The sequence below is a fragment of the Acipenser ruthenus genome, chromosome 30 (assembly GCF_902713425.1).
Source record: "Acipenser ruthenus chromosome 30, fAciRut3.2 maternal haplotype, whole genome shotgun sequence".
Classification (NCBI taxonomy): domain Eukaryota; kingdom Metazoa; phylum Chordata; class Actinopteri; order Acipenseriformes; family Acipenseridae; genus Acipenser; species Acipenser ruthenus.
In genome coordinates this window covers 337291-409379 of record NC_081218.1, presented here as the reverse complement: position 1 = coordinate 409379, position 72089 = coordinate 337291, and the positions used below count along the sequence as shown (strand labels likewise).

The following is a 72089-nucleotide window of genomic DNA, read 5'->3' as shown; positions in this document are numbered from 1 at the left end:
TCGCCATCTTGGTAGTGGCACCGGTGAAGTAAATAAAGACCATTGTAAATACGAAGGATAATGCTGATGGGTTTAGTACAGGTCAGAGAGATCACATACCAATAGACAGTAACATTAAAACGCGTTATGTCGTTACAAAGCAAAACAACACTATACAGCATGTAATTTGATACATAGTGTAACGATCTCGTTTAACGCAGATAGACGCACCACACAGACTGAGGGCGGGCGCGAACCCGGGAAACTCTCGCACTAAAGCATAGCGCCGATGCCGCTGTAGAAAAGAGCCGGCTAACTTGCAAGGAGATTATATCTTTACTAATTACGTACAAACTATTTTATAAACTATGAGAGCGCAAACAGCATATTTACTGTCATGCACGGTCAGGTGACTCTTTGTCATGCTGCACTGAGTCGGTCTCAATATAATATCATAGAAAGCTTGGTTTAATAATTAATCACATCACAGCTGCATGCATATTCCGAGCAAATCCTAGAAAGCACAAAGTCTGCCAAGCCCAGAGAGTCCCAAAAAGCAATGAACTATCCAAGCTGCCATTTTACTTACTGGCCACTAGGTGTCATGCATTACTGTACGCAGAAAATAGTAAGCCTGTTTCAAGGTTGAGTGAGAGGCACATTGTAGCCCCCCAGCACCCTTACCACCTAGCTCCTTAATCCTATTGTCTCCCACGCTGCAGCCCAGCACCCTAACCACTGAGCTCCTTAATCCTATTGTTTCCCACGCTGCAGCCCAGCACCCTAACCACTGAGCTCCTTAATCCTATTGCCTCCCATTCTTTCACTATGCTTTATTACACTTTTAGAAAGGGAAACTTTTACATGGTACTGGTACTGCAGTATTATTATTATTATTATTATTATTATTATTATTATTATTATTATTATTATTATTATTAGTTTATTTAGTAGATGCCTTTATCCAAGGTGACTTACAGAGACTAGGGTGTGTGAACTATGCATCAGCTGCAGAGTCACTTACAACAGCGTCTCACCCGAAAGACGGAGCACGAGGAGGTTAAGTGACTTGCTCAGGGTCACACAGTGAGTCAGTGAGTGAGCCGGGGACCTCCTGGTTACAAGCCCTTTTATTTAACCACTGGACCACACAGCCTCCCAACATGCCAGTTGTAGCCTCATATTGTCCTTTTGTTCAAAACCATTACCATTTTAGCTCTGCAGCATTGACACTGAAGATCATTAGGTAGACCGGGTTTCGTGCTGCACATTTAAGAGTGTAGAGAACCATCATTTGAATAGAAATTTTACAGTAAGTAGATTTTAAATCTGATTTCTATTGCACAGTCTTCAGTGTGCTGTTTAGCATTGTAAGACATGCTAAATATTAATTTAAAGATAGGACTCACATAAAAGAAATGAATACAAAGTAAAAAAAAAAAAGGAAAAAGCAACACACAATGTAAACAATAATAATGTGGTGTTATCCAAGTTCGTTTCTCCAAATATACCCTGTGATAGTTCCATTGAAGGTGAAACAGCTTCCACAGTATATACTGAATTTCCCTTCTTATAGATCTTTGTCCTTTGACACAGGAAGTCCTCTGTTAACCACAGGAAACACGCTTTGCTAACTTGCGTCTTGCTTGATAAGCTGCAGTGTTTGCAGAGCCGGCTGCCATTACATCATTGTAAACTGCGGCAGAGTTCTAATTGAACAAGTTAGGACTCAGTGAACAAGACGAGTCAGGACTTCAGACACAGCAGATGTTTCAGCGATATGACTGTGAACCCGCACAGTCCAGGAGATGACTGGAAGCTGCTCGGTGAAAGGGCCTCTTGAAACAGCAGCTTCAGATCCAGAGCAGCTTTACTGAACTATCAGCACACCTCCATCAGCCTCTCTCTTATCTCAGGGCAAGAAAGAGACTCCAAGCACCAATGTGGACCGTATTATTGCAGAATCATAGAACCTACAAAATGACATTGCATAAGTCTACCGGAAGCCATAATATTAGTACAGTATTTCATTATGAAATGTCACAAGGAAAACTACAAAAGCGGCATGTAATTCGATATGTTAATGTAACATTATTTAACAGGTTTCAGTCGACTTTATGAAGCAAAGTGTGTTAATTCTATAGGATGGTGAAAAACATTTGGCCATAGCTGTATGCTCACACGCCAGGGGTGGCCACCTCTGGACCTGGAGAGCCACAGGATGGTCAGGTTTAAAGAATTTTCTACGGACTGTTTTTCGAAAAATGTTTACAAACTTTCTCTTATATTAGTGCTTATAAATGCAAACATCTAACCCTCTCCAAACAGTTAAAAAAAAAAAAAAAGTTTTGTGAACTGAAAACTTGATTTTATTCATTAAAATGGTCTGTAGAACTTAAAACATTTCTTTCGTTCTTTCTTTCTTTCATTCCTTAGCGCCTTGCAGTAGCGCCACACAAATTTCCCCCCAAACGAAAAAGCCTGCCTGCCTCATTACCCAGATCACTCCCATCACTTCTTAAAACAAATAAAACAGCTCAGCCGTGCAGTTTGAAAACTCTGACAGAACAGCAGTGTTCTGAAACACAGTGTTCCCAGTATGTCTCAGGATATAAATGAGCTTGGAGCCTGAGGCTGCCTTTACCTGTATGAATCACACTGCTGAGCTTTCAATGGGAGCTCTTTCCCCTAGGGGTGCAGAATGAATATAAACCAGACTCCTACTGAAACATGCAGCACCAATTAGTGAACGAGTCCAATTGCTGTTGAGATATTCCTTTCAGAAACATTTTACAACTTAATCCTCTTTACTGCCTACCTCAAATACAACACTGCAGATAAACTGCTGGACCCTGGTACCTTTTCTCTAGGTCACATGGTCTGAGCTAACCGAATGGTCCCAAAGGCCTCCTCCAGCTTCTCTACATTTTTGTTCAATAGCATCATCTTCTGTGGAACTGCTTCAAGAAAAAAAAAAAGACCATTTGAAAGACTTTGGGTGAGCTTATAATGGACTTTCCTCTACTCTTTTTACCCTTCTCTACTATAATTTGTGAATGTGCTATATAAAATAAATATTAATATTGATTGACATGTAGTTTCATTTTAAAACATAATATCTGGTACTAGGTTAAAGAAATATCTGTTTGCAATCCTTGCCTTCCAGGAAGTGTTACAGTACTGCTTTACTTCCTGTGTCATGTCACTCCAACATTGTCTTCTGGGTCACATTACTGGCTGAAACCATGCCAATCAATTTTTCTCTGCAGGTGGAGATTTAAAACCCGCCTCTCACATCCTATGCAATGCACACCCAGTTTGAAAGATTCTGCCAGTCTGCAATCATTTACTGAGACTGAGAGAGTCCCAGTTGAATTCCATTTTGATCTGCTGCTGAACCATTATTTGCCACTGCATTACCAATCAATTTGCTAGCACACCCACAGTACACACACACACCCCATATGCACACACATTAAGAATGCTTTTTAGAGTTCACCTGCTTATGATTCTCAGCTTTGACACAGGGTTAGCCGGTAGCTCTGTACATTATCAAAGCTCTGCGGTGTGTGTGTAAGTGAAACCTACTTTATAAAGTTTATACAGCCTTAAGCCAACATCCGCTCTTCTCAAAGAGAGGCAGACACTTCCTCCCCTCTCAGATATAAAGACTAGAAAGTCTATAATCTGCTAAGCGGCTTTTGAAAAGATCCCAGAACTTGAAAAAGAAAACCCTGATTATTATAGAAAATCACTCTTTAATTTGTCACCTGTTTGCCCCAGGCCACTCCAGCGCTGAGCTCTGCTTTGATGTGCTCTCGTTAGGGTGGGGTGCGGATTTGAGTCGTGTTCTTAACTCATGACGTGCGGTTTTGCAAGGAGGTGCGACCTGTTACTCTCCCCCACCTTTAAGACCTCCTAGATCATGAACTGGACAGATGCTTCACAGCCCCAAACCAACTATGTATGTAACAGCTAAATACATGAATTGTATTGTAAGAAATGAGTAAGATAAACTCATTTGAAAGTACTGTACTGTAATTACTTTTTACATGGCAGTACTGACCTGGTCCATGGTTCAAATCCCACCTCAGCCACTGACTCATTGTGATTGTGTGACCCTGAGCAAGTCACTTCACCTCCTTGTGCTCCGTCTTTCGGGTGAGATGTAATTGTGAAAAAAGTGACTCTGCAGCTGATGCATAGTTCACACACACTAGTCTCTGTAAGTTGCCTTGGATAAAGGCGTCTGCTAAATAAACAAATAATAATAATTATGACAGTGAGTTTGGTGTAGAAGTGCATTCTTCATGCGCACAGATTTATAGTCAGGTAACACTTTACAGTAAGTGTCTCCAATTACTGTGTATTTACATGTTAGTTACTTAGTAAATAGATTACAATAATGACAATGTAATTATGCATAGTTTATCATGGTTTGCCATATTTACTATACCTCTCTGGGCTTTACAATGCTAGCCTATGCTTTACTATGATTTTACTATACTTTATTACACTTTATCTTGCTTTTACTATGGGAAACCTATAGCTAAATAGAATGTGTTATATTTTTCTTTATTTTCAAATAAGTGAAATGGACATGTAAAACAGACAGTGAACCCAGCACTTCATCAAACTTACAGGATAAGGGAGCCTCACCTAAATACAGAGTGAAGACAGAAAACAAAACCATCCACAACAGCGACGCAGCAAGAGGACTTGAGAGCCACAAGCCTTGGAGATTCCAGCCAGACTGACAGCTGCAGTGACACACTGCTGAACGGCGTGATGATGTCATAAAGGAAGGTGATTGCCGCAGCTACAACTTTGAACAGTATCGGATTTCTAGTGTGCACATTTATCAATTAAAGCTAGTGTGCACATTTATCAATTAAAGCTAGTGTGCACATTTATCAATTAAAGCTAGTGTGCACATTTATCAATTAAAGCTAGTGTGCACATTTATTTGAACACCTCAAGATGTGCCATTAATATCCTTTATATACCTGCCTGCATGAAAACCTCTGGGTGTGAGAATTTCAAATTGCCGTCAGTAATCAGTGATACAGAAACAATAAGCATTTGTGTGTGAAAATGTTAGACCACTTTCTGCTTTAATTAGGCATCTTAAACAACTTCTAAAAAGTCTTTACCAGTTTATCATGTGTGGCTCTGTGTTCCTTTTCCCTTACTATTTTAAATGAATTGCATGCGTGGCCTTTTAAAGTCACCAGTTAATCACTAATTTGCTTATCGCACACTGTTGTGTATAGTGAAGGGATGCACACTGCATGGAAAATGCATGGAATTATTGGTTCGCTTCAATCACTTTAGGAATCATATTCTCTGATTCCCTTAAAGATAAGACAGTACTATTTCTATACTCGATATGCAATGGTGTTTCCACTGGAATCTCCATAACTTACTGCTGTCAGATGTTATATTCCACATTATAATACCAAGGAATTCAACGCAGTTGGTTATTTATTAGTTGAACCTTGGAGGAGTGCTGGAACATGGAACATAAATACTTGTACCTGGAAAGCGGGGGTAAGCATTTAGATGATGCACACAATTCTCCTGAGGCGCCTGGAAAAACTAGAGAGACACTTTTTCAAAACATATCCTCAAGCAGTTTTATTTTTAAAAGAATACATTCAAATGCACAGAGTGTGAGGTAACGCTACAAGAAACCAAGTAGGCAAAAGTTTCAGCTGTCTGTGTGCCTAGTGTGTACCACTGTGATACCATCAATATGAAAAAGTTACCCCTCAGTCTCATACCATTGGAACTACCCCAGTGCTACCAATGCCCCTCAGTACAAAACCGTTGTTTTGTGTTTAAATAAATACAGTACACATGCTGGTCCTGGTAACACATTAATAAACACCATACTGCTGGAAATAGCTTTACTCAGAATTTACTACAAATTGTTTATTTTTTTTTACCCAAGCAGAACCTTTCTGTTTAGTGTTTATCCTACCAGGAAATCACACCTGTGTAAAATGCAGAGGTGACCCCTAATATGCTGTGCACTGGGAACGTTATCTTTTGCATTACCTGGAATTGTTTTTTGATACAATTTCATATCACTAGAAAACGCATGTGATTAATTGATTAATCGATTAGTAGATTGGAAAATGAATCGATCAATAGAAAATGTCAAGACTAAAACCTCCACTGCACCCATATCTGATCCCGTCACACACAGATATACCTCATAATGGCAAGGAACACACACCACAGTGCATGCATTTAGATAATTGTACACGCCTTAACCCAGCACTTAAATATCAGACTATATCATAGATGAATCAAATCAATAAGCATAACAAAGTAAATACACGAAATACAAAACATAGCATGCATTTACTGAAACACTTTACCTTGGACCCAAATCTGAATGTAACCGGTCTAATTTTACTGAATATTTTGGGGAGGTAGACGATTACAATGTTGTAACCTATGGCACTTGATGTATGTGACGAAGAAATGAATACATTTCACATTAATCAATAAACATTGGTGTACTGTAGGGTGGATTACAAATAAAGGAACAAAGACACTGATAATACTGCTTCATTTATAAATGCATGTCTGATGAAAACATACCATTACAACCCCCCCCCCCCCCCATTTCACTCTGGCCTCACCCTACAATTACCTCTTTCCCCGATTCATTGTTGACCCAGGTGCCCCCCTGCCCCGCTGCTAAGCCCCCAGTTTCGCCTCACCCTCCATCTGACTGACTCACAACAACAGCCCTGGCAGGGTCCTCACAAACCCACAGGCCATAATGGGACACCCCTAGCAATGGGCGTCTCTCTTTCAAAGGAGGGTGACTCAGCAGGGGTAAATGATGGGGGTACCTCGTATAATAACATGCTTTACCACACCTGTATTGTATACAAACTAGTGTAGTGTAAACACAATCTACATAGTTGAGAGTGCACTGTGGAGAAATGTAGCAAATAGACATTTAGTGCAGTAGTGGGACCCTGCAATTATTATTTCTCTTCAGCAGGGTTGGGTTTGCTTCCTGTTGAAATCAGAGGATGTCTCATATGTGCATTCAATCAGTCACCCAGATGTTAATCCTAGGAATTTATATATTCAATCCAGTGCTGCTCTCTATTAGGGAGGAGATCATTCTCAAGCCGATCCCTTCAACAAGCTCCAGCACTCTCCCTCTGCTCGCTTAGCCCTAGCAATAAACACGTACAACCGCTACTAGAATGAGCAAGTCAGTGCCTCTGCAATAGTTATTCATTCTAAATCAGTTCCAATAAAGAGCTATGATTTATGTCCTCTGGATGCTCGTGTAAAAATGTAAGTTCATATACCCTGAGATTCTGATGCCTGTCATGAACAAGTTTCAACAGAAATCAAAAAGAGCTTCTATGTCAAAATGTATCATTTTGTATTATCAAGTGTTTTATGGATGAGTTATGGATGAAAAAAAAAGATTCGTGATGTTGTCAGTGCAGATCATAATCTGTACCCTAATACGGATCCTGTGTTTATTCAGAGTTTTTAAATACTTCAAAATCAGTTATAACTCTTACAGACACAACTGTAATGGTTTTATGCACTCATTCCAGCATTATTATATAAGTGTGGTTTACACCGCTCCTGTCTGAATGCATGTCATTGGGTTCAGATTATAGGTCAATTCAGACAAGCGGGGCCCACTGTAAAAGTGTGGGAAATCAGAGCCTGCAAAATAAACGTTTAAATTGGAGATTTAACACCCAGTCCATTGTGTGCTATTGTATCACTTAAAAAGAATAAGAGGTTCAATTGTCTTAGACATTAAATATATAACGCAATTATCTATGTAGCTCAATCATAGATACAAATCCTGTTTTTAATTACTTTGCCTCTAGTGTTCTGTTTGTAAGACGCAGCTGAAAACAACACCTCCACATCAACCCTTTTTTTTGTTCTCTTGGGTCAAATCATTTAAATAAATAAAGCTACCGTGGCTGTACCTTCTATTAAATTGAAATTCAAACTATTATCCCACCCTACGCACACCAGTGGGTTTAGCACTGTGATTATTTTCTCGTGGGGGGGTGGGTGGGTGATATATTAGCTTTAAACCCCCTGTGTTTCAAACTAATTCTGACACCAAACAGTAGGCCTTCAAAGCTTGGCTCTAAATGAACAAATCCCCCCTTAGCAGGGTTTCCTCCAGGGGGTATCGGTGAGACAATAGAGGGGGAGGGCTCTTTGATTACTTCTTTCTGTCTCCACAGCAACACCCTAGCTTCCATGACAACGCTGGAAGGACCCGAATACAGGTTATCCAGCCATGTTGGTGGTTATTTCCTCTTAAAAGTTAGCAGGTCAATTAGTCACCCTTTTACTGAATTGACGATGGCTAAGAAGTAGGGATTATCAGATTTAGAATAAACCCCAGAGACTAAACTTTAAAAAATACAGGGGTAAGCTTTTAAACTGGACCTTTTAAAAGGCCTTCTTGATAAAGTTTTACTTCTTCAAACAGAAACTAGAAAACATGGCTCCCCTGCAGGAATTGTCGTATACACTAGCTGCTGGTCTAATAATAAAACAATAATTAAAAAAAAAAATTGCTTTAGCTTAGTAAGTTCTGCAGCACTAGCCCAGTAATGCTTTGAACCAAAATAATGACACTATATTAACATACAAGTATTCTACAGTAATAGAAATGCATACAGTAGTCCAGAATGCAGTTGCTATTGCAAAACAGAAATGGGTAGAAACTAAAATTGAGCCAAGAAATATGCTTGTTTCCAGCCACAGACATGTAACACAGCGCCATCTAGTGAACACCTACAGTACTACAGCCACAATAAGTCTTCGCTAGATCTGGCTCTTGCTAATATGCCGGCAGTTACAGATGTCAAGACCCATTTTTATACATTGGCTTACTGCACTGTATAGTTTTTATTGTATTGTTTTATGTATATTTATGTCTTTTATGTCTTTTAAAAAAAATGTAAAGCACTTTGAGATTTCTTTTAATGAAAGGCGCTATAAATTTTATTATTATTATTATTATTATTATTATTATTATTATTATTATTATTATTATGTCTGAAGCAGCTAACTAGAACATCATAAAAATGTAAGTGGGCAATTTGCTTTTATGTAGTGCTATTCATGTGCAGCATCCCTGGGGCGTTACAATAAAAACTATAAAATAAAAAATAGAAAAGCCACATTCTTCTAATCTCATTACATTTTTCAGTAACTTGTTACTGTAACCGGATCTTCAAAGAACGAGCCGCAGCCTCACCAAACTGAAAAGAATACCTCTTTAAATTATAAACTGTGCCCGAAAAGCAACTATTTATAGCAGTAACCCCAACGTTTTTTTTTTTTTTTTTTTTTTAAAGTAATACTTTTATGTAACTCGTTCCGATTTAGTTGACTGTTACGGATTACTTTTTTTAAAGTAAATTCCCAACACTGGCTGTGTAAGCATGCCAGCCTGCAAACTCCCCTTGCTTTCACATGCTAGCGTCACGCCATAGATAACAGCCAGCTCACCGCGACAACCCACCCCCCCCCCCCCCCCCCACCCCCCCCCCACCCCCCCAGCCCACAGCAGCATGCAACCTGCCATCACTCGGCTAACAATGGTCTGTCACTGTTGGCTTGTCTAGGGGACAATGACATTCCCACACTCAGGGGGCAGATGTTTCAACAGGGGGACAGAATGGAGGGGAGGAGGAAGAGGGAGAGGGAAAGAGCTGGAGGGAGGGTGGGAGAATCCAGGAGACAAACACTGCCTGCATTTTCTCACACTTTGGAGTTTGACACTTCTTCAAATCCAGACGCGATGCAAGCTGGCACCCTCAATCCAGCCCTGGGATCTAAAAATAGCCAGCAAAGGAATTCCAAAATGCCAGCTGCTATTCCAGTGATATTCCATTGCCATTCATTCTGGATTTGTTACAATGGTATTTACCAGTAGGCAACTGTGAAATCATCATGAAGTGCATGAGCCAAAAGTTTTGCATCCCCTATAGAATTAATGGATTTTACCTCATAAAGTTGAATGAAACCTGCTGAACAATGTTACGCTTTGTAGTTTTCCATATACTTAACCAAAAAACTGACAAAAATTGAAAAATGTAACATTTCAAAATTTAACATGAAATACTGTACTACTATTATAGCTCATGGTAGACTTTTGAGATATCATTTTGTAGTTTCTTGATTACATGATAAATAAAAGATCTAAATTATGTTCATATATATATATATATATATATATATATATATATATATATATATATATATATATATATATATATATATAGTAATTATGTCTCAATCCTACAATTCTAGTTGATGTTAGCCATAGCTGTACATTAGGTTAAAGAAAGTTCTAATTTTCCAGACCTTTTTTCTGAGGAAGTTTATTACACTTGCACATCCTGGCAGTGTCTTCTGGGGCAAAGTCAATTGGGGAAGCCGCAGGTTGGTTAACAATAGGATTGACGCCATTAATACCGTACTGGCGCAATGGCACCGCAATGTGTGGAATGGCACATACAGGCAGGATAGCATGACATATATTTATTATAATGTATATTATGTAATGCATAACTACAAAGCGGTATGTAATTCAATATCTTAACACGTAACATTATTCAGCAAGTTTCATTTGACTTCATGAAGCAACATTAGTTCATTCTATATAGAGGGTGATGAAAAACTTTTGGCCATTGCTATATACAGAGATTATCATGATACAGTTGCATTTTTTTTACCATTCAGACACTTACAACCCCTGAGTTAGGCGCAAAACTTTCCTGGTAACACTTAGCTAACCTGCTGAGTTTCTCAACGCGTATTCCCAACCCCCAGTAGGAGGAAAGCGTTTTGTAAACAGGGTTCAAACCCCATCTAAATGAAAGTGTGAATATTGTTACTTTCCCACAGACTCTCATTTAAAACACAATGACCTGTCTCTTGGGATGGATACAGTGCTGTTTCGCTTGCTTTGCTTTCTGTATTGAAGTCTATTCCATGACTTGATAGACAGCTTTGCTTTATATAGTAGTCCTTTTCCTGTACTGTATAATTTAGGATCATGCTTACACAAAAGCGGGAGAAATACTGTAGGGTATAATTGATCAAAACAGCTAGAACTTTATATATATATATATATATATATATATATATATATATATATATATATATATATATATATATATATATATATAAGAAATAAAATAGTAAATGAACATAACATAAATGACCTACAATTTGTAGTTTTTGAAGACATAAAACGAGATAATGGACAGTACAGAAGAATAAAGGAATATACATGATATACATGGACGAATAGATTCAATACCATGATGCTTGAAGGTTTAGATAGGAAGGAATAGTAGATTGTTACATCAATAACTATGTAATAAATTACATGACAAACACATTAATTGATATGAATAGAAATAAGTTAGCGTAGCTACCATGGCATCGAAAGCCTATCAGTAGCTCCACTGGTTGTTTTCAAAAACACTTTCACTTCACACAGCTATATTATAAATACTGAAATGTTGGTAAGTTGGCTCTTTTGAGCAAAAACTATATATATATATATATATATCTATATAAACGAGAGCTGAGGTTTAACCAGAGGGAGAAGCTTTTAGATTATTGGTCTACTACATAAAATGTTTCTACTGTCTATATTTCATGGTATTCTCATTTTTGTTGGCCCCTGCTAATACTGACACATCTAAAATTGCCTTAGCAGTAACTAGACAGACAATTAGTTTAAACAGCTGTAAATGCAAGTTAATCATTAGAGAAATGTCATCTATTTATTTTTTCGGTTATTCACTGTAAAATAAAAGTAGAATTTTTGAGCGGCAATCTTTTTGGTAAACCTAAAGTTATGACTTTATTTCTGAGAAAAAAAATGAAATTCCTATAGATGGCTGTAAGTAATTTAATAATAAAAAAAAAAACAGAACTCTTTTTTGGAGGAGCAAAGGGAAGTTGTGGTATAAATATACAATATGTGGAAGTCACACGGTTTTATTATCTGATAACAGATTGGATTGCCCTCACCTGTAGAATTATAGTCTGCTTTCATGCAAAAATATGAAGCACCGTAAGATAAGACATATGATTCATTAACTTTCTGAAAACTTTAAAGCCCTAAACAAACAAAACTACAAGACATGCCAGAAATTCTATTGTTCTCAGATCCACTAACATGTTCGCAAACATACTGTCAGCCTTCAGCACTGTTGTAAGGGACATCAGCCTTTTTATAATTGGTTTTACTGGTCATATTTTTCAGGGGTTATTTTGTTCTTAACAAAATACATATACATCTTAAGCAAGCCCCCTCTGTTCCTGCTGTGTTACAAATCTTTTCCCCTGAACCTAAGCAGAGACTGTTACCAAGCAACTGCACCCTCAAGGACAGAGTGCACTTTGACTTATCCCTGTCTTACCTGTGCCCTAAATTGACACTTAAGTTAAATTAACTCAGTAAGAGATAAGTTAGTTATCTGAATTAATGAAAATTTATGTGCAGCTGATTTAATTATTGCAATTTTACTTAATTTGTTGGAAATTCTTAACCAGTGTGCAAAATGAACGTAAGGGGCTCTGTTTGTAATTAATTCAGCAATGAAGGATGATAGACGTGGGATGTACAAGTAACCTTTATTCAATTGGAGTGCCTGTGCAGTTATTAGTTTCACAATAGAACTCCCAGTCATTCTCTAGTTTGCCCATGGCTGTCAATGTTCCCTGTGCATGACTGCAGTAAGTAAGTTTAATATCTTGAAAAAAAAAAAATGGCAGTGTATTGTATTGCTCACTAACAAAACAATTCCACAAATCTTACCTGTCATTCACTATGGAGGTCTCAAATGTGCAGTTTTTCTTTCAAGAAACCTATCAAATGGAAAACCCGTATTTGGTACCAGGCCAAAGACATTTCTCAGTTTGCTTGACTTACTTTCAGGTAGACTGTTATTGTTTCACTTTCTAGGTCACACACAGTGGTGGAGAGCTGAGAATGGAGTGTTTGAACAAGCTCTTATTGTTAAGAAGCAGGGTGACCTGCGGTTGAAAACACCACCATTGCTAATTTTGCTGTATAAACAGCAGTGCTTTCTGTTTCTGTTTGCTCTTCTGGTTCTAGGAATCGTGGAAGGGAGATGTTTTGACAGCAGCTGATTCTACTAAATACATGAGTACTTAAAAATAATTACAATGTTATTGCGCATAGTTACAAAACATCTTTTTGCACTACATAAGTAAGTACACAATTACAAAAAAAAAAAAAGTCCAGCCCCATGCTACTGCTCCAGCCCCAGCACCTCGGTGACTCCAAACAGAGCTGGGACGACACAGAGGCAGGGTCTTCCCTGGGACCCTTGAAATCTGACTCCTCCCCCAGCCTCCCCCCCCCACCTCCCCAAGCATTCGCGACAGTTTCACGCCTGTCTGAGCCCTGACGTCCTGACGTCCCTGGTCTGTTTATCCAAGCACACAGACCTCAAGACACGTCAACGCTCTGACTTACTGATTACTTTTCTGTTCACTTCTGTAAGCCCCCTTGTGTGTTTGGGTATGTCTGTGGATCACCTGGTAAAAGCAGGGTGAGTCATATGTAGCAGGTTCACGACCCAGCTGTGTGAAGCTGCCATTCTTCTTTGGGGATTCCAAAGGGAGCGTCGCATTGGCTCCGGCTCTCCTGTGGTTTAGGGAGGCAAAACCATCAGGGACTGTTGCTCCTCATCGTGCTACAGTGAACCTTGCTGGCCAGGCGTCCAGTGAGTCTCACATGCTTTCCTAAGAGACTGATAAAGGTTTTAAAATCAATCTCTTCTTATCAGCACTAGCTGATAAAATGATCACTTCCCTGTTGTGTTTAAAATCGTTTGCTTTTTTTTGCTTATTTTTTGACCCGGTACCTCACTCCACTAGCATAGATGCAATCAGGCCACGTGACCTACAGCAACCAGGATGCAGCCGTTTATTTATAGTGTTGCATTGGAAATATCTGCATATCCTGAATTAATGTAAAATTTTCTAAAAATTCTCAGCGCAATAAATTACTAGCAATGTTAATACATTTAATAATTGTTATTCTGAACATAGGCTACAGCAGAGGTGCACAAATCTGGGCCTGGAGGTTTCTGGTTGAAACATAAGCCTGGGTACTTGACAGCCAGGATTGAAAATTGCTGATTAAGATAATCTTGAGGTCAAAGTGTGAGTGTGCCTCCTGTATAGAGCCGCTGACACCTCTGCTATAAATCCCTGGCTTGAACAGTGAATCTAAGAAACTGTGAGACCTTAATAAACTCTCTCCAGGAGCATTGGTCTAATCTTAATTAGCCCTTTTTTTTTAACAAACCCAATAAAGTTACCAAACTGGCCCACGACATCCTTCCTTTTGACCCGTTGAGCATCAGCTGTCCTTCATTACAAAAGCTGAAATTGCAGAAACGCAACTTTGAAAGATCATCGCTATCTACAGGGTATTTGAGGGCATGTGAGCGTTTTTATTTTTTATTTTTTTATTTTTTTGTAAATGGACGTGCACAACAGATAAGATGCATGCATTTATTCCATTAGCGAAGACCACTTTTTCATGCTGATGTACCTGCCTAGCATTGTCTTACAGCCTGCTTTCACTCCCATTGTGTGGGTGAGCCATTCCAGACAGCCAGTTTGAACTCTGGGGGCTGTCAGGCTAATCACTGCAGTAAAACACTGCAGTTGAACATTGACAGAATCTGTGAGGCAAAAAAACTGCATTTCCTAGTAAACCACTGACTACAAATAGTCTCAAGTGCCGATGGAATCTATAGCATCCAGTTTAACATAGATTTCTAACAAAAGAGGACTGTGTTAGTTAGGAATACAAATACAGGTGATGCATTACCTCAGTCATGTTTAGGGATGTCACAACACTGATAAAAACTGGATAAACTTTAAATTGTCACTGCTTTGCAATGCCAGTAGAGTGTAGAAATGTAATGAAGATTGATTAGAGACTATTGGCATGTATTACTGTGACCCTGGGCCCCATGCAGTCATCTCTAATGCTTCTAAATGAACTCTATTTCAAGGAGACGTTTTCTGGAAGTGGTCTCCATCCAGTTCATTAAAACTGAATTTGGTTTAGTTTCAACGTGAAATCAAAATTAGTTGAGCAAACCAGCAACACTAACTGAATTAACTTCCAAACAAAGCGTGATGCGAATTCAAAAGACTGAAACGGGGTCATTTAGAAACAAACCATATGTGAAAAGATCTACACAGCTCATTTTAATAAAACAGTATGTGTCTTATTCTTTGACTGGAGATCCTGCTTTAGAAAGGTAACAGTCCAGCATGCTCCATCAATTCCACCATCTCATTACTTCACAGCCTGGCTCATTGCCTCCACAGCTTAACTCAGTACCCCAGCGCTTGGCTCTCCAATCAAGCCAATTATGTTGGCCTTTAGGAATCCTTTGTAATATCTGAACAAAGCCAGATATCTAAATGAACTGCTGTTAACCTGCTGTGAAAGCGTCATTAGTTTGTTCAAAGAGCTATGGTTCAGAATGATTCATGGTTCAGAAAACCACTTCTAGAAAAATAGTTTATTTCAAGTAGCAAACGTTCCAGATCATGCTTTAGCAGTGCTGTGCAATGGATCATTAAGGAGAGTGTATATAACAGTTTGAAATAACAGTTTGAAATGCCGAGATCCTGAGATCATTTATCTTGTGATCTTGACATCACACATTTTCATGCCCTCAATAATCCACAGTAGCGTTAGGATTTTAGATATCAGCTGACCTGCATTTGTTATACAGTAATTTGCAACTGGAATTTGACAGCACTGTTAAAAAAAGTTTTTTTCAAAGAACTGTGTTGCGATTGTTTACCTTGGAACCTCTGAGAGTTTCACTGCTTTCCAAGACAGTGCACTTTCCCCTGTGCCCTTATCAGCCCATTAATGAGATTAAAATGTTCTCAGAAACCCTCAGCAGTCCCAAGAAAGGCTGAGGTTTAAAGAGCGGCTCTTAAGAAGATAACCGCCGCTTTGAAGACAGCTGATCCCAGGCAGAAATAGGTAATATCTAAGCGCTAGATGTTTTTAAGTGCAGCGTAAATTAGTTCCAGTTGATAAACTACAGAAATCAAAAACTGTAGTCTATCGTGACATAGCCTATGGCAACAGAGCAATCTGATTGGTTGGATAGGTTGTGGTGGTGTATAATATATCATATAGGCTCTGGTTGCAATACAAGCTGACGTGGGTGAAAACTGTGACCGAGGCAGATGTGAAACAGAGAAAAGGGGATGTTATGTGATGAAACCAGTGGGAAAAGTTTAAAGATGTATAAAAAGAAAAGTCATGGACAGTTGACAATATGTCCTTCATTGAAAATGATCATTTAATTCTTGTAATAATAATCAATTTGTGAAAAAAAGATTATGTCTCTCAATGTATTATTTTAGCATTACATAGAACTATCACGTATCCATGTATACAACTTGTGTTACTTGATCACTAAAAATCATATCTGCTAAGAGAAGAAAAAAACATGGCATAAAACATGGACTAGTTCACCATAAGAATTGATTTAACCTTAAGGTTGTTTTCTGTTTACAAAAATAACAAAAACGCCTTTACATAAAAAAGGAGAACTATTACGAACAGGGAATTAATGAATGTTGCTATACCCTGTCCACACTTAGAGTACTGTAGTTATTGCACAATTGCATTTCAGCTCAGCTCCCAAGGGGGGAAGTTGTTTAAGGCTAACTTCATGAGTGAAATAAACACAGATGTAACCATTCTGCCGTTGAATGCAAGATTCCAAAATGAGCCATCACTGTTTATAAAACGGATTACATTTTTTTTTCCTGAAAACTGTCTGAAAACACTGAAAAGGATTAAACAAAACCTGATCCTTATTCACAGTGCACAAGCAGGACTTGTCAGTCAGTTCACCTCGGGAAATTCCAGCTTTACTCCTATCCTGAGTGCATGGGGGCGTAGAACAGCAATAACTCATTTGGTAAATGACGTTTATTAGCTGTGAGACTGCAAGCCAGGAGCCTGCAGGGTAGTGCAGCCACAGCTAGCATCTGTAAAGTAAACAGTAGAGTTTGCTTTCCATGTTGCTACTTGTTATCCAAGGAGATAATGCTGCACTCTTTCCTGTATTCATTGTTTAGGCAATGGCATAATTATTCAGGCAGTTCCTGTAGGTTTCAGTAATCAGTCACGCCTCATTTTAGGGGGCACTTGTTATTATTTATTATCTGTAAACAGTTCAAACAGAAGAGTCAGTAGATGCTAGGATAAACCAACTCTGACTCTCTATAGCAGAGCAGTCAATTGTTTTATAATGTAAAGTACACTACTAATAAACGATTGCATTGAAACCTGATCCCTCTGGCAAAGCTAATGTCTATCAGGGAAACGATATAATGAACTATTTAAAAGCTACAGATACTGAGACGGGGGGGGGGGGACGGGGGGGACGGGGGACGACTGTTTTAAAATAAAGTAACTGCATTTCATTATATACATACATACAAAAAAAACAGGAAACCCAGCGTTAAAAAAGAAAACACTAAAATACAATATGAACACTCATGGAAGTGTGGAGTTTCTGTGATAACTAGCATCCAGAGCTGAGCGAATTCATGGCATATAAAAGCACACTGTTTTCCCATGCAGTTTTTTGTAGTTTGGGATAGGTTCATATGTTCTTGTATTGTAGTTACAAACAAAAGTGGCTACGTGTACTAAGCTTTTGACCCAGAGAGTAGAAAATGCACTGAAATAGACTTCTAGTCAAAATGTCAAATTATTTTAGTACATAAAATAACGTCTTTGAAAAACATTGATCTGAGTACACCCAGGAACCAGTAGCTGGTTCCTGGGCGTACTCAGATGCTAAATTGGGGATAAAATGGGGAACAAAATAATTGGGCGCGCTACTTATTTGTGTTCAATTTAATAAGAAATATGCAGATTTGAATTCAATTTCAATGGTAATAAACGGTAAGAAAATTTTAAGGCCTAAAAACACATCAACACACAATGACGAAGGGCACTGCTTTTATATATGAACATCACCTTCCTAAAAAGAAAAGGGTTACAGCTTAAGGGTTAAGAGCTGGCGATGTGGAGCAGGCCAGTGATGCTCCTGCATCAGTTTAGTTTGACTGCACCTATTTGAATAGTTTGCGGACAGGCCCTGACGTTGTGGTTATTTGAGCCCTGTTCCAATTCCAGTCATTCGTTGCTGAGGTGCTTTCATAACAGTGTTTTTAATACAAATTGTTCTAGTGGAAATTTCTCAACTCTAGCGATTTCTCCACTAGTACATGCAGCAACAGACACTCCTTAGCACAAGTTGCCAGTATGTCTGCAATTATATTAGGATGAGTAAGCACGGAGGAGATATTTAATAAAACACTGGATTTTAACCTTTTAAAGGATCTAGTGCAAGCAGAATTACGCTGTACCCTGAAATCAATTCTGCCATGCATAGAGGCCACATGCAATGATGTTTCTTTCATTAAAAAAAAGTATTTTTAAACTTAAAGGACTAGGTTCTAGAATTTTAACTACCAAAATACTTCCCATGGAAGTTGTTTCGCCTGTAATGGAACTACTACAGGACACAGCTGCAGGAGTGGACTTCTCTATTGCCACATTCTTACGTTTTTCCATGTGTAGTAAATTCTATTCAATTTTGCTAATTTTAAAGTGATTTTTCCTACATCTCTTTTTTAAATGTTGCGATAGACAAGTTAATTTCTGCTAATTGTTAGCTGTCACTTGTAGGCAACAGTCACATTTGACATCAAATGACACTTGCTGGTAAACATGTCTTCTGCAAAATCAATTTCTTTATTCAGCAGGTACTTATCAGATTAGGGTTAAAAGCACTTTTGCAACAGGCATTAAAAATTAAAAAAATTAAAAAAAATTAAAAAAATCCTTCTGTAAAATAGAAACTGTTTATGTGAACTGTGTGGGGTAGGAGAGTTGCTATGCCAAGACTTATCTATATATATATATATATGCAATATTAAGTGGATACAGATAAGAAGCTTCCCATGGTACAATTCTACATGCATTCACCGAGCATGCAGGATGGATTTTCAGGCATTCATGTCTTACAAGTTATATATCTTTCAACATGGTATGTTTTAAATAGGATGAATATTTTCCCGAATAATGTTAAGGTGCCTGCAATATATGCCTATCAATCTTCATCACTTGGTCCTGTCAGTTACATTTTTAAGATGCAAATGAGTTCTCTGATTCTGTGAATCCATCAATCAACCAAGCGCCACTTCAGTCAATCAATCAATCAAGGTGCCTTTGTCAATCTGTTAGTAACCACCAGAGCTTGTTTAATACAGCACTCTGAGCAGGACAGTTACTTCATCTGCACGGAAGGGGTCATTCACATCCTTTAGGGTGTTATTCATTGCTTTTATTTTCTATTTCATTTTGGTATGAAGGAAACATGCTGCTATAAAACATGTATGTATTACAGGGGTGGGAATAAGAATCCTATTGCACAGCAGTTTTGCCCTTTCCAGGTTTTACTACAAGCTTGATTAGCCACAGTGTATAGGAAACAAGCTCAGGCATGTCTTTTTAAATGTATTGTATGTATTGTATATTGTACTGTATTGTATGTCTTTTTCTAAACGCTATGGAAATGATGGATCCCCATTTTACTACACAGGGACCAATCAACTCTGTTTTATACAACGACACATCCATTACTTGTACACAGGCAGGCAAAGTTAGCCCACAGTGAAATAAAACCAAAACAGGAAAGGAAATCAGAGGTAAGAGAAGCAAAAAATATAACTTCCAACTCTACAAACAGGTGACTAATAAATTAACAAGTTTGAAACTTACTGTCAGTGGAAATGATTACTGAACTCAAGCGCACTCAACAAGAATGCATCTAAGCATGCACCTTCGAACACTGGGCAGAGGAACCGCTTTTACTAAAACCCATCTCCCACAATGCACCCTGCCTCCACACCTTGAGAATGACATGCCCAGGCATGTCCCTGCTAACAGCAATAAGTGCAGGCATGTTACATCAGTCAGATTTGCTACTTGGGATCACCAGGGGCTGCTCACCTTCTGGTGCAAACGAGCAGGAGAACAACAGCTGGCAGTGCCGTGGTGTGGTTTATTTACTATGTTTTATTTGCGCCAGTGTAAAGTTTGAACTCACAAAATGAACTTAACAAAGACCGTTTGTGTTTTAATGTTATCTGCACCTATCTGTAAAACGTCATTTCTTCTTGCTCCAGTATTAGCAAGTAACATTGCATCCCAGTTGTATCAAGCGATCCTACCTTCTCCCTGCAGTTTTTCTTGGTCATTGCTAAAACTGACTGACCAGATCGTTCGTTCCTATTTTACACCTGACAGAAACGAAGAAGATAACCAATATTAACAATTCTCCCTATGATATATAAATACTGCCTTGTATATAAAAATAACAAACAGCACTATATCCAAAGGAGAATCTGGATCCAACAGGATACTGAAATATATATACATATATATATATATACTGTATGTGTGTGTATATATATATATATATATATATATATATATATATAGGGCTCTGGACTCTTGACCGTAGGGTTGTGGGTTCAATCCCTGGTTTGGGACACTGCTGCTGTACCCTTGAGCAAGGTACTTTACCTAGATTGCTCCAGTAAAAACCCAACTGTATAAATGGGCAATTGTATATAAAAATAATGTGTAAAAAATAATGTAATTGTATGTAAAAATACCCAGTACAGACCCTAAAGAGGCTCCTCATATTAGCGTAACAATCGCACAGGACATGAAAGGGTTAGAGCCGAATGCAATCCTAAACGTCTAGGAGGCTCGGAGTGTGTGGTTGATCACAGAAACATTAATAAATATTCTATACAGCTTTTTCAAAACGGTACATTTTTCAATGCCAATGTCCTCTTTATAAGTGTGCCCCTTCTTCAAAGAGTGATTGCTAGTTTACCACGCACTGTGATCGAACAAGCAGCAGGCCCTCAGATTTTTTTTTCCTATAGAGTCGTGACTGTTTATTCAAACAACCCTTCATGAAGTTAGTCCTGTGGCCTTGGGAGCTTGAGCCTTTCCATTACCTCCCTGACTGCTATTTGCCATCCCCCTCTCCTCTCCTCTCCTCTAATCCCCTGCTTTTTAAACGACTTTCCCAGACCTGGCCTGTCAATCACACATGGGCCTTGCTCTTTATTTCTCTAATTTCTCTCATTAGTGCCCCCCACCCCCACCCCGACCTCCCTGCACACACTAAGCTGAGCTTCTACCTTTGATGTTTGATTGTTTCCATTCAAGCTGTAGTGTCCTGAACCTGCTTTTCTTTACATTGCAGTGGCCCTACAGTGGTAGTATGGGAGCACAAGGGGAAGCTGCAATGGCTGCCATTGATAGAATGCTTTCCCAGTGAGAGCCGTTTCAATGCAGTTTAACTCAACTGGTACAATCAAAACCACAGTTTGTCCCAGCAAGCATTTTTGATGTACAAGTATCACAAGGAGCTGCATAAAGTCGGTCTTTGATTTTCTTCTAATTTGTGACTGATCAGTACAGCAGAGAGAGAGGATTCAAAATTTAAGGAAAAGGACCCTTTCTGAGGGCTGCACTACAACACTGCTGGTAAGAACGCATGTATATTGGAAAATCAATTGCTTTATTGATCTTGAATGAAATGAAAATTGCTTTTGCATAAACCGAACATGGGCAGAATTGATCGTCGGGCATTAATATCTGCTTTAAGATAAGTACTTTAAAATACAAAGGCAACAATATTGAAATAGTAATGTTTAATTATTAAATAAAGCACTTTAGAGAATATTGTTTTAATAATCAATGACAACTTAAGGGTAAATTACCTTTTTTATTAAAAAAAAAAAACATTGGTATTTACAGAACAGTTAACAGACTACAAACAAAAAACGGAAAGAAAAGATTTATTACAAAGCAAGATTTGCTTATTTAAGTAGTTTACTGTTATTTTGAGTGGAGTTCTTTTTCTTACAATACTAGGGTGCTCTGCAGTTTTAGCTAGAGTTCTCTTTCCTATACTGCTAGAGCGCTCTGCAGTGTTGAGTGGAGTTCTCTTTCCTATACTACTAGAGCGCTCTGCAGTGTTGAGTGGAGTTCTCTTTCCTACACTACTAGAGCGCTCTGCAGTGCTGAGTGGAGTTCTCTTTCCTATACTACTAGAGCGCTCTGCAGTGTTGAGTGGAGTTCTCTTTCCTATACTACTAGAGCGCTCTGCAGTGTTGAGTGGAGTTCTCTTTCCTACACTACTAGAGCGCTCTGCAGTGTTGAGTGGAGTTCTCTTTCCTATACTGCTAGAGCGCTCTGCAGTGTTGAGTGGAGTTCTCTTTCCTATACTACTAGAGCGCTCTGCAGTGTTGAGTGGAGTTCTCTTTCCTATACTACTAGAGCGCTCTGCAGTGTTGAGTGGAGTTCTCTTTCCTATACTACTAGAGCGCTCTGCAGTGTTGAGTGGAGTTCTCTTTCCTACACTACTAGAGCGCTCTGCAGTGTTGAGTGGAGTTCTCTTTCCTACACTACTAGAGCGCTCTGCAGTGTTGAGTGGAGTTCTCTTTCCTGTACTACTAGAGCGCTCTGCAGTGTTGAGTGGAGTTCTCTTTCCTACACTACTAGAGCGCTCTGCAGTGTTGAGTGGAGTTCTCTTTCCTACACTACTAGAGCGCTCTGCAGTGTTGAGTGGAGTTCTCTTTCCTACACTACTAGAGCGCTCTGCAGTGTTGAGTGGAGTTCTCTTTCCTACACTACTAGAGCGCTCTGCAGTGTTGAGTGGAGTTCTCTTTCCTACACTACTAGAGCACTCTGCAGTGTTGAGTGGAGTTCTCTTTCCTACACTACTAGAGCACTCTGCAGTGTTGAGTGGAGTTCTCTTTCCTACACTACTAGAGCACTCTGCAGTGTTGAGTGGAGTTCTCTTTCCTACACTACTAGAGCACTCTGCAGTGTTGAGTGGAGTTCTCTTTCCTACACTACTAGAGCGCTCTGCAGTGTTGAATAGAGTTGCCTCCCTCTGCTCTGTGGAGGAGAGAAAGGGGAATCTTATAATTTGTTTCTGTTCCACTTCCTGGAGCCAGGAAGAAAAATCAGAGGAGACATTTTCACAGGCTTAAATAAGCAAAAAGATTTAGACCGGACGCAGGGGTTCATGCCCCAGCTCTTCAAAGTAGCTCCACGGGGATCTTTAAAAGTGTGGAAAGTAGACTGGAGCTTCACTTAACCACACTTCCTCCCTATAACACAGCTGGGCCTCTGTAGAGGTTCACCATCCTTCTACTGACCAGACTGTGTTCTGTTTAGCATCTGAAATCCAACAGGATTTCAACCAAGCAAGATGTTGCTGCATGGAAATGAAACCTCACAGTATGGTAGCCATTGCACCAGTGCAAAAACACCAAATCTTTTATCCTGAAGGAACTGTTTGATACACTGCAAATATATCTGTAATACTGAAGCATATTAAACAAGGCAAGCAACAGCTGAGAACATTTTCTAAAATATAAAAGGAATCAGAAACATAACCCCAAATCAGAACACAAGCTGTATTCATTTGGTACATTACAATTAGGCTTTTAAATTTAACAAAATTAGAGCAAGTCATCACAGTATATGTAAGCACTGGTATTACGGATACAAATGTTGTCATTTATGAAACTGTTCTAGACTATTAGTTTATTTAACAACAGTTTACATTTTTGTTTCATAAAACCAGTACAAACACATACCGAGGGTCTTCATAATCACATTTGTAATATTTTTGATCAATTCAGCAACAAATTATACCCAAATCCAATGCAAAAGGTCATTGGAGACTAGGAATCTGTGATCAAAGTTTGAAGAACGTTTGTTAAAATTCAATTTTCATCAAGGATGATACAGACAGACAGATTGACACGGACAGTGTAAAGGGTCCACATTTTGAACAAGGACCCTAAAAAAAAAATGTATTTAAATAACTCATGAGTTAAAGCTTTATGAATAAGCCCACAATAGTTAGCAAAAAGAAATGCTTATGGTATGGGATTTCCATGCTTAACCATGCTTTCTCAATGCTTTCCTACAGCTTTGATTTGACCATTGTCCCCACGACTTGTGTTTATCAGACGGTTTGACATGTTGGAAAGTGAAAACATCAGCACACAAGGACAGCATCGTGGTTTATCTTGGTTTAGCCGTCACCGTTTATTGGAAAGCGTTGATGGATCATGTTCTGTTTCTGGGATACAAGCCTCACTTGCCAGTTCAGTGGTCCAGAGAAGCCATCTCCTCCATTCGCTTCAAAAGAGCTCATTAGGCCCCCTCTGTTAACGAGACGTTTCAGGTGCTTGTCCTGGGAACAAGCTCATTCGCTCTCTTTGTGACGCATGGACACTGCATAGCGTCGGGGGAGGGGCTACAGAGGTCACGGGTTCAATCCTCTACAATAGACCGGTGACCGAGAGAATGGGAAAGGGAGCTGGAACCCTGTGCTTGTCTTTTGTACAACTTTAGTGGGGTAAACCATGGAGAAAGCATTTAAGCGCAGTGTTAAAAGCACAGTAAAAAGCATGTTAGAAGCACAGGGAAGCAGCAAAGCATGAAGCAGCAAAGCATGAAGCAGCAAAGCGTGAAGCAACAAAGCATGAAGCAGCAAAGCATGAAGCAGCAAAGCATGAAGCAGCAAAGCATGAAGCAGCAATATTTAAAAGTCGTGTTAAAGAATAGGGAAGGACGGCAAAGCAACAAAACAGTCCTTTCACAGAGAGGTCTGAAAAACACTATTAAGATACCATGAATGGTTCTGTGAAAAAGCTAATTGTATGTACATGTGACAATGATGCATCAAAGGGGAATACTCTAGAACGAATCTGCAACATGAATTATACAGTACGTCTAATTTATGTAGAGACTGAGTTTGTGATAAAAGTGTATTAAATATGTTAGGATACTACTACATGTAAGACTCCCCAGACACCTTCAGTACCCCCAACCGTCAAGGGAGTTGTTTATCAGGGGCTGTCTTATGTGCACTGGAAAACAATGCATGTTTCAAATAGATATTTAGTTCCTGGATAAAACCTAAACCAGGGCTTTTGGGGGTACTTGACCATGATGAAAACCATTGCCCTATTTAAAAAAAAATAAATAAAAAAAAACAGTTTCTTCTGTTCTTAACTTTTAATACCCTATGGTTTGTGTGAAGTTTGATATAGTTATATTTATGGTTTTATAAACTTCATTGAATGTTCTGGAGTACTGTAGTTATTTCATGAATAACTGACTGGACCCCAAATGGCTACCATCGTAAATGTAATCTGCCTCTGCCTGGTAATTCTGTATTTTATATATATATATATATATATATATATATATATATATATATATATATATATATATATATGAACAGCAATGTTAAGCTATATTTGATCTCTAAACACTTGTATTATGAAATTAAAGATATTTTTCGTTATACTCGACCTCATAGTTCATGCCCTGCAACACCTTGCGGTTATCATGAGTGAGTTGTTTTTACAAAGGGGAACTTTGGAAGACTGAGAGGTTAAAAAATACAGTGCTCAAAGTTCTGTCCAAATCAAACAAACTGTAGAGTTTGCATTGCGTGGGATCTCAGATAACATACGCCAACCTTTGTCCACCGTGCAAGTTTCAAACAGCCTTTTAAAAGCGCAAGTCCTTTTGAACGCCGCCTCTTATCTCCTCAATTACAATCATCAAAGCTGGAGGTTCAAAGTTCGCCTGTAGGAGGCAGAATAAAGAAGAGGAAATTACAGCAAAACAAAACATTCTGCAAGCCTGGCTTTTCACGTGTTATTTCCTTCAGATAGAAGGGGGGGCGGACATATTTCGATAGTAGCTATGAGCGCATTGCATCCACTTCTGTCAGACAATGTGATTAGCCTGGCCTCGCCTGATCTGGCAATCAATCATTTTAATTATTTGCACAGTTGCACAGAGCCCCATTACTAAGGTTTATGGAAAGATCTGATTAGGTCACCTTGAAAAATATTCTTTCCAGTAATGGTTAAGCAATCCAATCACTGTACTGATTATAGTATACCAGAAGAACATGCCCCACACCAGGGTATACCAGGAGAACATGCCCACATCAGGGTATACCAGGAGAACATGCCCACACCAGGGTATACCAGGAGAACATGCCCACACCAGGGTATACCAGGAGAACATGCCCACACCAGGGTATACCAGGAGAACATGCCCACACCAAGGGTTTTGGCTAGTGCCTTCTTTAGTATCTTATACATAATATGGCACTGCAATGGCTTACCAGCAGTTATATTGGTTTGTACCTTTATGAAACCCTCAGTATGTCAAAATATACAAACTCAACTGTAGTACAATTCTACCAGTGACAGTCTCGTCCCATTGTCGATGCCCCTTTGTTACCACTGCCCATGATTACAGAACTATTGTACTGTCATTGTAGTGCAGTTTAGTGGCAGGTTGGAGAAGGGTCTGTAACCACAGTCAAGGAGAAAGGTGATTGGTAAATTTAGAAATATACCTATTTAAATATTTCGAAACTCCAAAGAGTCTTTCGGTATGTTTTTTTGGTCATGAATAGGATGTATAAATACGTTCATGTGAAAAGTCCATTAAGTCAAACTGGTATCAGATAGTTCTATAGACCAGAACACCAGTAAGAACCAAGACCACTAAATGTTCCTATTGCCAAGCCTTGCTGTTCACGCTTCTGGTTATTAATGTTTTTTTAGTAGCAGAACTGGATGTTTGTTTTGCACTGGGCGGGGAAGCATTATACCTGTGGATAATGTAAACCAAACACAGTGTGAGTCAGTGGACTGCAGGTCAGAATTAACCATTTGTCTTCAGGTTTTAAAACAGTTTGTTTGACTCACAAAGTGACAAACCAGAATCATATAATCAAAGTCAGAATCAATGGGATACTGTTATAGTCACAGACAAAGGCATTGACAGCCTGCACTTTATAGAAGATCATACAAAAAAAACATGTTAAATACAAGCATTTTTCAACAAGAACAAATAACTGCAATTGCTTTTTTTTATAAAGATTGTTTGTTAAAATTCCAGAAATTATGTAAATGCTACAAGATTAACTGTGAAGTCCTTTTACCAATATCCTTGTAGCTGCCTCTGAGCTGCTGTTGCCCCTTTGTACAGACCGTTGCTGCTTTAGTCCTAATGCATTGGTGTTGAAGATCATTAAGAAAGGGAAGGGCTTGTTAATAATGAACTATTGAAGAACACTGTAACTTTTTTTAATGTTTTCCCAGCTCACAGTTCTTGTATCCTGTGACTCGGTTTGCCAGGAAGCAGTTGAAGTCCGCGATCTGGGAACAACGTGTTCTAGTTCACTATTAACTTAACGTCACCTTGCAGCAAAACTTGAATGGGATTGTTCAGATTAATTTAAGGTTATATTACTTTATTTATTTATTCACATGTTTTTTTGGGCCTTTGAGGCAATGTTATGGTAAGGAACTGGACAACCTGGCGTTATGCAAGACTAAGGGCAGTTAGCTGCACGGTAGTTGGCAGTAAAATCAGTTCAAGAGTGCCGTTTATTTAATAGTAAAAGGGCCCCTTAATCAGGAACACCCCTTGCGTGCATTTTATTGTAGTGTAATCAATCACACCATGAAGGGGAGTTCACGTAGGCCCCCAGTCCCCTTACACAGGTGAGATTCATTAACTGGAGAGCTGGTCCATTGATGAATGGGGTTTTTCAAAGTAACTCGACACAGGCAATGCCTTTGATTCGAATCAGTTTTAAAGTGGAGGGAGTGAGGCACACTCAGGTTAAGTGACATACCCGTCCTGATGTCAATGAGTCAGGGGCTGGACTGTGGGATTCTCCCTGCTCCCAGTCCCTCAGCTCTAACCACAAGGCCTCTTTTCATCAGCCAAACCTAAGCCATGAATCTGGCTCACGCCTGCCTGGCTGTGTCAGGACGCTTGACTGGTAGGGGCCTCTGAAGTGTGAAGAGTGAGGCAAACTCTCCCCTTCTAGTTTTCCTCCCTATCAAGTCAATGTAGCATGCCCTGTGAATCAAGCCAAGTCACTTGGGGACTGAATCAATTTTAATTTTCTTTATCCATGCTCCTCAATCACTTTAGTGTATCTATTTATATTCATTTACTCTAGCCAAAACTTGTTTTTGGCTCTTAACTGTGTATTTAAACCTTGCCTGATCTTCTGGTTCCCAACCCCTCAGTTCTAGCCACCAAAGTTGACCAACCTGTTTCTCTAACGTGTTGGCTAGTGCCTTCTTTGGTATCTTATACATAATATGGCACTGCAATGGCTTACCAGCAGTTATATTGGTTTGTACCTTTATGAAACCCTCAGTATGTCAAAATATACAAACCCAACTGTAGTACAATTCTACCAGTGATAGTTACCATTGCCCATGATTACAGAACTACTGCCATTGCATCGTAGGTTAGTGGTACATTTGAGAAGGGACTGTGACCACAGTTAAATGGTCTTTCAGCATTTTTTTTGGTCCCAGATGAGTCACATCCCTACTGGAACCCATTAGCTGTAACTACATTTTGCTGAGAGTGTAGATCTGACTCTCAGAATATCAATAAGCTTGATTAGATGCAGCCACAGAACACATTATACACACACACACACACATTAAGAAAGTGAATACCAAACACAAGAAGACAGTCTGGTTTGCATTCTACATTGCACTCGAGAAAGTGCAGAGAAGGGCAAGTAGACTGATCACAGGACTTCATGACATGAGCCATGAGGCCAGTTTAAATGAATTAAATCCCTTCAGCCTAGAAAAAAGAAGGGAAAGGAGGGGACTTGATTGAAGTCTTTAAAATCATAAATGCTATAGATAAAGTTAATCCCAGACCCTACTTCAAGAGCGCATAGATGGAAGCTGAGTGAAAGTAAGTTTAGAGCAGAAGGTAGGAAGCACTTTTTTTTTACACAGTGAGTTATAAATGCATGGGACAGCCTACCGGGTGAAGTAGTAGGATCTAAAAAAAAAAAAAAAGACTAGATTCTGTGCTTTTAAATTAGTTGCGTGGTGAATGGTATGTTAACAAGGGACGAGCCTTAAATCGGCCGAATGGCCTTTTCTAGTTGCCAAATGTTTATTATGTAAAGAAGTCAGCCCGTTGCAAAGCCGCCCATGCAATCAACACACAGCTAAATCATTTTCAGCACAGGTGGATTGCAGGACAATAGAAAACACCCTGAAGTCAGTGCAAGGAGCTGGCCTCTCCACTCTCAATCATGTAATCTGTCAGATCCAAATATGTGGAAAAACCAGCATAGCCTCCCATGCAAGCTCACCAAGTCCCACAAACCCATGTCTTAATCCATGGAATGCTACACTAGCAACTAATGGAAACCGGGACAAATGCACCTGACAAAGGGTGGTGTGTCCCGTTATTAATGCCCCCAGCTCTTTGTATAAACTCGATCTTTTATTGCGGATTTAGGTACAAGAATGCAGAAGGGGCAATAAGCTGGGAATACAGAAGGGAAGGTTAATTGTTCTTGTGAGGAATTCTGTTATACCGTTCACATTTTCCTTTACCCTTGCACTTCGAACAAAACCTAAACCAACCAATAGCCAAAACACTTCCCAGTTTTACCTGTAGTATAAAACAAGCTTGAACAAAACACCAGGAAACAGAACTTTGATTTTTTTTTAACTATTTGTTTTATTTCAAAATCATAAGACACAATTCCATTCAAAGCAAACTGCTTCAACGCAGTCCCCATCAGAGGCATGAATGAAACAGGAATCACATTTAAAAAGAAACAAACACACAAACAAACAAACAAACAAACAAGACCATTTCACCTCCAAGTCTTAGAAAATATTGCGGTTAATGTTTCTGGGCAACACAGTACAGTAGGAACCACGATTATTGCTCTCCCCACTACAGATAATGCACAGCAGGGTACGAAACTCACCAGACTAAAAGCCTGAATTGTACTCAACTGTAGAACTAATCTACAGCATTGTAAATATAGAATGGTTTAACTGGGTAGATCATACCCCATTCAAAGATCTGGTCCCAGTTAGAATGGATTCTTTAACAGTATCTCATACATCGTGCATTTCTCTCACTGACACACAATAAACCATATGATTAAAACACAAATATAAGCTTCTAAAAAATGAGAAGCAATAAGATACAAATGTATGCCAGCAGCAGGAGTAGAATGAGGAAAAAAAATGACAAGAGTCTTTTATCAACTGCAATTTGTGGTGGATGTTTTGATCAAACCAGGTCCTTAAATACGCAATACATTGACGTATTGAATTGTGTTGCATATATTGCAGATATATAAATATTTAGATCATATTTCAACATCCCTCTATGTTATTGGGTTCTGATGTCATATAAACAAATCAGGGCCTTGGTTTTTCATGCACAGAAAACTTTATAGCGACCAATTTTCAATTTTATGACCATTGCGCGGCCATAATTATGATTTAATCCAGGCCCTGGTTAGATCTAAACCCTTTAAAAAAGTTACCACTGCTTTACACTTCTGTTTAGTATGTTTTAAAAAGTATTTATTAAAATGATTTCTTAAATGAAAATCCACAGGACTTAACTAAGACATTCTTCCAGAAAGAAAAATAGTTTTCAGAAAATAAATATAGTACAGCTGGGAAAATAAATAGATCCCAATGCAAATTTCAATATCAACTTCCGAGAGCGTCAAAAATCGCCTTGGAAGGTTGATACCTGGGAAAGAATAGGATGAGGAAATAGACTTAGTCAATTGTTACTGCAGGCAAGCGTATTTCTTCCACCAAGATTTGGAGAGCGTTTTCATTTTATCTGCTGTGTTTTTCATTTTCCTCTCTTTGCGTGCCCGGTGCTCGGAGAAACTCAGTCCGGTCGATATCGCTGCGTCGAAAACCTCTTTCAGGTTCTTCTGTGTCAGGGCTGAGCACTCCACGTAGGAGATGGCTCCAATCTTCTCTGCCAGCGCCCTGGCGTTGCTCTCGGGCACCGGTTTCTCCTGTTGCCGGTTCAGTTCAATCAGCACCTTCACGTCTTGGCGAAGGTCACACTGTGTGCCCACCAAGACCACTGGTGCCAAGGGGCAGTGGCGCCGGATTTCAGGCACCCACTTTTCCCAAACGTTCTGGAAGGAGGCAGGGCTCACCACGCTGAAACACAACAGCAGGGCATCGGCACGCGGGTAGCAGAAGTGTCGCAGCTTGTCAAACTCATCCTAAAGGCGAGAGACAGGGCGGAGAGAGAGTTAAACTGTGTGCTCATATCAGTACATTAACAGCTTTGCCCCTGCTTGTCTGCGTACAGTTCAGGTTGAAATGTTTGCACCTAAAGGATTGCGCACACCCATTCATGTTAAATAAAAAGCATGCCTTTCCAGTTCTCTTTATTTGTCTAGTTATTCACTTTTGTTTAAACAGGAAACAAATATCATTCAGATTGATGAATTGGAGCTTGGTTTATCAACTACAGACATATTAGATGGACTTCTAAATACTGCAGACCCAAGCTGAGTTAGGAGACTGGCCCAGCTAAAAAGAACTACACCCTAAATAATTCTTACCTGCCCAGCAGTGTCTCGGAGCTGAAGTCTCACTGGAGTTCCATCAACTTGCACCACAGCTGAAATTAAAAAAATTAAAAAAAACACAGACTGTTACAGTGCTGCAGTTGTAAAGTGGGACGCCTTTTATTTTGTGAAATACTTTGAGGCTCCATTCAATTCTAATCGACTTTTTTTTTGTAAGTTGGCGGCGGGTTTTGGAAAAAATGGAAAATCTGACTAAACACTATGGAAAATTGGATAACGTGTTTAAACAATGCATGACGATAACCAAACAGGACTAGTTGCATGTGTTCCTAAGAAACCACGAACTCCTGGAAAAGAGCGTTGTCTCAAACAATGAGCCCGAGGTTAAGGTTGGAGACGAGACGGTCTCTTATTTCATTATTATTACAGAGACACGTACACCTGTCTATCGCACCGAAACTTTTGCCAGCGTTTAAATGTTTGAAAGGCTTATCGGAGTTCCCACAAGAAAGGGTTGCATTTTAACGAGGTGTGCCAACTTGACATCAACTACACCGTTTATGCTTCTTATGAAGGCATGCATAGAAAATAATTAATTAAAGAAGACTAAAAGCAACTAAAATTGTTGTTTCAATGTTTTATAACACACGCTGCACTGTCAATTTACCACTTTATTATTCAATATATTGTTATATCCAGGTGTTTAGGCCAGTTATTCCCCCCTCCTAGCGCTGTGCCAATTCAATAACCCCCAAAGCTGCCTGCGTGCTTCGGTAGGGGTCTGGAGTTTGTGCCTCGCACCTCTGCCGGGTCTTTCTACACACTGTTTATTTATTTACCAGGAGATTCAACAGCGACGCGCAGCGCGGCTGCTTTTGATTAGCAGCATGCCAAGACAAACTTCCTTTCAGTTCCAAAGTAAATCATAATAAAACATAAGACTGATACAATGTTGCAGGTCAAACCGTAAGAAAGTATAAAAAAAATAAAAAAAATTACGTGCATCAACTTTGAACTGAAAACTATGTGCATGTGCTACTGGAAACGGTAGCCACAATTGTTATACACTAGTTAAAATTAATAATGCACCGTTTCAATAAAAGACCGTGTATAAAACCTGCTACTGTTCTGCAATATATCATTAACTAGTTATCTAAATCATGTGTTTCCCTGCAATGTCCACCTTAAAATTAAACATGTGCAAGTAGCCGTTTCATACTGTGACAGAAATGGTGCATTCAGTTATGGTTCGGGTCCTGCAATGTGTCCAATTACACCCAAACCCGTTCTTTATTAATGTATGCAAGACGATCAAAATAATAATTCTTACCTGAAAAGTCGTCAAACGCAGTGGGCACGTACTTGGTCGGGTATCCATTCGTGGTATAGCTGACAACTAGACTCGTCTTCCCAACAGCCCCATCTCCCAGCAATACGCATTTCACACTCCGCTCCTGTCCGATGCTGTGCCCGGTCTCTCTACCGCTGTGCGGCGGCACCGGAGGAGCCACATGCTGTCCGTAATCCACGGTCTTCTGAGGTGGCATGTTTGCTGTTTTAATAATGTGCACAAATAAATCTCAAAATAATATATCAATATACTATAGGAGACGGTTCAGAAACTTTCAGACAGCTCTGCAGTGTCTGCTAGGCAAGCGTTGCTGTATTAAAAGGTTTAATAAATTCCTCCACGATTTTTTTTTTTTGTGCTGTCACTGCTCCTATCCCAAACTAACTTTGCTCTCTGGCTGTTTTCTTTGGCAGTTCTGCGTTAAAGACCCTTGGTGATTTGCATGTCCCCGCCTTTTAATTCCAACACAATGCCCTTTGAAAAGCAGACGTTCTCTAGTCCCCGCTCCAATTATGCACAGAGACCCTGCTCGAGAATAGAACTCATTACAACCCAGTCTCCGCCCCAGTCAGATTGCTCCGCCCCCCCCCCCCCCCCCAATTGAGAGCTGACGTATTGAACTTTTTTTTTTTTAAATTACATACTGTATAAACTAGTTACAGTGTCAGAGACATTACTATTTAATGCAAGTCATCATTGTCGATTTAAATAGATTTGTTTCACCTACATAGGCATTAATTATTATTATTATATAGTTTAACAAAAAAAAAAACATTCTTGCTGAGGTCTGATGCAACTATTGAATATATATATATATATATATATATATATATATATATATATATATATATATATATATATATATATATTGTAGTATGTAATGTGAAACCACTCAATGATAAATCATTAGAGGATAATAAAAAAAAAACCCTTCTGCAAATCCACAACGATTTGAAATGTGAAGCATCAGATTTAGGAACCCACAATGCTTATATTTAGAACACATTGGATTTATATTGAACACTATGTCTTGGACTGGTCGGGGTTTCTTCGACTGTGCCAAGGGGAGCCATATAAAGAACGCAGGAGGAATGCCTTGACTATGTCTCCCCCTCTCGGACAACTTCTGCATAACTTTAATATTAACAAAACACAAAAAAAAATATTTTATTTATTATGTTGTTCATTTAAATAAATGTGGTGTTTATGTAAATAACATAAACAAAAAAATAAAAAATAAAACAATTAAACGTTGCAATTTTGACCGTATATAAAAACAATTAATCCAGGATAACAGAACAGGTGAATTAAAAAGTACAAATGATAGGCAACGCAGACTTGACTAAAGGCTATCCATTTGTAGTAAATAGTTTACGTATCGATTACAGTTATCTGTATGGATTTTAAATCAGCATCTCTTAGATTAACTGTGACACGATATTCCATTCAGCTACACTTAAAAAAAAAATCTAAAGTTTTATCTATAACAAGTTAGAGATCAACAATGGATTGTGTTACAAAGAACTGTTTGCAGACTATATTTCTGTATTATTATGCTTGTACATATAAACATTGCTATGGGTCCCATCAATATTTGTAAAGTGGAGATCATTTTTAGATAAAGTAATCTTGTTTTTTTTTGTTTTTGTTATGTCTTTCTTGCAGTATAGCCACGCTGTATTGTAAAGAATCCAATACATATCTTCTACGGCTACCCTTTATCAATAAATCGATAATAAATGCACACACACGCACGCACGCACACGCACAAACAAACGCGCACGCATGCACGCATGCACGCACACACACACATTTGCCCTTGAGGTGAATGTAGTGTGTGCCAATTATGCTTTAAATATATCGCCACCTCTTAACAGGGTATGTCATAAAAACGACGCGCAATTGAACGCGCGTTGAACGCCTGGTCATTTGCTGGCGCCACAGGAAAACAATGAAAATCATGATGAGATAAATGTATATATTTTTTTAAACAGAAAATGTCAAGCGTATATTCCAGAGACACGTTCCTATGCGCCCCTTTTGATTAGAAATGAAGTGTATTCACAATGCTAGACGATAGGCTACCAATAACACATCATTAACAGTGTGTCTACAGCATTAATCCTGATGTGCCAAATACTTGCAAATAGACTGCAGTATTTTGGATGCAGCAATTTACTGTAGCAAAATCCATTCATTTTGTCGTAGACTCAAATACGTTGGTAATGTTTTTCTTGCAGTAATACACCAGTTCATCAATGTAGTGCAGTGAAGCCAACACATATATTATTAAGAAAAGTAACCAAAAAGCGTACTTGGAATACAGAGACTGGCAGTAGTAAACCAAGCGGTCGTTCAAAGCAGTTAGCAGCTGGAAAATACACCATCTGTGTTTGGCGTTTTACAGCAGAGGGCTGTCTTCCCCCTTCTGGATATTAAAAGCCAAACGCATTTAAGCAATTGAAAAAGCTGATGAACCCATTATTAAACACGTTTCCATTTGTGTTCGATTTACTAAGCCTACAGATAGCTTGTTCAGTGAAGCTGTAATACAGAATACAGGAAAGAAAAACACGTTTAGTGTTGCAATGAACTGCAGGAAAATCTTGATTGCCTGATTGATTCGATTGTGCTAAAGAGTTCAATTCATTATTCAGCATAATGTACTTCCTAATGTATTTATCGATCACGCCATCGGTTTCTCCTCATTAGGTTGTCTTAGGTTGTTAAGATGATGCTACAAAATAAAGAGGCGATCATTTTCTTGCTGATAAGAAGATTGTTAACATATTGATAACATCTGGCTTGCTCTTATGTTGCCCAGATTGGCCAGTTATTGGCTACTGTGGGTTTCCCCCTCCCCCAAAAGGAAAAATACATAGGACTTATATTTAAGGTTTTATTTATTTATTTATTTATTTATTTATTTATTTATTTTATGTGGCATCATATCAGAATAGCGGTTCGCATTCTCCATAACAGGAGACCGCGTTGACTCCTAGAAATTTCTCACCGGGGAAATGTATTATACTAGCGTACAATACTTTTATTTTGAGAATGAGCCAGCAGAGGTTTCTAATCTTTTGTCCTTGTACAATATAAAAGCTTTGTCCACTAGCTGTGCAAACACAGCCACAGAAAGTATAAAAGCCAGTGTCTTAGCCTGGACTGATGCTGGCTGATTTACATTCAATGGCGATGCCTTTACTCGTGTTTCCGTGAAACGTGTCCCTATTGTCTTGAGAAAATCGATTTTCTTTAGCACACACTGTAAGATCCTAACTGACTATCTGATACTAATTATCAGCACGCTAGCTAAACAAAGGCACACAATGCAAAGGGCTGTTCCTTGATACGCCTACCTAGCTTTATCACAGCACTGCACTACAAAGTAGTTTATCGTGGTTGATCTGATGGCTATATTGGGGACCCCTATCTTGATTTATACTTTAAAAAAAAAACTCACAGATTAAAACATCCTTTGATTTTTAAAAGCCTACGTTTGAACTTCATGCTACTGCAATTTGAAACGAGCATGAGGTGTGTTTATATTTATTTATTGCATAAAAAAAAACTGTGGATGACTTGTCTAAAGTTAACACAGGTATGCGCAATAGTCTCTGCCCTAAAGGTACTCTGTAAAATGTCAACTGTGCCTGAGAAGTAACTACTTATATATATATATTTTTAAGTAATAATACTATCTTTATATAGCCCCTTTCATAGTGGACCACCATCACAAAGTGATTTACAGAGGTAGGCTGTGAACTGTGCATTATATACAGTCACTTAAATAGGGAATTGATTTAACGTCTCATCCGAAGGACGGAGCACAAGGAGGTTAAGCGACTTGCTCAGGGTCACACAGTAAAGCCGGTCAGTGGCAGAGATGGGATTTGAACTGGTGACCTTCTGGTTACAAGCGCTGGACTATAACCACTGGACCACAGTGCCTCCTACCAGTAAGACATTACTGTAGTTAGAATTCTGTTCAATTAAGTTGTAACTGTAATGGATTTTTTTTCAAAAGACTCAAGAAGCCAGTGCCGCCTTCAGTCTATTTGACACTTTGAATTACTAAAAGAACGTTAACAACGGCAATGCCATGCATTTCTTTTTCAATGTCTTGAGTGTATGCAGGACTAATTCATCACTGGAAATTAACACAGTGCTACAGAAAGAAAAAAAAAAAACGCCACCCACTTTTCTTTTGGCTACTTATTTATTGCAAGTTGTTGAAAAGTAGTCTTTTACTTGTTAACAATACAAAAAGAATGCCATTTGGATTTGAATCCTTTATTAAGACTTTGTGTTCCCGCTGTGTTCCCATTGGGGACACTTCAATGGGGACACAATGGCTGAAGCACAAGGGAAGCTACAAAGGGATGAGCCTGCAATTGGTAAGACACCACAATGGTCTCGTATTTGAAATATCAATGAAATCCCAGTGGTATGACCACACAATACACACTTCTGGTAATCCAGTGGGCAATATGGGATCCAAATCCATTGCGTTGCCATTGCTGTGTGGTTTTGGTTTTATGTGGGGAATACACTGATATCATACTGAGATCTCAAGTGAAGTAGTCATGATTTTCAACCTGACAGTGTCGTTTTTTCTCTTAGGTTGAATCTATTTGATTTGGTTGGGAATTAAGTAGAGACAGAGAGTAGGAGACATGTTTGTTCTCACAGAGAGAGTCTAGAATTGGTTACCAAGCCATGCTTTTGCTGCTGAATCTTTGAGATAATCTTTGATCATATTTATCATTATCATCACTAGTTTCTCTGGAGTGAGAGGACAAAGTATGTAGTGGTCATAGTATACAGAAAGGGGTAAGAATTACTCCACCCAGGTATTCAAAACTAAATAGAGGGGGAAAAAAATTGTAATGAATAAATAAATGTATTAATGAATTATGTTTGTTTAGTGGGGTGGTTGTATGGAAGAGGGACTAGTAGGTAAGGGGTGAAGTCTGGGGAGGGGTATTTGTACATGATTTCAAGGGGCATTGGGTGGTTTTTGAAGTTGCTTTTTTGTACAAAATTTCTGTTAGAGAAAACTGAAATTAGATTCTTTAGAGAATTGATGATCAAAGTCTGTTTTTAAGTCTATGACAGTGTTGGCATCTTTAAAAACACCCTGTGAAAGTTTCAGAAGTATCAAACAATATTTTATTCATTAAAACAGATTTGAAAAAAATCACTCATGAATAAGACATGCATTTTTTTTATCATTTAAAAATAAATACAGCAGACGTTTGCCTTATTGACGCGCTGCCTGTTCCGCTGCATTAGGAACCTGGCAGCCGGTTTAGTTTGCTTCCGGTGAATGATTGAACACACTGCACTGAGCTGCACAATTTATTTTTAAAACGACTTCAAAGAAAGAAAAAACAGTTGCATCAAAGATCAGAAATATTTCTACTAAAGATCGCTCTGGCCAGTATAAGAAGAAGAAGGGGATATTTCACAAAATGTTTTTTTTTTGCTTTAATGCATTCTATGTTTAATGGTGCAATATCCTGAAATACCTTTCTTTAAACAGTGAAATAAGCCATTTTGTAGCTTTGGGAATAGTGCCCCAGAAATTGAGAGGGGGATTACTGTGTAGACTGAGGGCCTTATAACTTCGATAACATTGTATTTGGATAGATTAAACATCGGGACAACGTCTATGTGTTGGTTTTCAAAGGGATTAGGAAGGATTATTCACACGTGTTCTCTTGGTTTTACACTAATGTTTTGCTGCTTTCCATTTTTGTTTAGAATGTCTACAGAACATTTAGCTGTAGGATCTTTTCAGGAGGACCATTTTTTTTATGAATCTTTTCTGTCGTTCGTTATATTCATCTCTCCCTGCAGCCCAGTGGATAGGACACATAATTAGATTGGGAGTTCTATACGGTCTATAAAAATTGACAATGAGGATCTCTAATTAAAGACTTTGTGTGTTCTGACCCGACTCACTCCTCCTTGGGTTTGGCACTTGGAATTTTCGCCTGGATCCTAGAAAAGAAGGATATTCAACTGGATTAGGGGGAAAAATCACATAAAAACATGGATCTAATTTCAGTAAATCCTAACTAAATGTCCAATACAAACGATGGTCTATTTGAACTATCTAAACCAGGGGCTGTCCAATGGGTGGCTATAGGGTCCTTATGACTGACTGAGCTTCACAATATGGTGTCCAATCTAAGGATAGAATGAACTCATTTTACTAAATAAAAGATTATGTTCATGTAGCTTTTTTATTTTTAAATGATGTCTCAACCCTAAAATTCTAGGTGATGCAAAACATTTGGCCAGAGCTGTAGTTACTATTAAGCTACTAACTTTGTTTTCATCAGTGATATATTTTTAAGCACGGCTCTTTAAGAGCCCCGGCTAATCAGTATGACTCTTTTAGCCAACACGGCTGGACAGTGCAGATCTTAACAGTGGCTCCACTCTGTATTAAATCGAGGTGGGGTGGTTTACAGAGCCACATATTAACATTACTGAGTACCATAAAATTACAGTGAAATGAGCGGAAAATCAGGTTTTAAGATTTTATTGTGCTGGTTTTAGTAAAGTCCACTTGCCTTGTACCATTCGCTAGAATCCGGTGCTGGATACAATAAGTATATATGCAACAAGGATTTTTTTTTTCTTTTTCTTTCTAAAAACAAACGTGATCCTTATTTAAAGTAAATAACTTTGAGAATCCAGCCCTACATCTTAATCAAACCCTGATGCAAATTCCCAGCTCGCATCAATGCAAAGCTTCCAATTCCTATTTCGCTATTCCCCTGAGCGCCACCAGAGGGTGCTGGGTACTCACTTTGCACGGATGTCACTGAGCTGTACTCTGACCAGCTCCACATACTTGTCAATCTGCACCTGAAACACAGAGAGGACAGCTGAGTCACACATTACACAGCAACACACACACACACACACACACACACACACACACACACACACACACACACACACACACACACACATAAGGAACAAATACACTGGAGATGAACTTGTTTTAGTTGTAATGAAACCGGAATTATGTGTTTATATATTTCTTTTAACATTTTTATAATTGTTTTTTTATGTCCATGTATGTGTATGTGTGTATATATATATACACGCACATATTATTTTTGTATGTATAGTAATTGTTTGGAATTATTTTATTGTTGTATTGTTATTTACTGAGTATGGTCTACTCAGGTCTCTCTTTGTATTAGTATTGCACTATTCAGATTTACCTGTGCTGACCCTGCCTGTGGACACAAAGAGAATAAACTGAAACTAAAATAACATTGCAGCACACAATTTTTAAAACAGCTGACCGTCATGTGACTGACTGATATGCAGATGGAATCCTTGCATTCTGTAATATATAAAATCTGCATATCCCCATTGAAAGACAGTACAAAATGAGACAGATCTGACTTGCTAGCTGGATGACAGTAGGGGCTTGGTTGGTTGGTACTTCTGTGGTATAGACTCTACACGCTCCGTCTCATGCACGCATGGTGAGTTGATTAGAGGATGTTACCTGGTGTTGTCTGTAAAGCAGCGGCAGAGAGAAAACACAGATCACAGCTGGAATAGAAGAGAGACATGTGTCACAACAGGACCCCAGAGTATTAAAGTGGTCTAACTACAGTTTTGCAATTTCTGAGATTCGTGTATTTTGCACAGTTTGGACCATAATTGAATAGTAAAAAAAAAAAAAAAAAAAATAGGCTAAGTTGTAATCAATTGGAAACCGGGTTTACTAGTTAGTGTTCGTTCTCTCACTATGAAATGTTACGTGATATTGTAATTGAAAAGTGGGCTATGTTTAATTACAATGGGCTCTGAAAGTTCATTACAAACTACAGCCTAACGACTGAAGAGAGAAGACCAAATCAACTGTGAATCCCAGCTCTCTCCAGTCATTGAGGTGGTGAGAATAGATGATCTTACCTATAATGAGGAGAGTAAGGGCATTGAACACAGCTCCAATGTAAGTCAGCAAGTACATGAGAACTGCAAACTGAGAACACACACATGGGGTTAACTTACAGCATCTCTGCAATGAAGAATTGGGAGGGGGAGAGGGAAACACAAATATATTTACATGAACTAAATACCCTCTACATTTGCCCAACATATTGTGTATCTATTTATTATACAGGAGCATCATGAAAACTGAAGGGTACATGGAGGATGAAAAGCTGTCTGACAGAGACACTCTCTGACACACTGTGTGGTCACCTAAAGGTTTGGCAGACAGTTTATCTTCCAACACGACAACGACCCAAAGCATACGGCTAAGTCAACATTGGAATTCTTGAAGAAAACCAAGTTAAAAGTTCTGGAATCACCAGATCTCAATCCAATAGAAATGCTTCAGACTGGTCTGAAAAAAGCTGTAGCCATCATTGTAAATCTAATCTGTCTGGGGTGAAGGAAATATGCAAGACAGAATGGGTGCATATTTCACCAATATGATGTAACATACTGGTTAAGAATTATCATAAACATCTGAAAGCTCAAATAAAAGCAAAAGGAGGAGACACAAAATACTAAAGCAGGGGAGCTAATACTTTAGTCATGAAATAAGTTTGTTTGTTTTTTTGATAAATATTATTTGTTAAATAACTAGAAATGTTGTATTTTGCATTGAATTTTATTAAAAAGTGGTTACAGTTTATTAAATGCTTGTTCTTAATCTGTTACCTTGAATTATGGTGTAATAAGCGTTGGGTGCCAACGCTTATTACACTCAACGATATCTGGCATGTTTAATAAAGTCACCTGCATATTCTTATACATAATTGATGTCACAGAGGGAGGGAAAGTGAGAGAAAGACATGAGAGGAGGAGGGACAGTGAGAAGCGAGAGGGAGGAGGATGAGGAGGAGGAGGGAGGAAAGATTGATAGAGATGGAGCGAGGGAAGAGAGTTGGAAGGCAAGAATTAAGTAGAGGGGAGGACAGGACTGACAGAGAGAGATGGATTCTCCTACCTTCAAGGAGTCAATGAAGTCCTCAACGAGAGCAAGTCTCCTCAGCTCAATGGCGGCCACTGTGCCCATTACAATGACCCTGTCGACATAGTGCTGCGTCTGCTTCTGAGAGAGGCTGATATCGATATCCAGGTACTTCCTACACACACACACACAAGCTTTATACAATCACTTTATAAAAAACAGTGCAAGGCATTTCATAGGATTATACAAAACAACAGAAATGTTCTTAGATACTAAATTGTACTACAATCGCGTAATATCACATCCCTGACACAATACAATGGGAGTCCATGGCGATGAGTCAATGGGGCAATTTCATTTCCACCACACTTAATATAACTTTGGGAAATAAAATAATTAGTCTGGAAGGGTTTCTATACATGTAAGCAAGTGGATGTACAGTTTTCAGTGTGATATAGAGCTCTCCTCACAATGCTTTAACTCGTTAGTTATTTAAAGTCTGTTTTAATGAATAATATTTACGAAGCTGCTCTGATCCTGGGCGGGACTCACTGGAAGGGGCTGGCTCCATCAGACTTGTTCAAGACCTGCAGGATCTTGGTGTAGAGCTGCATGCCCAGGGTGACACACATGAGGAGGAAGGCCAGGTTGGAGATGACACTGATGATGCTGAGCTGAGACAGGGAGATGAGCGCCACCACCAGGCCGGTGAACACAGCGCCCGTCCGCTTGGAGTCCTTCCAGTAGATGAGCTCTGAGACCACTGGGAGAGAGACAGAACAGGAGAGGGACAACGAGGTTTAACGAGAGAAAGCCACCAACACGAGAAAAGTTAGGAATGAGATAGCAGGTCTATTAAGGCTAGTCCCATCTTAGCACACCATGTCCCTATTACAAGTTTACCTGCTTTTAAAATGGCTTCAGCTAACAAAATACTTCACTATCCAGGTGTCAACTGTGCAGCTTTCAAAGAAACATATGATATTGTAAAGATCTATGTACATTTTAAAACATGACACACTAGGTAAAAGAAAGTACTTAGTTTGCTTGTCTTCCTATGAGCAAATCTGTTTCACTTGTAATTCATTTCACAGCAGCAGGGTCAAGATTCTTACTGGCTGTAAAGTCTGTCACTCACGCTCTGAAGGGGTGGGGACAATATCATTCTCCAAATGAAAGGACCAAGAAAGTGTCTGAAAGCATGGCCTGCAAATCAGTTCAATGTTTATCGCAGTAACGAGGCGTTAGTTCTTTGTTTAAAACTCAAGATGTCAAAGACTGCCTTGTCTATGGGCCTTCAGGGTTTAAAGCTAAAATGCCTGCAGTGTCTTTCCAACACTAGACACAGATAGGAGCCCCCTTGAGTGGACACTTGAGCCTTCTTACCCTTTGAATAAAACCCCCTGTGCTGATGCTATGCAGGAGAAAGGGTTCCTAGGGCAATAGCAAATGCTACTGTAGGGCACCCAGTTTGTCTTGGGATTCTGGGTAAAACTATGAAGCATGCAGTAAGTTTAGCCAGAACTTTCGTAGAGAGGGAGGGAAAGTGAGTTTGGAGAGGGGCCCCAGAGAGACGTCCTGTTCCTTCCCCCCTATCCAGCTGCTCCAACACCTCACACTGCCCCCCCTCACTCCCCCCACTCTCTCTCCTCAGCTCCAGTCTCACATTACAGCACTTCCTACCACAGAATTCACTGCTAGCCAAAGCTTGACATACCCATCAGAAACTGCTCCCTGTGCATGGGAATAAAGTTTCCTGTTTGTATTGAACTGAGCAGAGTGAGGGAGTAATTCAGCCTCCATGCCTCAAGCCCACCCTGGACTGGAGGGAGCACCCTTCCTCTTAGGGGGTGAAGGAGCAATTCAGCCTCCATGCCTCAAGCCCACCCTGGACTGGAGGGAGCACCCTTTCTCTTAGGGGGTGAGGGAGCAATTCAGCCTCCATGCCTCAAGCCCACCCTGGACTGGAGGGAGCACCCTTTCTCTTAGGGGGTGAAGGAGCAGTTCTGTTTGCATGCCTAGAGTCTGACCTGAATGAGACAAGAAGTTATGTTTTTTTAAATATGTTCCATCCATTAGATTGAGTAAATTATGAACAACAAATCTCTCTGTAACTCAGAAAAGCTTGCAAGTACCCCACTAGAATTTGCAATTATAGGTCTACATTAAATCCCTTGGTTTCGAATGACAAAAAACAAGATTGCTACATAAACTAGCAACAAACAGATCACATATTTTTTCTACAAGGTGTTCTGAAATACAGCCTGGCTAAACCATGTTTTAGACAGCATGGGACACAGGATTGCTCAAATATAAATCATGTGATAAACAGCGCAGCACTGAGTTTTAAAATAGCTGCACTCTGTTTTATTGCCCCCTTGAAGACACTCGTAAAGCGCCTTACAGGTCTTTGTCAAAGAGTCGGTCTAGAATCATCTCAATGCCTTCCTGAGTTATTGATCGCCAAGCCAAACCGTTCAGAACTTAGTATCCCCCGATGGGGAGGACTAACCCAGCTGACAGGAATGCCGTGAAATATGTTGCTCATCCACTTTAGCTCTATCTTGCTAACAGCTCATTCAATTGTATTGAACTTAAAGGGTGTGCAGCTTGCATAAGGGGTGGCACTGAATAGTCGTCTAGTTATATAGAAAGCGACAGTCGACCTCAGGAAACGGTAGCTGACTAATTGCACGTCCCGTGATTGTGAAGTGATTGTGAAGTGATTGTGAAGTGATTGAGGTCATTGAGAAGTGATTGTGAGGTCATTGTGAAGTGATTGTGAGGTCATTGTGAAGTGACTGTGAGGTCATTGTGAAGTGTTAAAATGCCATATAAATGGCATTTTAAAAATGTAATGCAGAAACAGTACGTTCTCAAATAGAGCAAATACATGACTTATAAATATATCGATTTTTTTTTAAGTGATGGCTGATCTAACTGTTTAAAATATTACCTCAACTATTTGACTCTGTGGGTGCTTGGTCGCTTTAAATCTGCCTTTGCCTGGTTTTAAGCTGCTTGAGGCTTGTCTGGAGAATCCTAAGTGCCAGGACTGAACAGTCTTCCTCATTTCATTCAAGTCATGTGACAATATGACCTTTCAACTCTGCCATCCCCACCTGAATGAATTTTTCTTTCAGGAATAATTGCGCAACAGTCATAGCATGCAAACCCTATTTTCATTGGAAACGTAGTCAATGGCTACATTTAAACTGCCACTGGAGGTGTGAGGTCCAGTGGTTAAAGAAAAGGGCTTGCAGCTCCCAGCTCACTCACTGACTCACTGTGTGTGACCCTGAGCAAGTCACTTAACCTCCTTGTGCACCATCTTTCAGGTGAGACATTGTTGTAAGTGACTCTGCAGCTGATGCATGGTTCACACACCATAGTCTCTGTAAGTCTAAGGTGTCTGCCAAATAAACAAATAATAATAATAATTACCACTGCATTGGCATTGGAGGTCAAGGGAATCAAACACGATTCTTAGCGGGCAAAAAAAACAACAACAGCAGCAGTGCATCATTGGCAACACTTACCCAACAGGTAGAGAAACAACAGCAGTAAACACTCCTTTCTAAAGTCTACTGATGTGTGATTGAAACATTGTGCAGTGTAGTAATCCACAGTGAAACCATGAAAAAGCATTGCAAAGAGCAGGATGGACAAGTATATTAACCACTGTGTATATTTGAGCAATTTGGAAAACTAGAGCTAAAATTTTAATAGCAGGTCTCCATTTTGCTATCTGATTTTATAGTCAGTAATATAATGTAATACTCTTCCTATTCCTTGAATAGGTTGTTAAATCACAAAATATATTCAGATATATTGATAAATACATTCATACATATCCCATATGGTTATAAAAATACCAATATAGAACTATACCGTGATTCATCCAATATGACTTATATATAAACTCAGCCCAATAAATCTTACTACATTGTGTGCTGATATAATTAAGCAACAGCTACAGGACATGTTGAGTGAATAAAACAGCTTTCTGAGTGGATAGAATCTGCACCAAAGTCGAAGATGTTTCACAAGCAAGGAAGACTGTCATTTTTATTTAATTTTGATGTCTTATATTTGGATTTAAAACAAAGCCAGTTGCACATTTGCGTCTCCAACGAAACGAATCAGTCACTAATATAACACAGTATAGTCATATCTATACAAACATTGTGTAAAAGACTGCTATTATCATATAGACAAGACACCCCTTTAATATTCCTACAGTATTCGCTTATATAGGATATGAATCCTAGAAACCAAATAAATCACATATTATTCAGAATGGGAAATTGTATAGGAACAAAAGAGCTCATAGGTTTACCTATAGACTCGCAACACTGAAATAACACATAAGGTTCTATAACAGGTTACTATATTAAAGGCTGTTTCTGTATTCAGGGGTTTGCATTTCAAAAATGGATCTGGAGTACATTTCTGCCATTATTCTCAAAACAAAGTTTAAGAGCCTCTCCTCCGACAAATTATTTTCACAGCTCAGCGACAACAACAACAACATCAAGCCTCACCTTTGTTTGCCATATTGGCTGGCGAGTCCCTTCTGCGCCCTCACAGCCTAACGTTCAAAACCCTGTGTGCTTTTTCTAGCCTCCCAGCCTGGTCAGCAGAAAAAAAAGCCAGCGGGCCTAATTATAACTGACCAATCACGGGAAGGGTCACACCTGCTGTTGACCTTTTCCTGGACTGGGTGGGTTGTTTGATCTCCTTTACAAGGCTGTGAAAGCCGCTCCTCCACCCTCACTCGCAGGCTCTCAGCTCTAGCATTTGATATGATATAATACAAGACTGTTGCTATCAACTAATTCCCTTGTCAGTATTTGAAATATGAATGCATATCAGGCTGCAGCAATGCTGTGGTTTATTTTCCCCCACGTGGTTCAACAAGTGAGAGAAACCAAAAAAAAAAACATTAAGAATGACAGTACAGAAAATATTATATACATTTGTGAACTAAACATTTACCAGAACCCTACTTTGGGAAAAAATCTATAAAATGCTGCTCTTTGGCAATGTCTTATTAGAGCTGTCAGTATGGTCTATTTACTACACACGCAGAAGGACTGGCTGTGATATTACTTATTCATTTGGTTTATGCAATTTTATTTAGAGCTGTCAGTATGGCCTGGCGCTCTCAATAAGGTTTGAGCCCAGCTGCCTTGTTGATTCTCCAGTAAATTGCTGACGTTGGGAGAAGCTTCAGACGGGCTGTATCTGCTCCTTCTAATTACCTTCATTCCTCAGGCCCAGGGGAGCCGTCGTCATGGAGACCAGGAAGAGCACTGCACTCAGGCTTCTGTCCTGTAGATCAATACTAGGCCTTAGGCCCCAAGAGGGTCTGGACTAATGTATCCTGTGAATAATGTGAAATAATTCAAGTGAGTGTGTGTGTGTGTGTGTGTGTGTGTGTGTGTGTGTGTGTGTGTGTGTGTGTGTGTGTGTGTGTGTGCATGTGTTTACACTGAATGCAGGATAAACCAAAGTCTGTGAAAGCCAAATAGTCTACTTGTCAGACTTTCAAAGGCTTAGAGGTAGATTTTAAATGGCTCGCAGACTAATACAATGCCTAATGCTAGGAGACCTGACCTTCGATAGCTTACTGTACATCCCGCTGTCTTTTTAAGTGTGCTGTGCCTTGTGATAATAAAGCAATGCCCACTACATTGGGCTGCACTGTGTTTTGCGAATAATATAAATTGTGACTCATATATATATGAGTTCTACTGTCGCAAATGACAGTAGTCTTAAAGCAATGGAAGTGCTGTTGATTTTGTAACGAGCAGTGTTGTGTGACTCATTGCCATTACAGATTCTGACTCCCGAGGTTACAGCAGACAAGTCTGGCTTGTGCAACACAATGGTTTGCAGTGTGTGTGGTCACTGGTTTGTGCTCCACCTTGTTACATCAGTGCTGTGATTGGGATCTGATAGAGTGGCTGCATACGATCCCTGCGGTTAAAGGGGATAAGTGTATCAGTCAAAGTTTGATGCCCAAACATTAAGGTATGCAGAAAGTAGATCTAGTCAATACAAACTGGACCAAATGAACTCCTGAGGACTTTTCATCTCCTTTCTTTTCGACAACAATTCTGAAGAAATTTGGGTCAGTTATTACCACCCAGGTATTAGAGAACTCTCGACAAAAATCATTTATATATTTTTCATTTTGAATTCTCTTTTTGTCTGTCTGCATACCTTCCCAAAACCCTGGCATGCCCACACAAACCCTAACACATGCCCTGTGTGTAGCTTGTTAAACACCTGGGAGTCCAGGTTAATGAACGCGTGTTTATTGAACGAATATCATTGAATGAATGGAGTGAGGCTAAGATAACTTATTTACCTATATCGCAACTATGAACTCCGATTGACCCCCAGTCTCAATCCAAGTGAGCATGTTTGGGAGTAACTTGCATAATAGCAATCCTTTTTCTACCTCTCTGCACCAAGTGTGTGAAATATTAATGACTGAATAGACATCTTCCAACACCTTGTGGAGTCTATCCCGCATTGCATGTCAAGGGAAAAGGGGTCCCAGACAGATATTAGGTACAGGTCCCAATGAAGCGGCCACAGTGTATATTTATTACAGGATTATGAGAACTCACCTGATAGGAGCATGCCTCCTTTCGGGCTCTCTGATTGGGTTAACGCTGTGTACCACTGCTCACTGATTTGCTCTTCCTGACTGTGTAGACCAATGGGGTGGGAGTACTGATGCCCCGCCCCTGGCAGTGTGGTAAAGAGTAGCGTGGTGGGATCTGAGGTCACGTAGGGGTCAGCGCTGGACTGCAGCGACTCTGCAAACAGACAGAGGAAATGTTGTTCATTAATGAATCTCAACTTGTTTCCATGAGCCCGTATTGAGCGCTGATCCAGGTTCTCCATATTTTGGCCCATATTTAAATTTTCCCTTGTCTTCTGGATACTACATTTCAGAAAAAAAACGTGTTGACAGCCCAGTTTGTTTACATTCCCAAATGTAGTTTCAGCTGTAATGAAAAAGTACCCTCCCACATTACACCTGCTTGCCACTGTACTCTGTGATCCAGATAAGAATGTTAATGCTACTACTTTCAGCATTAGGAGGGTATACACACTTCAAGCTCTGTTGTAGCAGCAAAAGCAAAACTGAAATTTTAAAAGAGGTATGCTGTGATTGTAAAGGGGTGATACAGAATGTAAAAACAATTATACATATAATAGTTTGGGAAGATTAAATGCCATTTTAAAAGAAACCACGAAACACACCTGTGTCAGGTGAGGGTTATTAGCAGGAGTGAAGTCTGGCCTTCCAACATAGGGAGGTGCTATTGCTATTGAGGCTAATTTCCCTTTCCTTACCAAGATGGATCTGACACAGGTCTAGGGCCGGGTTTGCAGTGGACATCTTGGTAAGGGCAGCCACACAGGTACACAGGTGCTCCTGCTGGTTCCTTCAATACAGTGATTGGCTATTGCTCGATTGATGGGTCTGAGTCTGGAGCATATAGGGAACTGTGTGAGCTTGGGGAGTTAGTTCTGTTTGGGGAATATGAGGGAGTGAGAAGACCAGAAAAAGGAGCTCTAACTTTCCTATGAACACTTGTTTGTCAATGTAACCAGGGGCACTCTCTGTGACCAAGGGGGCCAGTTCAGACTTGGTGGATTTAATCAAGGAGCCATACTCGTCTGTGCCTGGCTCCTGTTTGGACTTACCGCTCAAAGGCTGAGACTCCCTCGCAAGAGTTGGACCAAAACCGTGAACATTGTAAATATTGTAAATAAATATGTTTTCTAGTAGATTAGGGGGACTCTTACCAGGGATTACTGAACTCCTGGGAGTGACATCCTCCGTCTCGGAAATCTGTCCATCCGGAATTCTGTCCCTCTGTCCTCCCAAGGGCTCTGAAATCCCAGGCTGGAGATGGTATTCCAAGCTCCACTCAGGAGTGCCCTGAAGGTCCTCGGATAAACCCTGTTCCCAAGTCTTGGAATCTTCCACTAAGGAAAAAGCGGGATCCCACTGTGCAAAGGAGTCATCCCCCAGTGGAGAGCTCCTGGTCGTGTCGGGGAGGAGAGTCTCGGCTGTGTCAGTCCTGCTCAGTCCAGCCGTCCGGCTCTGCCTCCTCCTCGCCCCCACAGAGTCCTGTTGTGATTGGCCGGCCTCCGGTTCCGCGAAGGTGATGTAGGAGAAGGTGAGCTCACAGGAGTTCTGGCAAGGGGTCCCCCAAACCAGCGGGCAGCCTCCCCCACCCCCCACCTCCTCCTCCTCCTCTTCATCCTTCGACCAGTCCCGAGCTGTCTGCAGCTCAGGGAAATCTGACTCTTCATCTCTGCCTGGAAAACAAGGAGATCGTATTCAACAGCGTGCTCAATTCAGAATCTATTGTCTTACACAAGGAAACGGTATTCAACAGCGTGCTCAATTCAGAATCTATTGTCTTACACAAGGAGACCGTATTCAACAGCGTGCTCAATTCAGAATCTATTGTCTTACACAAGGAGACCGTATTCAACAGCGTGCTCAATTCAGAATCTATTGTCTTACACAAGGAGACCGTATTCAACAGCGTGCTCAATTCAGAATCTATTGTCTTACATTATTACTCCCCCCCCACCCCCCACCCCCCGTAGGGGTCAACGAAGGTTAAATTAAGATTGTGAGCATTCTTGAGAACACTTTGCTGAGCACAGCTACAAAGTATGCTGTTATCAACAGAGTTGCTTTTCTCCTCAAGACAGGGAATTGATCAACTAGGCTACATTTGACCTTGTGTACAGCTATGGCCAAAAGTTTTGCATCACTCTATAGAATTAACTAAATTTGCTTTTTTAAATTAAACCCGCTGAATAATATTATGTTAACATATTGAATTAGATACCACTTTGTAGTCTTCCATGTACTTAACAGAAAACGGACAAAAACTGGAAAAATCTGACATTTCGAAATCTAACATGAAATACTGTACAACTATTATGGTTTCCAGTAGACTTTTGCGATATCATTTTGTAGTTTCTTTGATTACATGAAGTTAAATGAAAGATCTAAATTATGTTCACAATTTTTTTTTTAATTATCTCAATCCTAAAATTGTAGGTGATGAAAACTTTTGGCCAGAGCTGTAGATCTCTCTCTTGTTGTCTAGGTGTCACTTACCTTCAGTGCTGGAAGGGGTGGAGTCAGGTGTGGTGGAGATAGAACCAGATTCCTCTGTAACCAATCAGAGTGGGACAATATTAATGATGGGATGGCTAGTAACTATGGAAACTAAAGCTGAGGGAACACGAAGCCCCTTTGTGTCTTGGAACTTGGTTTCAGGAAACTACGGTTCAGGCCACTGCATGGCACACCAGGGGAGACTTGGGGTTTGATACAGCAAATGTCTGGTTTTAGCTTCCTTTATATATATAATATTCAAATAAACAATACCATAAAATAGTTATTACAGAACAATACTTAAGTTTATACAAATAAATATAGAAACCAGGTCATTTAAAAATAATAATAGAATTACAGTACTAAAAACAGCATTAATTAAACCAATATATTCAGTTGAAATATACTGTAGCATATAGTTGTATGAAGCTAAACAAACTCATCTAAAACAAAACTATTGCACTTGTTTCCCTCTTTAGTAATATATAATTTGTTCTAAATTAATTGTACATAAAATTAATCTACGTGTGTCCTGTTTTTTTTTACATACTTATATATATAGTCTAAAGATCAGTGGTGGTGGTCTTTCTGTGGTCTGTGAAATGTTTGCTTTTATCTGCCCTGAATCCTGCTGCTTGGAGTCATACTGACCTTTCCCCTGTAAGTAACATGGTCACTTATATATGAACATAATTTAGATATCTGGTTTAACATCGTGTGATCACAGACACTATAGAATGATATCGGAAAAGTCTACCTCAAGCCATAATAGTAGTACAGTATTTCATGTTAGATTTTGAAATGTCACATTTCTCAATTTTTGTCAGTTTTTTGTTAAGTATATGGAAAACTACAAAGCAGAATGCAATTCAATATGTTAACAAAACATTATTCAGCAGGTTTCATTCGACTTTATGAAGCAAAATCTGTGAATTCTATAGGGTGTATTTTTTCAACCACACCTTTAAATTCTCTTAAGCTCCTAAGCTGACTTCTATTGGAACAGTAATTGTTACCCTTTTCACTGGAGTATGTCACAGACTGGAGAAAACTGCTTTGTGTTCAGACTCTCACACGCACACACACACACACACATGCACACACACACACACGCATGCACACACACACACACACACGCACATACGCATGCACACACACACATGTATATAAGGAAGGATTGGCTTTGTTCTTTGACTGTATTGACTTCATCAGGTTCTAAGACCAAGCTGTGAGAGATGGTTATCATATGCCTTCAGTAATGTGCAGCTGCAGAGGTTCTGTATAATCTATAGGAAATTATGATAAATATATAAGCACCCTTTGTCAATGGGAACACAAAGACATCTCACAAGAAAATGTGACAGAGATACGTACTGTATATGCCTGTATGCTGACATACATATGTATTTATGTAGCATATGCAGCACATATGTATATTATGAATTGATGTATAGATAAAGACTAATTTGTTAAAATGTTTATCTAATTTAATTACTAAATGGCTTTTTTTAGTGCTATTCATATACTTACATCCATATCTATACATATTTAAATAGAAAGCTATTTTGATATACACATAAACACATGCATACATGCTTTCAAACATATAATGCTATACATATGTTGTTACATATATACAGGTACTACATTTAAACATACGCAAATATGTACATACCTACTACATATATCCAGTACAGATACATACATACATACATACATACATACATACATACACCGGATGGATACAGTGATAGGTGGCTCCATTCATCCTCCCATATTTTTCTTCATTCGTACAAAGACAGGGTGGCTACCCACACAAACAGAGCAAAATGTGTAACAACGAGATCAATACATACTGCAGCGGGCAAACCCTAAAACCTGGCCCATGCTCCATTCAGCACCATCGGGGCCCATTGCAACTGGAGTCCCTGACCAGCTCCTATTGCTGCTGCTGCTACCAGCTCTCTCCTAACCCCCGTTTCCCTCTTCCACTCCCTCCCTCCCTGTCAGGTCCTCTCCTTTCTCTCTGTATCGCTCCTACTTTCTTTCTTGTCTCGGTCTCTCTGTTTCACTGTCTATTTAATTGCCAGGCTGCAAGCACTTTGTTGTGAGTGAGCGTGGGGTGGGGGGAGGGGGGGTGTAGAGAGAGAGGGGGTATATAGAAGGGCAGATGGGAAGGCGGAGGGGTATGGCAGCCTAGGTTGGACAGATCTTTGTTCTCTTTATGTATTTATTTATTTCACTGTCTTCCATCGATATGTAACTATTTAAATGTAATTATTTACTGTATTCTTTACTTTGCTCTTATTTGAATTTGATCTTATTTTCTACTGATTTTATTGTACTTTATAACTGCTCTTAACCGTACTGTGATATTTTGTAAGGTGAACTTTGTATTGTGATATTTTGTAATAACTGTAAGTCGTCCTGGAGAAGGGTGTCTGCTAAGAAATTAATAATAATAATAATAATAATAATAATAATAATAATAATAATAATAATAATAATAATAATAATAATAATATTTATTTACATTCTATCTACATCATATGTACATATACAGTACCGGCACAAATTATGGCAACAACAAATGATTTCCAACAAGATTAGGAGTGGGGATTGTATTGCCCATGTTCCCTCACTCAGACCCTTTACTTACTAAATATCTTGCTATAGCGGAATAGATTTTAATCAATTTACCAACAATGCTGAATGACTGGGTGGTGCATTTCTTCTTTACTTTACCCCCCAAAAAATATGACTGCCAAGACTGGTACAATATTCAATGCTGTTTTGTCCTTGGCAGACCTTAGACAGAAACCTGTATATCGTTTGTGCCGCTACTGTAAGGACAACGATTAATCTGACCTAAATGATTAAAATTACATTACAAATCAATAAAAGAAAAAGAAAACAATGCTATTGTTAAATTTAAAATGGATACAATTTGCCGCCAGCAGAACACTTTTCTATTGCTCGATTTATACTGTTTTTCTAAAGAGCCCTGGGTGCTTGTAGCTGAAGGACCAGATGGAAATAAAATTGTTACGATATGGTAAACAAAAGCGTGACCTCACAAACAGACAAACACATCCATTAAAAATAATCAAAGAAGGCTGGTGAGAATAGCTGCACACTCCAGGGCTCAAGTGTGTTGGAAGACTCTCTTAATCTTCAGGTATTAATGAGGCCACAGATTAACAAGAACAAAACAGGAGGGAGGGATGGAGGGAGAGATAGAGAGCGAGGGCTAAAGATAGACTGGGCCAGAAAGAGAGCATCCAATCACAGCAAAGCAGGTGTGATCCAGGAGGGAGTCTGAGAAGTACGCAGGTAAGAGAGGAGAGGGGAGACAGACAGAAAAAGAGGCTTTTGAACTAAGAACTGAGATAAAAAGAGAAAGACAGAGAGCCAAGCCACCTTTATAGTGACAAAGAAGATAGGGAAAGAAGGCGATCATACCTTTGGGTACTCTTGCTTTAGAATTGCAAAGTACAACTGTCAGACCGACTACCAACTGATAGAGGGAATAGCTGGACATAGCAGAGAATAGAAAAAAAAGTAGGTTGATCCATTGTGATTCTTGTGTGTAAATGTAATTACAGTATAAATATATGACATTAGAACTTGTGAACCGTTTTTGTTAACAATCATGATGCTTTACTGAATTTAGAGGAGGAAATAAATAGAGTGTGAGCAAAAAGGAGAGGCAGAAAAGCAGACAGAAAGAAATCATCGGAATAAATTAAGAAGGAAAACAGAAAGCCAAACTGATGAAGTGCAGGGGGGCAGACAACTCACAGTGGGACAGCAAGATGCCCCAGATGACCTCCTTCGTGAGGCTGCTGGCCCGGGAGACAGAGAAGATGGTGTCCTTCTTCTTCAAGGGAGGACCCGAAGAGGAGGAGGGGCTGACCCGCGTCTACTTGGACCAGCCGGTGCTGGACAAGGAGACTGGAGAGGGGGGCACTCATGGGGGGCTGCGCTATGCCCTGGCCAGCATGCAAGGCTGGAGGGCACATATGGAGGATGCCCAATCGTGTGTAGCTGAGCTGCCAGGAGAGCTGTCCGACTGGTGCTTCTTTGCCGTTTACGACGGGCACGCTGGCTCCAAAGTGGCCCAATACTGCTCCCACCACTTACTGGAGCACATCTTAAAAACCGGAGGAGTGAAGCAAGGGGGGGACCCGGAGACAGTGAAGGAAAGCATCCGGGAAGGCTTTCTGACCATCGACAGCTACATGCACCGCCTGACGAGATACCGGGGCTGGGACAACAGTGGTTCGACTGCCGTGGCCGTCATGCTTTCACCCGGGCATATTTATTTCATCAACTGCGGCGATTCCCGGGCGGTTCTGTGCCGCGACGGAGAGGTGTGCTTCTACACCGAAGATCACAAGCCGTTTAACCCTCGGGAGAGGGAGAGGATTCAGAACGCAGGCGGGACGGTGACCCTGCAGAGGGTGAATGGCTCGCTGGCTGTGTCCCGGGCACTGGGCGATTTCGATTTCAAGGAGGTGGAGTGGCGCCCCCCCACCGAGCAGTTGGTTTCTCCCGAGCCAGAGGTGTATGAGGTGGCCCGCTCCCCAGGGGATGAGTTTTTGGTGCTGGCCTGCGATGGAGTCTGGGACATCATCAGTAACGAGGGTCTGTGCGCCTTCGTTACGAACCGGCTCCAGGTTTGCAGTGATCTGAAGGAAGTGTGCTCTCAGATCATTGATACATGTCTGTACAAGGTGAGTGCATTTCTTAACCAGTCTTATGAGATGTACAGCTATTGCCAAAGGTTTTGCATCACCCTATAGGATTAACAAATTTCATTAATTTATTGAATTACATACCGCTTTGTACTTTTCCATATACGTAACGAAAAAATGTCAAAAATTGAAAGATTTCTAACATGAAATACTGTACTAGGTAAAACTGATATAGCTGATGTCATAGAACCTTAATAGCACTAATATACACACGGCTGGTTTCACAGACACTGATCTTGTAAACATTTCTAATCTGTTGGTTGAAGATTACTAGACAGCAGCTTGTTGGGATTGTAGGTTATGTTTATGAAATTACTAATATTTGTATGAACATAAATGTAACTTCATGTTATACTTAAGGAACTCCTACATTTTAAATGACAGGTTTGCTATGACATGGATCAGCTGGCAGTGTTATATAATACATTACCACACAGTGTTAGCACACGTCACTGTGCAATGCAGAATTTTTATTATCCTGTGAAGGGGTTATGTCATTATTGTATGAGTGGGTGCATATGGGGTTCTGAACATATTACTTGGATTCAGATGTGGTGAAAAAATGTATCCTTAGGTTCCTCAGGGTTCTGGTTTTTTTTCAGTTTTCCCATAATAAACCATTCATCTTCTGGAGTAAAGTATTTAATTCTTCATTGAAAACCCTTTGTGAGACCTGGGTTTTGATTCTTAATGTGACTACAGGTCGATCTAACCAGTTAGTTCTGCAGGTAGTAAAGCAGATGAAGAGATTTGTTCATCTCAAACTTGCAAACCCCATTCATTTGCCAGAGATTGGATTACAACGGATCTGAAAATAGACCACATCTAATTAGCCGTTGAACACAGAAGCTTCTTGCAAAATGACATCATTTAAAGAGGATGCCTCATAAGGTTTCAAAACTATTTGAAGTTATATAAGAAGGCTGTGACCTTATAAGCTGATTTCAGGTGGAAGCTTCTGTTAAAATTACATTTCCAAATGGCCTAAAAGGTCATTATTTGAAAGAACCTTTTGTATTCTGTACTAGTTTTCAGTGTTTTTTTTTTTGTAATTTATTAATCAAAACCAGTGATCTGAACCAATGTATTATTCCATTGTTGTCTCCGTAAATTTCACTCATCCTTTTAAAGCCCCGCTAAACCTTCATTAGAAAATATTGCATAAAATTCAGACTTATTATTATTATTTGTTTATTTAGCAGACACCTTTATCCAAGGTTACTTACAGAGACTAGGGTGTGTGAACTATGCATCAGCTGCCAAGTCACTTACAACTACGTCTCACCCGAAAGATGGAACACAAGGAGGTTAAGTGACTTGCAGGGTCACACAATGAGTCAGTGGCTGAGGTGGGATTTGAACCGGGGACCTCCTGGTTACAAGCCCTTTTTTAACCTCTGGACCACACAGCCTCCTTATACAGTTAATAATACTGTTGTTGTCTTGGCACTAAATTAGGCCATCTAAATACCCCCCCTCCTCCTCCTCCTCCCCCTCCAAGGATTCCTATAAACATCTAAATTCATTCCAGGATATCGGGTTTAGGGTTTGGCTTCGTACATACCTCCTGTGCTCAGGACGATAAGGTCCTTCTTGATTCTGACCCTGTGTAACCCCTCTCACCACCCCCAGGGCAGTCAGGACAACATGAGCATCACCCTGATCTGCTTCCCTGGTGCCCCCCAGGTGTCACAAGAGGCACTGCAGCGTGAGGCTGAGCTGGAGGAAGTGCTGGAAAGCAGAGTGGCAGGTAACTAAAGAAAAGTGTTTTAAATGTGCCCTTGCTAACATTCACCAGCCTCATGAACATGGGGTAAAGCTATGCTTTTATTTGTATTGTAACAGACTCATCGTGTCAGCAAACACACAGCGCAGGGCAAGCAATCAAATAGCCAAACAGAATGCTTGGGTATCTAGCCAAAAGAGTAGAGTACAAATCCAAGACATTTATGATGAGGCTGTATAATGCACTGGTGAGATGGCACCAAGGACAGTGTGGCCCTGGAGAGAGTCCAATGAGACTAATCCCAGGGATTAGAGCAGACTAATCCCTGGGATTAGATTAAACTATGAAGATAGGCTGAAAGATCTGAATCTAATCAGCCTGAAACAAAGAAGAATTAGGGGAGTCATGATTGCAGTCTTTAAAATCTTAAAAGGAGTTGCTTTAAGTGCAGCACAGAAACCAGAACTAGGGGACACAGTTGGAAATTAAGTGGAGATTGATTTAGGACAGAGGGAAGGAGACATTTCTTCACACAGAGAGTGGTAGGGGATGGAATGGGCTGCCTAGTCATGCTGTTGAGGCAGAATCACTGGGATCCTTCAAGACCCAACTTGACAAAGTTCTGAGATCAGTCCGCTACTAGGAACCGGACGAGCTTAGATGGACCAAACAGGCTTTCGTAATTTCCTTGTGTTTTTTCTGTTTTTAAAGTGTTACTGTTCATACTGTTGTTACCTGCTGTGTGAAGCTTTGCCATTTAACGTGATAATTTTCCATTGACCTTTGATCAAACTGCAAGTTAGAATAGGCGGGAGACCTGTTCTTACAGTGAGTATTGTGTTGTGTGTTTGTCACAGAAATCTTCGAGGAGTGGCAGGAGGAAGGCGTACCTGACCTGATCTATGTGATGAAATACCTGCAATCTGAGATAATCCCAGGACTGCCACCAGGGGGCGGGCTTGCCAGCAAGTGAGTGAGGGGGAGAGTGAGGGGACCCGTGCTGAAATACTGGGGCTTCCACTGGGGGAGTTCAGAATGGGAACAGGGAGGGAGGAAGGGAGAGATAGGAAAGGGGGTAGGGAAATAGGGAAAGAGGAGAGCGGGGAAGGAGATAGGGAAGAGAGGGAGTGAAGAGAGAAGAAGGAATGGAGAGAGATGAAGGTGAACAGGGAAAGAGGGATGGAATGGAACAAAGTCATATTTAAAGCCAAGGGAGATGTGCAAAAAACAGGAAAAGAAAGAAATAGGAAAGAGGAGACAAAGAATGGACAGAAAGACTCATGTTTTCCTCTGTTCCTTTGCAGGAGGGACACTGTTATTTCTGCATATTACAAGCTAAGAGCTGAGAAGGGCGTGCTTGAAAAGTCCACGGTGAGCTGATTTTTAACATTTTCTCAAAAAAGAAATAAAAATAGCTGTAAAAAAATACATCAATAAAAATATCTTTTCAGGATATCAACGTTTCAGACGACTCCGGCTAATAGCCTGTTTCTGTGGAAACAGAATGTCAGCGTGTAACGTCTCCATGGAAACACCACCCTCACCTCCCAGCAATCTTCCTGAACCCAGTCTCAAAAGTTAGCCAATCACAAGCTAGCACGGACAGCAGCTTTCTAAAATCTCCATGAATATTTAACCTGGAAAGTTTATATGATTTACGATACAGCTCTACAGATTCTGATTGTACTCTATGTAATCTGTATTTGATGCTATGTCTATTATTTAAAGTGTAAACAGCGTCACATTCCATTTTAATAGTTATTTCCCTTAACATTTATCCTTTTCACTCTAGTACTGAGATGTAATCCTTTTTTTCCCTAATAGTCAGTATTGTACATTTATCAATAGCCAATATCCACACTACAGGGAACAACTGACACGATGAGAAAGCAAAACCATCATTCAGAATTAACCAACTCTTGAAATAACAAAGGAATTCAATAACACACATTAATTCACTTGCTGATATGACTGGTTTTAATATAAATGTTCAGATGAAACCTTTAATCTTGACCACATAATTGTCTCTTCATTGCTTTGATCTTTCTTGAAAGCTGACGATAGAAACAAAAATAAACCACTGCTTCATGGTACCTATTCACTTCCTGCCCTGTAGGTCACATGACTGCTGTGAAACAATTGCAATCAAATTGACCTGAATCATAGGAAGTGTTTTGGGGCCAGGAAGCAGCAGAAAGCAATTTATAATATTAACATTCTAACCTGAGTTCAATTTTAGGACAGCCAGAGATTTGGAGATTCTGAAAAGGGTAGGAGTCTTGTTATTTCTCTAGCTCTGTATTACAAGAAAAGGAAATATATATATATATATATATATATATATATATATATATATATATATATATATATATATATAATAAAATACATACTCTAGTCTACGCAGATACTTTCATCCATAGAGTATAGAATGACATTTGAAGCTGTGTACCCTTTATGTTCTGTTTCGCCTTATTGTCTTCTGCATGAACCCTTATGGAAATGTTATATGAAATATTTAAAAAAAGTGTTTAAATTGCAATACCCCTAGTACTCTTATTGGAGGAAAGTGTCCCATAGCATTCCACTGTAAAACATGCCATTGTAAAACTACATTCTGTATCAAACCAATTTTCTATTTATTTTGGGAAAAAAAAAAATTGTGTTAAAAACACATTCTTATCAAATGTTTTTGATAAAGTCCAGGACCTTATTTGTCAAAGTGGCAAACAAAAACAACAGGTGCTGTATATAATAATAATAATAATAATAATAATAATAATAATAATAATAATAATAATAATAATAATAATAATAATAATCTAAAGGCCTATTTACCTTTGGTTTGTTCAGTTTAATTCGACCTGAGAAAAGAAACAAGGATCAGGGATCACAAATGGAGATTTGATAAAGGGGCATTCAGAACAGAAAATAGGAGGCACTTTTTTACACAGAGAATTGTGAGGGTCTGGAACCAACTCCCCAGTAATGTTGTTGAAGCTAACACCCTGGGATCCTTCAAGAAGCTGCTTGATGAGATTCTGGGATCAATAAGATACTAACAACCAAACGAGCAAGATGGGCTGAATGGCCTCCTCTCGTTTGTAAACTTTCTTATGTTCTTATGTTCTAATTCAAATCGAGTAATGTTTGTTTGCTTTAGCTAAACGGAACTGAGACCACTGGGCAGCTATAAAAAAAAAGTAGTATATTGCCAGTATACCTGGGTTAAATGTGAAATCAGCTACTATGACGGGCTCCAATCAACCCTAACCTTGGACTGCTCAATGTTAATTTAAGTAGGGTAATACAAGGTTAGAGCTAGTCAGGGTCTGTGAAACAAGCCACTGGAGTCTTTGTCATCAAAAACACCCAAATCGTGACCAGATCAAGGCACATTGAGGCTTTTGGAGAGCCACAGGGTCTTCTGGTTTTCAATCCACCTCACTTCTCAATCACTTAATTGAACCAATTACTTTCTTAATTGGTCGACAATGAATTCCCCAGGTCTTTAGCCTATTTTCCTACCATGTATTCTTTCTTGCCTTGAAAATATATCATTACACAATAAAGATATATTCTTGATGTTCCAAAGTCTCCTCAGTGTTATAATTTTGAGATGTCCCACAATCTTATTGGCTTTATTTAAAATACAGCGTGTTGCTGTGTTAATCCAGGTGTTTGTGAGAACATCAACGTTTCCAGTCAGGTAGCACCGAGGTGCACCTACCAGTTCTCACTTGAGAAACACATCCTTGGATATTCTGTTAAACCACAGTGGCGTTCTAGTTCCTCTGAGCTTGCCCCAATTGCTGCAGTCTGCCTGGTGTTATCTGTAGAAGCGAGAACTTGCATGTTGAGTTTGTTTGAGATGAACTTGAGCAATGCATTTGTCATCACGATCCTCTGCACCAATTCTGTTATTAAATGAATTGAATAAACCCAGACTGGAATCTAGTCTATCAGTTCAGACCACCTTTAGCTAGGTTTAGTAGGGTTTGAGTATGGTTTGACAAGTCACATTGAAGCTTGATTTGAATGGAATGAGGAAGACTGTTCAGTCCCAGGCCTGAATTTGAATACACAAAATAATGGAAAATAATGTAGCATGTATACTGTCATTTTCCAAAGTGATTACACCTCCATGCCAGTGGGTGGCGACCTTGTCTAACATACGACAATGCAGAATTTAACCTGACCACATTCCTCACATGGATTTTCCGTCTCTTCTAATTAGGTTTGAGCAGCACATTGTCACATGTTTGGTTGGGAAATTAAGTACACAGCAATTAACATTGCAGGGGTGGATTTGTAATCCCATCCTTGCCCAAACCACACACACAAAGTGTAGGGAACCTGACTGCTCGGCAACACACTTACTCACGAGACAGTTACTGGCACTGATGGCTTCCCTTTTCAAATAAAAAGCGTGGAGGAGTCTCCCCTGGTAATGGCAGGGCCGTGTGGTGTGCAGGGTAAGCCATAGAGTTAGGCCTGTGTCCTGACTGTGCAAAGTCGCCAGTCTTCCCTGGGGATTCCAGAGGGATTATCATATTGGCTCTGGTGCTTCCGTGAGTTAGGGAGGAAAACCCGGCAGGGACCCCACTGGCCAGGCACTTCGTGAGGTCAAGCTGACACCAGCAGAGCTGGTGCTCCAGAGGCCAGTAGCTCAGACATCCGCTTTCGAATTCCTGGGTGTAAAGAGGCAGTTGGCAGTTGGAAGGATGCCCACCAACCTTCAGATCCCCCGAGTGCTGTTCTGGAGAATTGCTGCAGTGTGGGAACGTAATTGAAAATTCTACTTTGGGGAGAAAGTCTGGGGTAAAATAATTGGGCACTCTAAATTAAAAAACAAACAAAGAACTAGAAAGCTGGGGGAATCCACGTAGTCAACACAATTACCTACACAAAGGTACACGGTTTGGGTTTTTATCAATTACTAGCTTTTTTTTTTTTTTTTTTTTTTATTTAAAATTCAGTCGTCGCCAATTTTTTTACCCCGGTTTTCTCCCCAATTTAGCATGCCCAATTATTATCTGTATCCTCGGCTCACCGCTCGCAACCCCCCCGCCGACTCGGGAAACGGCGGCTGGAACACGCGTCCTCCGAAACGTGCTCCTGCCAAGCCGTCATTTTTTGCACTGCAGATCCACAGCAATGCCACCAGACCTATAGTGCCGGAGGAAAACACAGATCTGGCGGCTCCACTGCAGAACCACAGGCGCCCTATCGGCCACAGGGGTCGCTGATGCGCGGTGAGCCGTGGATTCCCCTGCCGACCTAAGCCCTCCCTACCCGGGCAGCGCTCAGCCAATTGTGCGCCATCCCCTAGGAACTCCCGGTCACGGTCGGCTGTGACATAGCCTGGATTCGAACCTGCGATCTCCAGGCTATAGGGCACATCCTGCACTCCGCGCGGAGCGCTTTTACTGGATGCGCCATTCGGGAGCCCAATTACTAGCTTTTTTAATGTTGAGGGTTTTCCTGCATAAAGACTACAGAGCAATAAGCCAAGGAATACCAGGTGGGATACTGACTGTTTAGCAGCCTTCTAAAAGTCACTTCTAATGCAGGATAATAGGAAGCCCCAGAGCAGCTCATAAACTATTTCTGAGCAAGTTTTTTTAACTTAATGACCAGCACCTTTGCTCGCACACACAAACCCTTTTTCATCTTCTGCCAACTTTCCATGTAACCGCAGTCTGTGACTTACCGTGTTTGTGTTTTTATTGTCAGTCTGGTTATTTAAGGATGAAAAATGGCTGACATTTTTTCCATCTATTTCACTGTGTTGTTATGATTGGTTCTGAGTGCTGATGTGGGTGTAGGCTTGGGGGGAGGTGTAATTATTTAGTAAGACTTTGTATAAAGGTGACAATGTATTGTTGATATCAGCATTATTCATTCTGCCATAACACTTTAGAACCACATACCTAATGATTTATTTACATACTGTAGCCTTTAGGAATTGATACACTCCTTATAAAAGTTTACCACAGTCATTTAGATTTCCTATGCTTTTTCCATGATTATACTATGCATTTACCATAGTTTACCGCAGTTTGCCATGTTTCAGAATATGTGTAGGGGCTCATGATGGCTAAACAAATATTGTGAGCACACTTGAGAACGCTGTGCTCAAGTTCAACTGCAACTGGGAGGATGTTTTTCATCTCAACCAACCCAGGATACACAAGAACAAGGAATTGATAAAGTGGGGTACATTTGACCTTGTGTAGAAGAGATTTATATCTTGTGTCTAGAACAACATTGTAACTCACACCATGAAATTGATAGTGTTCTGGAACTGGAAAAGGAATCAATTAAAATATCAAAGGATAACATCACAGAAATGTTTTAAAAAGTCAGAAAGTAATAAATGTCGAGACTGTACTTTCTGGTTCTTGGGCATATATTTACAGCCCAACTTTTTTGTAATGATTCTTAGCAAGGTGCCATTTTATGAGCTGTTAAGCATTGCTAGAAAGCCAAAGTAAGGGGTGTTTCTCATTTGGGGTCTTAGTGAACAGGCTGAACTTTGTTTTGTGCCCACCTTTCCATCAGGATTTCATTATGACAGCTCATAAACAACTTTTGTTGGCATCCACACTCCAGCTCATCCAAAACTCTGCTGCTCGCCTTTTCCCTTCCTCGTTTCTCCCACGCTACACCGCTGCTCTCTGCATTGGCTCCCTGTCACTGCTCACATCCAATTCAAAACTCTTGTACTCACCTATCTAACAAAACAAAGGTGTGGCATACAAGGCAATGCGATACATCCCTTGTGTGGTGTCCCGCAGCAGGAGACAGAGCTCCGGTGACTTCCTTCTCACAAACCGAAATTGTTTTGGGTAACACTGCAGTCATTTATGTGTATTTACATAGTTTTAAATACATGTATACTTGCACATAATTACAGTATTATAATGCAAACTAAACATGTAAATCTTTTTGCATAGTATAACCCTAACCCTAACCCTTTTCTGTTACAATTGTGTACTTACATATATCATGCTGCCTGCTATAATTCCATTAGCCACATCCTGTCCTGATCAATACATTTCTGTTTCAGCCAAGTTTCTGTTCTCAAATCCAATTTAGAATGTAGAACACACCCCAGGGGGTTCTTTGTGCAGAGAATTCTATTCCAAACTGTATTTGCACCCTTCTTTTTTAAAGGGAGTTCAAGATTTTATATACAGTCACACCCTCTTAGTATCACTCTTGTTAATGTCACCCTCTGCTTAGCATCACCATATTGAAATTCTCCCCGAATACAAAATACAAATATATTACTTTGATTATATTATTTTGATGTTCCCATCTCCAATTTTGACTCAGTCATTTCAAACATCATTTTATACATTAATAAAACTTTTTCAGTATTTCTATTTCAGAAACATATTTTGGTTCCCAAGTAGCTCACAATGAGGTTAGGAAAGCACAATCAACAAGGTCTCTTCTTTAGCGAAACCTAATGGTCTCACCCCTTGAGCTCAGAGTGGATACCTGCAGGGCAATAGGGTTGGAATCGAGGATGGCCACTGACCTTCAGGTCTCCAGCCCTGTTGTGGGCCGTGAGGGAACGAGATTAACTTAACTTGAGAGAGAAACAGCGGTGAAACAATTTGGATACATATTTGGAAGGTAACCGTAAAAGCAGCACCATGATATGAATCATGAACCATCAGCAGACATGTAATATAGACACCATTAATAATTACAGATGTGCTTCTACCGTTTAGAAATAATTGCATGAATCATAATTATGGTTCAAATAACTTGAAAATTGCACCTCCCATAGAGTTACTGAGGAACGTGTGACGCACATTTCAGCCAATAAGCATTAAAGCCTGCTGTGCCGCAAAGCCTAAATCAAATACTACTCTGTTAACCGCAAACCGTTCCATCTGGCGATCCAACCTTTGCCAAATCTGTTTCCAATGTTTCAGTCAGGATTCTGGCTTTCGCGAACTGGCTATAGAATTCTCAGGACGTGGTTGACAACTCTGACAAGTTCCTCAGTGTGATATTGGCTTAGGCTACATTTCCATTTATCAGACCTTGTGTTGAATATTTCTCTTTATAAACAATGTAGGAGAAATCAATCACCGTTTAGGCTTTGTCAGAATGCAAGTATATCTCATTTCTTGTAAACACACAGAATAGTTCTAAAGTAAAGAAAAAAAAACATCGCTTTTTTATATTGAAATACTTTCTTCCTTTTTTGTGTGTGATTTACAAGGTAATTTATCGTGTTGAGAGTGTCTCTTATCAAACCAGAAAATATTTAACACGTTTAGACCTGCCAGAACTCAAACGGACATATTTTATAACGATATGACGCATTTCCTTTATTTCTTCTGGCAGGATTTTTTTTCACAGTCAATCAATTCAGTTTTTGTTTCTGAAATGAATTCAAAGCTTGTCTGCGAACATATACCATCTTGAATTCTGATTTTATCTGACCTATTTGAAGCGGAAAAACAATTCCATAACTATAGTGTTTCGGTACACTTAACGTACACACTCAAAAATAGAAAATGTTACAAATTTTTGGTCATTAAGCTTTAATAGCTTGTTTTAAAAACAATAAATGCAGAAATTGTGAATTTATTTATGAAATATAGGCGAAAACACTACTGTGTATATTGCCTCTCGGTTCAGGGCATTGAGCGTCGGGTGTAGTAGCCACTAGAGGCCACTAGAGGGTGGAAAACAAACGGTGTTGAAATCATAGTAACAGTTATTTGATAGTGACAAGAGTTCGTTTCATGGGTTAGGTTTAGGAGTAGGTTTAGGGGTACGGGTAAGTCGCATATGATGTGGCACGGACTGAGGTTGCACATGGACAAATAAATGTTGTGGTTACTAATTGTAAATGAGGTAAGGTGAACATGGTGTTTAGTTCAATTAGTTCTGTTGGGGTTTTCTGGTTTTTGAAGAATAACAAATAGTAGCTGTATATATTATAACGGCACAGTTGAATTCTGTTGTACTTATTTTTGTAAATAACATTAGATTTATTTTATTATTTTCCCCCTTTACATTAATATAATAAAGGTCAAGGATGAGAAATTTGGTAGAATTTTGTGTTTTTGAGTGTGTGAGTTAAGTGGTAAGTTCTTTTGCACCCTCTAGCGGCTTATAGTGGCTACTACATCCGACGCTCACAGCCCTGAACCGAAAGGCAATACGCAGCAATGTTTTCACAAATATTTCACAAATGAATTCAGAATTTCTGTCATTCATAATTTTAACGACAGGGAAGAATCTCATTGAATTAGTGGAGACAATTTTACCCTCCAGGTGAGCAACAAAGTACACTATGTGAAAACACTTTTTGCAAACAGTTTTCTTAAAATTGAGTGTATCACCAGGCGACATGTTTTTAAAATAAAAATGCATGACGTGTTTCTTTCAAAACTGCACATTTGAGACTTATATAGAGAATGGAAGTGCTAAATGGGTAAGCTTTCTGGAATTAATTAAGTTATGCACTCTCTCTCTCTCTCTCTCTCTCTCTCTCTCTCTCTCTCTCTCTCTCTCTCTCTCTCTCTCTCTCTCTCTCTCTCTCTCTCTCTCTCTGGTCCTGATGTCCTGCCTAGACTGTGCAATTTAAATGGGATACTTTACACAATAATGGACACAGTAATTCCAGGCATTTTCCACGCTATGCACATTCGTTCACGAAACATATAGTACAACACGCCTACACAGCTGCTAGTGTCAACATGACTTTATAACGATAGTCTCCTCTTCAAAAAAATAAATAAAAGATTTTATCTTAAGGAAACGCAGAGGAGGTCGGAGGATAACCCGACAAGTCTAAAATGATTGAATCATGATAAGCGATGTAAGATAAATCGCAGCAAACAAATATAGAACCAGTCTTTTAAAAACTTTAATCGTCATGATGTAATGCATCCGTAAGTTTTCATCTGTCATTTCTATATCAAAGTGGTTACTATTGGCGGGGTTTCCTATTACCAGTACAAGAGAGCGTGAAATGGGTGGTTATATTAAGAGTTGGTTTTGTGCAGCTGCCTTAGTGCCAGTAATCATCCTTCTAGAAACACCGAACTGTTTACATTGTTCGGGGGGTTCTTTTATCCAATCCAAACAAACTTCATCAACAGTATTTAGTTATTTATTTATTTCATTTTTAAAAAAAAATTCTCAGACCTGCTTGCTACAACTGTTTACCAAAAGTGTCCTGGATACGTGAAACAATACCGTTAATTCTTAAAACTGTACATGTCTTTGGATGCACAGAATTAAAAGACAGTAACACTTGTATTCGATTTCTATTCGCAAAGCTTTTATAAACAACACAAAACAGTCTTTCTGTCCTCGTGTTTTCTTCCTTCGTTTTTTCTTTTGCAAGAAATGTATCCGTTTCAACCAGCCGCTATCGCTGTTACTAAAAAATGCAGACCAATAAATAAAACAAAAACAGTCAGAGTATGAGTCTTGTGGTTATTTGCCGAAATGTTGTGCTTAACAGATCAGTATTCAATTATAGGACAAGTTGAAAACAGCAAAGTTAACGAGAGGCACAGAGCGCTCTCCATAGGCAGACCCCACAGCAGAGTGGGAATCCGCTCAATCGAAATCACGCATGCGTACAGGTGGAAAGTACGGACGATAGATTTTTTCATCTGCGGTTTGCTTTGAGCTGCTAAACAAAAATTAAATATTTATGCACAATGCTTTAGAGATAATATATAATACTGTAAACAAAATCAATTCAAAATCATTATCTGCAGCAGCAGCATCAATAACAGGCTAATTAAACAAAAAATGTGCATTTGTGTTTTAAATGATCGTATACATTACCTAATTTAAAATACAAATGTACTGTTTTTCTTTAAACTTTTTTTTGTCTTTAAACTTCAACTAAAGCATTAGAATTATTATTTATTTATTTATTTATTTATTGTATTCAAATAGGATTGAAATGCTGCTGGCTGTTCCCTCAATACAATCACGGGCTGGACCTAAGAACATGTTGTGACTACTTTAATTATAGTACTGTAATTCACTACATACAGTCAATACATTTGCAGTTTTTACAATATTTAAAATAAATTATTTCAAAATATCCCACATACACAGGTGTCAGTCTTGTTGGTTATCGTTACAAATAATTAAATACATAAATCCCATTTGTTTGCACCGGATCTGCTATCAAACCTATTTTATAGCCTACAGTTATATTATTCGATATACCAGTCTTCTAAATTATTTACCAGGATGAACAGAAAAAAAAAAATGAAAAAATCAAAGTAAACATGATCCTTCAAGAAGGCAACATTATTAGTGCGATATTTACAGGTTTTGTTTATTATTATTATTATTATTATTATTATTATTATTATTATTATTATTATTATTATTATTATTATTATTTTAACAGTGTGGTATAGCTTTAAGAAATTGATTTATCAATACGGTAGACCACACCTCCGTCAAAATCACTTCAGCAAGTTCCTCAAATGCTTCTGGCTAAGCAGCGCGAGCGGGCTGTTTTCAAACGATCACTGAAACCAGCTAGACAAGATACTGAGGGTACAACGCACCGGAGAAGCAACAAGCATGTACTTCACCACCAGCGCTAAAGAGGAAGAGAAACTCATACAACAACGAACACGGGGCTTTCATTAGTTAAAATATCACACACAGCGATGATAAATGCAGTCTTCTGAAAAAGAATGTCACAGCTTTTTAGATAACTCTTTTCACTAACAAGTAAAACAATTGCGTCATTTTGTTTTTATTTACTAGAAGCATTACAAAAAAAAAAACATTTACAGTTACAGAACATATCTAAGAACCTGTTATTGATGACGTCTTTCTTGGGATAAGCGGACAACCTGCATCTAAGATTCGAAGCTTTTCAATAAATCGCAACAATCGGACTCGCGCTGCTAAGTCAAACCAGCTTGACTTATCTAATGACTGGCTTTACCTCTGCATAAAGACATGATCAACATAACATGTGCAAATACTACCAGGATACACGCCGATGGAAACCCAGTGGTTAGCACCTTGATGTTCATTGCTGGCGTGTTGGGAAACTTAGTAGCGTTGGGGATCCTGGGCGTCCATATAAGAGAGTATCGCACCAAGTCTTCAGTGTTTTGTATTTTAGTGACTGGTCTGGCCATCACTGACCTGTTAGGAACGTGTTTTCTGAGCCCCGTTGTCTTCGTCTCCTATGCCCGCAATGCCTCCCTCCTGGGTCTGGTGGGCAGTCGCAGGTTGTGTGACTTCTTCGCGTTTGCAATGACATTTTTCGGATTGGCTTCCATGCTCATTCTCTTTACTATGGCCGTCGAAAGGTGCCTGTCCATCAGCCACCCTTATTTCTACTCGAAACACATCGGGAGAAGCTTTGCTAAGGTGCTTCTGCCGGTCATCTACATTTTTTGTGGCATGTTTTGTTCCCTGCCCTTTTACGCTTTCGGGGAGCACAAGCAGTACTGCCCCGGGACTTGGTGTTTTATCGAGATGGAATCAGGCAGGCCGACGGTTGTGGCTTTCTCCTTGTCCTATGCGACCCTCATGGCGGTTCTGATTCTGGTCATAATCATCTGCAACGGCTCGGTTATCGTGAGTCTCTGCAAGATGTACAGGAACCAGAGGACTAGAAGGGGGTCGGTGACTTCATCCCAGCGCAGAAGGAAAAGTTTCTTTGGTCAGGGAGAGGAAGAAATTGACCACCTCATCCTGCTGGCTTTAATGACTACGATATTTGTCATCTGCTCCCTGCCACTCACGGTAAGACAACGCTGTTGAAATTCTTTAACTGGGGAAACCACGCTTTGGGCTTAACCTCCCCCTTTTTACCACAGTAAATAGTATGTATGCATTTGGCAGACGCCTTTATCCAATGCGACTCACAGGGCAATACCAGGTTACAATGCAAAACCATTATTTAAATACAGTATAGTTTACAGTAAGAGCAAATTATACGACCAAATATAATATGCAGCAAATTAGGGTTACACAACAATGTAATTTACAATTACATTTTATATATATATATATATATATATATATATATATATATATATATATATATATATATATATATATATATATATACATACATACATATATACTGGTAACCTGTAGTAAATGCATAATACAGCCCTGGACAAAGCACGGGGAAACTGGAAAATCAAATCGCTGTACAAATATACCGTAATAAACTTTTATAAGGGTCCCTCGAACGTAACATGTAACATTTAAGAGCTGTCCAAACAGAAAACAAAAACGAAATACGTTTATTTACTAAAAGTTGACTAAACAATAGCAAAGAATTGTAAAAAAAAAAGAACACAAATACGTGTTGTTTAAATTTAAACTGTGGTAGCATTCTGACTGCCACAAAGAATTGTACTCTAAACCCAGCCAGCCCTCAACCGTGTATTTCACAGAAGAGTCAGATTGCGCTAGTGCTCTAGAGCCATCAATCGATCTGCCCTGAATTTAATAAACTTCAATCCGTTTCTATTATTACACAAAGTACCTTGAAATGTACCATTAATAAAGATTGCAAATAATTAAAAAAGAGAATGAGCATGGTAACAGGGGAAAGCTATGGTACAATAAACAAACTAATATACCACAGACAGTCAGCTGTGTTACACAGCAAAGTTAAATGAATCAGTCGTGACTACCTGAGACCTCTGAGAGGAGTCACACAGACAGAGTCCCACAATGATCTCATTCACTCAGATTTCTATGTGAATGTTCTTCCACAATCTTTCTCTTCCCATTTTTTCAGAGTATAGTTTTAGCAGTCTGCACACAAGCTTTCTACTTCCTTTAAATTTAGGGTTTGTAGATTGGTGATTTATTTTGCTGGATTTTGGATTAGGTTTCTAAAATATCCCTTTGTTTATACAGATTAGAATCTAGCCTGTATAATGCAAGGCTAGACTGTGAGGATATTATTATTATTATTAGTAGTAGTATATGCACATTTGAGTATTATTATTTGCAGTAGCAATAGTCGCATTAGGAGTAAAGTATTATTAGTATTATTGTTATACTATTCAGATTTGACTTGCCTTTAAGAGTGAACTTCTCAATGAAAATAACAGAGAAGTTATTGTATAGTATTTGCCACCAATTTGGCAAGTAAAAATTGCATTGGAATCCAAGGTCAACATTAACACCTTAAAATCTTAATCTTAAAATCTTAAAGGGAAGGCTATTTTAGCCCAATTCTCTGTTTTTTTGCACAGTAATATAACTATCCAATAAGAAAGCGTAGATTCCCAATACCACTGAAAACATTACTGTGCCAGTAATAGGATATGCAGTGCTCAAAATGCACCAAATATAGGGAATCAGGACACTTAATCACTTAATGTTTAATTTAGTCTCACAAATTAATTATTACATCTCTAGCAATAACAAGTCCATAAAATACCACATACTGTGCTCATGACAACTACTTGCATT

General features: G+C 39.4%; 4 protein-coding genes across 5 annotated transcripts; 2 read left to right on the top strand and 2 right to left on the bottom strand.

Annotated features, from left to right (window-relative positions):
- Nucleotides 1-29780: 29780 nt before the first annotated feature.
- LOC117435466 (rho-related GTP-binding protein RhoU-like) lies at nt 29781-33513 on the bottom strand. Its single transcript, XM_034058638.3, has 3 exons — nt 32974-33513; nt 31677-31735; nt 29781-31331 (listed from the first exon to the last, which is right to left on the bottom strand). The coding sequence occupies exons 1-3, from the start codon at nt 33188-33190 to the stop codon at nt 30876-30878; spliced, it is 732 nt and encodes a 243-aa protein (XP_033914529.1). The 5' UTR covers nt 33191-33513; the 3' UTR covers nt 29781-30875.
- Nucleotides 33514-37197: 3684 nt separating this feature from the next.
- Nucleotides 37198-53119, bottom strand: LOC117395832 (reticulon-2-like). 2 transcript variants are annotated; one of them, XM_059004785.1, is made up of 10 exons: nt 52988-53119; nt 51132-51185; nt 49793-50311; nt 48601-48792; nt 42512-42722; nt 41996-42134; nt 40951-41020; nt 40538-40584; nt 39821-39879; nt 37198-39003 (listed from the first exon to the last, which is right to left on the bottom strand). In XM_059004785.1, the coding sequence occupies exons 1-10, from the start codon at nt 53043-53045 to the stop codon at nt 38961-38963; spliced, it is 1392 nt and encodes a 463-aa protein (XP_058860768.1). In that variant the 5' UTR covers nt 53046-53119; the 3' UTR covers nt 37198-38960. The 2 variants fall into 2 exon arrangements, with proteins under 2 accessions (XP_058860768.1, XP_058860769.1); XM_059004786.1 differs by lacking the exon at nt 51132-51185 and having other exon boundaries at nt 52988-53106.
- A 1308-nt stretch (nt 53120-54427) lies between these two features.
- On the top strand, nt 54428-61205 carry LOC117395444 (protein phosphatase 1B-like). The gene is made up of 5 exons (XM_033994351.3): nt 54428-55867; nt 57521-57638; nt 58472-58583; nt 58919-58985; nt 59066-61205. The coding sequence occupies exons 1-5, from the start codon at nt 54905-54907 to the stop codon at nt 59093-59095; spliced, it is 1290 nt and encodes a 429-aa protein (XP_033850242.2). The 5' UTR covers nt 54428-54904; the 3' UTR covers nt 59096-61205.
- A 7946-nt stretch (nt 61206-69151) lies between these two features.
- Nucleotides 69152-70534, top strand: LOC117435801 (prostacyclin receptor-like). Its single transcript, XM_034059243.3, has one exon. The coding sequence runs from the start codon at nt 69597-69599 to the stop codon at nt 70410-70412; it is 816 nt and encodes a 271-aa protein (XP_033915134.3). The 5' UTR covers nt 69152-69596; the 3' UTR covers nt 70413-70534.
- The last annotated feature ends 1555 nt before the right edge of the window (nt 70535-72089 follow it).

Excerpts from the sequence above, each read along its gene's own strand:
- LOC117435466 (XM_034058638.3), bottom strand. The coding sequence starts at position 33,190 with ATGCCACCTCAGAAGACCGTGGATTACGGACAGCATGTGGCTCCTCCG. Across the intron at positions 31,736-32,973 it reads TGCGTTTGACGACTTTTCAG|CTGTGGTGCAAGTTGATGGA; the intron begins GTAAGAATTATT and ends TTTTAATTTCAG. Across the intron at positions 31,332-31,676 it reads TCCGAGACACTGCTGGGCAG|GATGAGTTTGACAAGCTGCG; the intron begins GTAAGAATTATT and ends TCTCGCCTTTAG.
- LOC117395832 (XM_059004785.1), bottom strand. The coding sequence starts at position 53,045 with ATGGGCCCCGATGGTGCTGAATGGAGCATGGGCCAGGTTTTAGGGTTT. Across the intron at positions 48,793-49,792 it reads CAGGAGTTCAGTAATCCCTG|AGTCGCTGCAGTCCAGCGCT; the intron begins GTAAGAGTCCCC and ends GTCTGTTTGCAG. Across the intron at positions 41,021-41,995 it reads ACTTCATTGACTCCTTGAAG|TTTGCAGTTCTCATGTACTT; the intron begins GTAGGAGAATCC and ends GTGTGTTCTCAG.
- LOC117395444 (XM_033994351.3), top strand. The coding sequence starts at position 54,905 with ATGAAGTGCAGGGGGGCAGACAACTCACAGTGGGACAGCAAGATGCCC. Across the intron at positions 55,868-57,520 it reads TTGATACATGTCTGTACAAG|GGCAGTCAGGACAACATGAG; the intron begins GTGAGTGCATTT and ends CACCACCCCCAG. Across the intron at positions 58,584-58,918 it reads GGGGGCGGGCTTGCCAGCAA|GAGGGACACTGTTATTTCTG; the intron begins GTGAGTGAGGGG and ends GTTCCTTTGCAG.
- LOC117435801 (XM_034059243.3), top strand. The coding sequence starts at position 69,597 with ATGATCAACATAACATGTGCAAATACTACCAGGATACACGCCGATGGA.